This window comes from Triticum urartu, chromosome 6 (assembly GCF_003073215.2).
Source record: "Triticum urartu cultivar G1812 chromosome 6, Tu2.1, whole genome shotgun sequence".
Lineage (NCBI taxonomy): Eukaryota > Viridiplantae > Streptophyta > Magnoliopsida > Poales > Poaceae > Triticum > Triticum urartu.
In genome coordinates, this window is record NC_053027.1 from 357,573,147 (window position 1) to 357,645,235 (window position 72,089).

At 46.1% G+C, this 72,089-nt stretch overlaps 1 protein-coding gene across 1 annotated transcript; it reads right to left on the bottom strand.

The window, feature by feature from the left end:
- Positions 1-19,089: 19,089 nt before the first annotated feature.
- On the bottom strand, positions 19,090-58,627 carry LOC125513491 (putative elongation factor TypA-like SVR3, chloroplastic). Its single transcript, XM_048678619.1, has 14 exons — positions 58,350-58,627; positions 57,521-57,630; positions 56,654-56,857; positions 56,243-56,419; positions 55,981-56,133; positions 54,807-54,896; positions 42,271-42,405; positions 42,071-42,187; positions 41,508-41,659; positions 41,341-41,425; positions 35,334-35,428; positions 34,964-35,129; positions 32,735-32,930; positions 19,090-19,498 (listed from the first exon to the last, which is right to left on the bottom strand). Exons 1-14 carry the CDS (start codon positions 58,558-58,560, stop codon positions 19,362-19,364), a joined length of 2,028 nt encoding a protein of 675 aa, XP_048534576.1. The 5' UTR covers positions 58,561-58,627; the 3' UTR covers positions 19,090-19,361.
- Between the last annotated feature and the right edge of the window lie 13,462 nt (positions 58,628-72,089).

Here is a 72,089-nt window from a genome sequence, read left to right on the forward strand (position 1 = left end):
GAACCTCATCGAAAACCACCGGATCCGGCGGGCCTCCGCTGCCCTTGATCGTTCCTGCCGGATTCCACCGGCTGGGCCCCGTCCCCGACCACCTGTGTCGTCGCCTGCGCCCGGTTCCTCTTGCGCCGTCGCCTTGCGACGCCCTGCCCACGCCAAGTCCCAGCGCCACTCCATCTGCATTGTGCTAGGTCGCTGCCGTCGTCCTGCTCCAAGGCCAAGCACGGCCCGCTCGATCCTCTGCTTCGTGACCTGCTTCACCTCCCCTTGGTCCAGATCCGCGCCAAGGCCCAGCTCGCCTTGATTCGTCTCCACGCGCAGACCAGCGCCGCGCCCTGCTTCCTCTGGATCGAAAGACAAGCGCCGCTTCAGTCGACGCGTTGACCGCATCGCTCGCACGGGCCAGCCTCGCTTCGTGCCTCATCGCGCCCCGCCCGTGGCCCAGCAAGTCGCTGCGGCCCAGCCTCTCCATCGAGTCAGGCCAAGGCCCATGGGTCAGGCTACCCCAGCGCCCCACCTTTCTTTTCCTGCTGCTGGGCCAAGTCAGTTACAGCCCAGCATGTTTTTTCCTGTCTAGTGAATTTAGCTATTTCCCAGAGAGTGCAGTTTTACAGAAAAGCCCTCATCTTCATGCATTTAATAACTCACAAACGGTGCATCGGATTAAAAAGATCTATATATGTAAAATGCTTAAAATTGTGTTTAGTTTCATAATATGCTACTTTCATCTATGTTTGAAATGTTTAAAATGTTGTTTGATTAAATTTACTCTTATGCCATGCTAAAACGGTTTATTTCATAACTTAATAACCGTAGCTCGGTTTTAAATAAATTATATATGTAAATGGGGTAGAAAAATGCCTAGTTCAACATGGTCTACTTGTTTTGCATGTTTAACAACTCTAAAATTGTGTTTAGGGCAGAACAGTACCAAACCTAATATATGCATATGAGGATTTTTCCGGACTTGTTGTTTTGTTGTTCCGGCCTCATTTAAACTTGCCTAGATAGGTAGTTTTCATTTGCTTCACCCTCTTGCCATGTTTAACAACATTTAATATTGTTGGGTACATAAACGAGAGAGAACTAAATAATTGATGTGGTGTTCCGTCAATATGCAACTCGTTGCATATTGAGCTCCACTTAATTTGTAGAATTTACTTGTGCACTTTGCCATGGCATGCCTCATTAAACCGGACATGCATCATACTTGTTTGCGCATCGTGTCATGCTTATGTGGTGGTTGTTTACTATGTTGTTTGCTTCTTTCTGGTGTTGCTTCTTCGGGTTGGTTCCGATAACGTTGCGTCTGTGAGGATCCATTCGACTACGTCCGTTTGTCTTCTTCATGGACTCGTTCTTCTTCCTTGCGGGATTTCAGGCAAGATGACCATACCCTCGAAATCACTACTATCTTTGCTTTGCTAGATGCTCGCTCTTTTGCTATGCCTATGTTGTGATACCTACCACTTGCTTATCATGCCTCCTATATTGTTGAACCAAGCCTCTAACCCACCTTGTCCTAGCAAACCATTGTTTGGCTATGTTACCGCTTTGCTCAGCCCCTCTTATAGCGTTGTTAGTTGCAGGTGAAGATTGAAGCTTGTTCCATGTTGGAACATGGATATTTAGTTGGGATACCACGATATATATTATTTAATTAATGCATCTATATACTTGGTAAAGGGTGGAAGGCTCGGCCTTATGCCTGGGGTTTTGTTCCACTCTTGCCGCCCTAGTTTCCATCATATCGGTGTTATGTTCCCGGATTTTGCGTTCCTTACGCGGTTGGGTTATAATGGGAACCCCTTGACAGTTCGCTTTCAATAAAACTCCTCCAGCAAGGCCCAACCTTGGTTTTACCATTTTCCACCTAGCCTCTTTTTTCCTTGGGTTAGGCCAGCCCAAGGGTCATCTTTATTTTAACCCCCCGGGCCAGTGCTTGTCTAAGTGTTGGTCCAAACTAGAGCCCCTTGCAGCGCCACCTCGGGGAAACTCGAGGGCTGGTTTTAGTTGTACGGATTGCTTATCCAGTGTTGCCCTGAGAACGAGATATGTGCAGCTCCCATCAGGATGTCGGCGCATCGGGCGGTCTTGCTGGACTTGTTTTACCATTGTCGAGGATGTCTTGTAGAACCGGGATACCGAGTCTGATCGGAATGTCTCGGGAGGAGGTCTATTCCTTCGTTGACTGTGAGAGCTTGTCATGGGCTAAGTTGGGACACCCCTACAGGGATTTGAACTTTAAAAAGTCATGCCCGCGGTTATGGGCAGATGTGAATTTGTTAATGTCCGGTTGTAGAAAACCTGAAGATGACCTTAATTAAAATGCACCAACCGCGTGTGTAACCGTGATGGTCTCTTTCCGGTGGAGTCCGGGAAGTGAACACGGTGTTGGAGTTATGCTTGACGTAGGTTGCTCTAGGATCACTTCTTGATCATAGTTTCCTCGATCGTGCTTTACCTTCTCTTCTCGCTCTCTTTTGCGTATGTTAGCCACCATATATGCTAGTCGCTTGCTGCAGCTCCACCTCATACCTTTTACCCTACCTATAAGCTTAAATAGTCTTGATCGCGAGGGTCTGAGATTGCTGAGTCCCCGTGGCTCACAGATACTTCCAAAACCAGCTTGCAGGTGCCATTGAACCATGCAGATGACGCAACCAAGCTCACGGAGGAGCTCGATGAAGATCTTGTCCTTTGTGTTGTTTCGTTCTAGTTGATCAGTAGTGGAGCCCAATTGGGGTCGATCGGGGACCTTTGTCGCATTTGGGGTTCTCCTTTTATTTTGGTTCCGTAGTCGGACCTTGATTTTATCTGGATGATGTAATGCTTTATTCATGTAATTGTGTGAAGTGGCGATTGTAAGCCAACTATGTATCTTTTCCCCTATTGTATTACATGGGTTGTTTGTGAAGATTACCTCACTTGCGACATTGCTTTCAATGCGGTTATGCCTCTAAGTCGTGCTTCGACACGTGGGAGATATAGCCGCATCGAGGGCGTTTCAGGGGGTCTCCTCCACTGCCTCTCAGCTCTATAAATAACCAAATATTCCAGAAACCCTAGGGATTTGACGAAAAACAATTCCAGCCGCCGCAAGTTCCAGAACCACGAGATCCAATCTAGAGCCCTATTCCGGCACTCTGCCAGAGGGGAACACGATCACGGAGGGGTTCATCATCCTCATTGGTGCTCCTCCGATGATGCATGAGTACTTCACCACAGACCTACGGGTCCGTGGGCAGTAGCTAGATGGATTCTTCTCTCTTTTTAATTCTCAATACAATGGTCTCTTGGAGATCTATTTGATGTAATGACTTTTGCGATGTGTTTGTTGGGATCCGATGAAGTTCGAGTTTATGATCAAATTTTTATCCATGAATATTATTTGAGTCTTCTTTGATCTCTTATATGCATGATTATTTATAGCCTCGTATTTCTTCTCCGAATCGTTGGTTTAGTTAGGCCAACTAGATTGTTTTTCTTACAATGGGAAGAGGTGCTTTGTGATGGGTTCAATCTTGCGGTGTCCTCTCCCAGTGACAGAAGGGGCAGCGAGGCACACATGTATCATTGCTATTATGGATAACAATATGGGGGCTATTCCTGCATGAATAGAGCTTGTCTACATCATGTCATCGTTCTTATTGCATTACTCCGTTTCTCCATAAACTTAATACACTAGATCCATGCTGGATAGCGGCCGACGTGTGGAGTAATAGTAGTAGATGCAGGCAGGAGTCCGTCTACTAATCTTGGACGTGATGCCTATATATTGATCATTGCCTTGGATATCATTGACGTCTACTACGCAACTTTATTCTTGTAGAGACGTGTTGGGCCTCCAAGCGTAGAGTTTTGTAGGACATTAGTAATTTCCCCTCAAGTGGATGACCTAGGGTTTATCAATCCGTGAGAGGTGTAGGATGAAGATGGTCTCTCTCAAACGACCCTGCAACCAAATATAAGCAATCTCTTGTGTCCCCAACACACCCAATACAAATGGCAAATTGTATAGGTGCACTAGTTCGGTGAAGAGATGGTGATAAAAGTGTAATATTGATGGTAGAAATATATTTTTATAATCTGAATAAATAAAAACAGCAAGGTAGCAAATAGTAAACGGGCACAAAAATGGTATTGCAATGCTTAAAAACAAGGCCTAGGGTCCGTACTTTCGCTAGTGCAATCTCTCAACAATGCTAACATAGTTGGATCATATGATTATCCCTCAAAGTCTAACGAAGAATCACTCCTGAGTTCCTGTTAGCGGAGAACAAAAGATAGGAATTGTTTGTAGGGTACTAAACCACCTCAAAGCTATTCTTTCCATTCGATCTATTCAAGAGTTCGTACTAAAATAACGCAAAGCTATTTTTTCCGTTCGATCTATCCTAGAGTTCGTACTAGAATAACACCAAAGCATATTCATATTCATAATACTCAATCCAGACAAAGAACTACAAGAGTGCCCCAAGATTTCTACTGGAGAAATAAGGACAAGAACGTGCATCAACCCCTATGCATAGATTACCCCAATGTCATCGCGGGAATCCGCAAGCTGAGTGCCAAAACATATATCAAGTGAATCAATACGATACCCCATTGTCACCACGAGTATTCAATTGCAATACATATATCAAGTGTTCTCAAATCCATAAAAGTATTCAATCCGATAACCACGAAATCTCAAAGGGAAAAATCAATTCATCACAAGATAGAGAGGGGAAAACACCATATGATCTGACTATATTAACAAAGCCTGCAATACATCAAGATCGTGACATCTCAAGAACACAAGAGAGAGAGAGAGATTAAACACATAGCTAATGGTACAACCCTCGGCCCTGAGGGTGGACTACTCCCTACTCATCGTGGTGGCCGTCGGGATGATGAAGATGGCCACCGGACATGATTCCCCCCTCCGGCAGGGTGCTGGAACGGGTTTAGATTGGTTTTCAGTGGCTATGGAGCCCTGCGGCGGCGGAACTTCTGATCTAGGCTAACCCCTGGGGGTTTTGGTATTTATAGGATCTTTCAGAGTTGAAATCACGCGAAGATGGGCCTCGAGGTGAGCACAACCCATGGGCGCACGGACGGCCCACCAGGCGCGCCCTGGTGGGTTGTGCCCTCCTCGTGGCTCTTCGGGGGTCTCTTTTGTTCCAAAAAAATCGTCAAAAATATCGTCCAATTCCGAGAACTTTTATTTCTGCACAAAAAACAACACCACGGTAGTTCTGCTGAAAACAGCGTCAGTTCGGGTTAGTTCCATGCAAATCATACCAAAACCATATAAAATTGTTTTAAACATGGCATGAATACTTCATAAATTATAGATACGTTGGAGATGTATCAATCATCATAATTATTTGTTTTTCTATCAATTGCCCAATAGTAATTTGTTTACCCATCATGCGCTATTTCTCGAGTGACCACTAGTGAAATCTACGGCCCCCGGGGTCTATCTTTTATCATATTTGCTTCTCGATCTATTTTTGCCGCATTTGTTTTCAGATCTATTATTCCAAAAACCCAAAAAATACATTGCTGCACTTTTTATTTACGTTTTTTGTGTTTTTGCGAGATCTATTTACCCAAACTCATACGAACCAATCTATCTTTTTCCCGAGGAGGGATTGACAACCCCTCTTATGCGTCGGGTTGCAAGTATTTATTCTTTGTGTGCAGGTACTGTTTACATAGTGTTGCTTGGTTCTCCTACTAGATTGATACCTTGGTTTCACAACTCGGGAAAATACTTACCATGGTTGTGCTACATCATCCCTTCCTCTTTGAGAAAATACCAACGCAGTCTAGCCAAGTCAGTCATGTTGCACAATTCAGTAAAATTATGCAAGTGCATATCGGCATCTTCAGAAGCAGAGCCTCCAAATTGGTCATGTTGAACCATAGAGACTAGGTTCGGTTTTATCTCATACTCACGACCAGCAACATCAGGTTGTGCTATAGGTTCACGCATAAAGGTATTTATAGGAGTAGAAAAACTTCCAAGATTATGAGACATCGTAATCTTTTTGAGATTTCAACTGACAAGACTCGCAACAAAAAGAAAAACTAAAATCCAAAACAAAAATTGAAACTAAACTTTTAACAAAAACTCTAAACACAAAGACTAGGCACACAAAGCCTCCTCGGCAACGACGCGAGAAAAAGGTTTTATTACTTCCTTTGGCTATCCAAAAATGCAACAGAAAGGATTCACACCTTTTTCCCAGAGGTGAGCCTGGGTTATCGAACCCACGGGAGGATGATGCACTTTAAGCCAGGGTCTCAGACAAACATTTGCTAAGGATTAATTCCAACTTTTGATCGGATCATAAATCAAACTTGACACTACAAACACTTATAATAAAAATAGGTACGTGTATGAGGTCTTAACGCTTAGAACCATATATTTGTGGAGGGGTCAGATATGATCTTAATATATGCACTGGAAGTCACCCATCGAGATGTGCTTGTTACGAACCGAAGCGTGAGATGTGTCCAAATTATGTATTGACTAGCACACATCCTGCATCAAGAGCCAGTTGTCCAACCAAAGGACCTATCCATCTCCCGGGGTTACCTCGATAATTAAGATTACAATAATTAGACAAAAGCATTGGGTGTCTAATGACTACACCTCTTTAATCCTCATAGATATGATATGTGTTACTGTACTAAACCTTTCTGTCACTAGTGTTTGGAATAACACTTCACAGCCTCCCTACCCTTAGCCTCTCCATGGCTCGTTCTCCATGACCCTGGGTACCTGCAGGGATGAAGAACGCGAACGAAACAAGAGACAACTACAGAACAATTTTATTTCACACATATAGACGTTCATTCAAAGCACTTCCATTGATCCCCCCAACAAATACATCAGGTTGCAAGGCCCTTGCCTCAACCCATTCCTTACCGGACTACTCACACATGGAGATCAGATCACACGAAGAACGCATCATGAAGGTAGATTGATTGATAATATGTCTTACAATGGATACATGATTACAAGTATGACTAGAGGAGGAAGAATTATGGTGGAGATGGAGATGGTGGCTATGGAGATGGGAAATGACAGTGGTTAGGGTTGATGAAGATGGGATGAAGATGACTCTAGTATGACTAGAGGAGGAATAACTATGGTGGAGATGGAGATGGTGGCTATGCGGATGGGAAATGGCGGTGGTTTGGTTTGATGAATATGGGATGAAGATGACTCTCTGTTTTGTGGTTCTGCAGCTCCTCTATTAACATTTCGGCCTTGACCCCTTTATAAAGTATGTTCAGGTGGACGAGAAGCATCGATTTCCAAGCCATACAACCGCTCATGCGAGCGGGCTCGTTCTCATGGAACACCATCTTTTACTTTGTTTCTTCTGGTGCACCTCCATTTGATTTCTTCTATCTCCTCCTTTACTCCTTTCCTTGTTATGGCTTGATTTCGTCCATAAATAGCCCATTTCCTGTCGAAACAAAATAAAGAAAGGAATTTTGGAATCCTATCCATTCAATAGTCGTTAGTGGCAATATCGGAGTGAGTATCTCGGTTTTAATGAAATATATTAGTTTAAACTCGGGTTAGAGGAGTGTAAAAATAACACTCATCGGGCATTATGGAGGTGGATGGGAATTGTATAAGATTTCTTATGTAACCATTATGTTCTAAGATTGATGTTGCTATGACTTTGTTGTGCTTAATGCTTGTCACTAGGGCCCGAGTGTCGTGATTTCTGATCTGAGCCCTCTATGTTTGAATGAATATATTTGTGTTCTTGATATTACTTCCAAGTTGTATGCACATGCTATCATTCTGAACCCTAGACCCCAAGCTAACAATAATTGGGATATCGACGGGGATGACTTTAACTTGAGGATTACATGTATTCACTATGTGTTAATGCGTTGCTCCGGTTCTCTATTAAAAGGAAAAACAGAGTGCCTTAATTACCTTTAGTTTCCATTAGGACCCTCCTACCACATGAGGGCAGGACAAAAGATGTTATGCAAGTTCTTATCGCAACCACGCATGACTACTTATGGAATGCATGCCTACATATAATTGGTGAATTGGAGCTAATTTGTTATCGCTCTAGGTTACGACCATTGCATATTGAATTTCATCTGAACAACCCATCGCTTACTCCATACTTACGTTTTCCTACTACTATTACTTTTGTTACAACAACTACTGCCTTACTCAGCTACTACTCTACAAACTTGTTACTATGTCTATCACTACTGCTATCATATTTGTAACGCCCCGGACACACCCGCCGGTTGTCGTTACTCCTGACGGGATCTAGACTAGCCCCACAGATCAATACTAGTCTTTTCTGCGCACTTTGTCCTCACTCGTGCACACCCGGGAGCAACTTCCCGATCGGTCACTCATCCTGACACTACTCCAAGCTGAGCACGCTTAACTTTGGAGTTCTGTCCGAATGGGCTCCCGGAAAAGAAGGATTCCTTATTGATATGAGTGGTCTATCATCCCTAATAAGACAGGCCATCACATACACCCCCACTCAGAGGAACCGGCGTCCTCGTCAGGCCACAGGAACGTTTCCTCTTGGCACATACGTCTGTGCATCCAGTCCGATACATGTGCCATGTCGGGTGCCACGACGGGTCACAAACGTCATGAACAACATGACCGCGCACTTGTCCGTAAACATCCGTGTAACCGCGAGGGCCGGCTCTGATACCAACTTGTAATGCCCCGGACACACCCGCCGGTGGTCGTTACTCCTGGCGGGATCTAGACTGGCCCCACAGATCAATACTAGTCTTTTCTACACACTTTGTCCTCACTCGTGCGCAACCGGGAGCAACTTCCCGATCGGTCACCCATCCTGACACTACTCCAAGCTGGAGTTCTGTCCGAATGGGCTCCCGGAAAAGAAGGAATTCCTTATTGATATGAGTAGTCTATCATCCCTAATAAGCCAGGCCATCACAATATTATTGTCCTAATAATAAATTATCATGAGCAAATTATCTCTCCAGGTGTGGTTGAATTGACAACTCAACTACTAAGGCTTATAAATATTCTTTGACTCCCCTTATGTCGAATTAATATATTTGGGTTGAAATACTTCCCTAAAAAATTGTTGTGTTCCCCTATACCTTTGGGTTATCATGCCTCGCTCCAATGCTTGTAGTCACCGCTAGGTGGTCTACAACATGGATGCATTTTTTTGTTATTTTCGGTGTTTCATGTAGTACAATGACATATGATGACATATTAGACATTTTTCTTGCAAAATAGAGCAGTTGCATGTCATCTATAGCCAATTTAATATCCAACTTGTATAGTAGTTAGTCATAGAGATGTGCGAAAATGCCTAATAGATCATGGTGCCAAGCGGGTATGGTATCCGAGCCGCACGTCTTGCCATGATTTGTCTTGTACACATATACATGGAAGCATGTATATCTTGTCTAGAGTATTTAATATATATTTTTATTGACATTTGTATATCACAAGCAAATTAAAAAAGCCAGGCCCACATGTTGACAAACCAAGACGCGGCTCAAAGCCATAGTGGGAGTAACATGCATACTCAAGCAATGACAATTAGGCATACTAGTGACATGGCATAGTATTAAATGAGGAAAAAGATGGGGATAGTAATATATTATAGATTTAAATACATTAAAGGTCCTAAAAGTTTATGCGCAGTGTCACTTCAGCCCTATTTCTTTCAAAATGCACCGTTAGGTCATAATTCTATAGTAAGCAGTTCACCCGAGGTCCATTTTTGCATGAGCACTCACTGACCTGCACACGTGGTGCGTTGACCCACGCCACGTCGACTTAGGAGCCTCTTTAGCTGCTCTTCTTTTTTACAGAAAGCCTCTTACAAACCCTCATCTTCACATTTCCCAATCCCTACTCAAATCTCTCTCTCTCATCCCCACACCGCCACCATGGCTGGGACACCAAGATCCTCGGCGGGGAAGCAGGTGAGGAAGAGGAGCATCAAATCATCATCAGCGGCGCTACCTCCGCGGCCTCCTTTGTCGGGTATGTTGTTGGTGGTGTGTCCTTGTTGCCGGATCCGTACCACCATTAGGCTTCAGTCGAATACAAGTGCTAACCCTAGACGGGTGTTCTACAGGTGCCCATTTCTTATTTTCTTAATTTTTGTCCCATGTCGACACGGCGTGGGTTAACATACCACGCGAGCAGGTCAGCTAAGGCTCATGCAAAAGGGGGCCTGAGGCGAACCACTTAGTACAGAATAAGGACATAAAGATGCATTTTAGAAGAAATAGGACTAACGTGACACCGTGTAGAAACTTTTAGGACTCCAAGTGTATTTAACTATATTATATTATGTTACCATCACATTGTGTTTTTCAAGCAAAATGCGTCTACAAGTTAATAAATGAAGTCATTTATGATACTTTAGACTATAGAACCAATAACAGAGTGTCACATGCATGACACTAGTGCTAAGGTGAGGTAATAAGTCCAACAAAAAAAGGTGAGGTACTAAGTGTCGTGGTTCTAACTCTAACAGTGATGTAGGGGGGTATGTATGGAGAGGCTAGATCTTAGCTATGGAGGAGTTGTAAGCACACGAGGATTACGAGTTCAGGCCCTTCTCGGAGGAAGTAACAGCCCTATGTCTCGGTGCCCGGAGGCGGTCGGCTGAATTATGTGTGTATGAATAACAGGGGTGCCAACCCTTGATACTGAGGAGGGGGGTGGCTTATATAGAGTTCGCCAGGCCCCTCCAGCCCTCAGTAATGCAAGGTTTAAAGTACATTAAGATTGGGGGTTACTGGTAACGCCCCTAATAAAGTGCTATGATGACCATAAAAGCTACTTAATGACCGACCGTTTGTGTGCAGGGTGACTTTAGATCCCCTGGCAGTCGAGTGGTTGGAATTTGGTCGAGTGATTGCTTCGTGGTCGAGTGTCTTGAATCTGTCGAGTGGGATACCTCCAAGTCGATTGAAAGGTGACTTCTTCTAGGGATGTCCTTGGGTAGGGTACTTAGGACAGGTCCATGCCCCTATCCTAGGTACATAGCTTCATCATTAGCCCCCGAATGGATCAAGGTTCGAGTGGGGAAGGAGTTGGGGATCTTTCCGACTGGTTCTTCATGTTATATGAACGTCTTGTTTTGGATCAATTGTCATGGATGACGTCGTCAACTTCTTTCAGTCGCCTTGATCCATTCTTGGCCTCTTGTCGAGTGAATTTCTTTACTTGTGAAGTTCCGAGTGACGGTGTGAAAGGGATCTTCTGTTTGACGAGTTGTTCTGCGGCCCGCGGATTTTGCGGGATTTGAATTTCGGGAAGCGCGTGGGACGGGGGCGGCCGCAGTAATCGGATGGGATAGGACGGAAGCTCCTCGATCCCCGCGCCACCTTTTTCGCCACGTACCGCGCGCGCCTGTTGCGGGATTTGACGGGATTGCCTGGGCCTACCAATCAGCCACTCGGAAGCGACCTCTTATAAGCTGCCGGCTCGGGACCCCCGAACAGTGCGCCTTCACTTTTCCCCCTTCCTTCACAAGATCCTCCGCCACCTCCGCTCCCACCTTGGTGCCGTAGGTCTATTCGGTGCGAAGAAGGTGGCGGTGCAGGGGAAGGGGAAGAAGTCCGCTCGGGACGGATCTTCCTCGAGGACTGCTCTGCCCAAGGATTGGATCCAGCCCGACTGGATGCCGTCGGTGATTCGGCAGGATGATCTCGATGATCTGGTCGAGGGGGGATTCATTCCCCATGAATCTGCGCGCCTCCCGGGGAAAGAAGTCGAACCCCAGCCTCTTGATGGTGAGTGCATCCTCCTCGCCACCCATATCGATCGTGGATTCTCTCTGCCTCCTCATCCTTTTTTCCGGAGCTTCTTGAACTTCTTCGGAGCGCAGCTCCATCACTTTACTCCCAATTCTATTGTGTATCTTGCTGCTTTCGTTTCCTTGTGTGAAAACTTCTTGGGTTGCCGCCCCCATTGGGGACTCTTCAAGCACATCTTCACTTGCCGCTCTTAGTCGGTCAAGAAGGCCAAGTCGAGTGACGAACGGACGCAGGTGATCCAGCTGTGCGGGGGCCTGGCGATCCAAATGAGGGGAAAAAGTTCCTTTCCGTTTATCACTTTTCCCGAGTCAGTCTGTGGGTGGCAGTCGACTTGGTTTTACTGTAAAGACCAGGTGACCCCAGGACAGTCGACTGGGCTTCCCCCTTTTTCTCTGAATCAAGCATAAAAACCTGCCTCTCTGAAAGTGACGTCGGAGGAAAAGGCGCAAGTCAAGGTGCTGGTCGGTCGAGTGGTTCAGCTTGTCTGGGAGGGTGTGACTGGCATGGACTTGTTGGAAGTCTTCCTTCGGAGGCGCATCCAACCGCTTCAAGCTCGTGACCACCCGATGTGGCTGTACTCGGGTCTCGAAGACACCACTCGGATTCACCCAGAGGAGGTCACTGACGAGATGTTGGAAGGGTGGCTGTCGAGTATCACAGGGAACAAGGACAACCTCCGAGGAGCCAGGAGGATTCCTCCACTCGACCAAACATACGAAGTGGACAAGGTCTGACCTTGCGTTTCCGACTGTGATCTTGCTTTCTTTATTTGTTCTTTTTGGATCAGTCGATTGACTTTTGTCTCGTTTGTTGTCCTCTAGGCCACTACTGAGATGTACTCGACGCCCAATGGAGCACAGGAGCAGGCCGAGGAAGGAGAGGCGAGCGGAGGCGAAAGTGGAGACGAGGGAGAAGAGTGGGAATCTGACGGCGAAGGAGAGGGGGATGACGACGACGACGACTCCAGTGAAGAGGAGGAGGAAGAAGTCGAACCTCCCCGCTCGGAACGGCGATCCAAGCTTACACACGACCCTGCGCGGGAACGTGGTAAGGCGACTGTCCCTGTTGGGCAGTCGTCGAAGCGCCCTCGGACCTCATCTCCAGCGCCGACAGAAAAAGCTCCCAAGCACCCACGCGCGACGCCGTCCAAGCCGCCCAAGGCTCTGCCCAAGATGAAGATGACTGTCCCCACCATTTCTGGATAATAGTAGAATTTGTTTTCCTTTGTCGAACGTGACGGACTCTTGGTCGACTCATTGAATAAGCTGACTGACTTTCGAAATTTGCAGTGCTGCCACCTCGGAGATCTCCGCCAAGGACGATGATCAAGAGATGGAAGACGCTGTTACCTCCAACCCCGGTACGATTACTGATGCTCTGCTTTTAGTCGACTGACGATTTCTTATAATTCCGGTCGATTGGATTTTTCTTGTAGCTCCTCCTCATGTCATTGACCTCCCTGATGATGACGACGAAGTGCCGCTGAGGGCGCGAAGGAACAGGAGGGCGCCGGCTGGCAAGACCCCACAAACTACTCCGGCGCCTGAGGGCGCAGTCCGGGAGGGTGGTGATACCACTCGGGTTTCTGTGACCTTCGCTGAACCTCTGACGAGTGTCCGGCCTTCGACGTCGACTGCAAATCCGCCTTCGCTTTTTGCCACACACCACGTCCCTGAGGACCAAGTGGGTGCCGCTAAAGAGGCTATACGCCAGGCGGGGATCATGATGGAGCAAGTGAAGGTGGTTCAGGAAGCCAGCCAAGCAGCTTATGACGCGAGCTCAGCTCTTCAGAGCAATGTCCAGGTCAGTCGATTCACCGCTTGTTCTGTTAGGATATGCTATCTGAAGAATCTCTTTTCGAAGATCTTTATATCTGTACGCCCACTGTGTGTGTCTATTAATCTTTTTGACGAGTGGGGGCACGCTAAGTGCACCCACTGGGTGTAGTCCCCGAGACTACGGTGGACTGCTGGTAGTCGACTGTAGTCTTTATATTGTGTTGCTTTAGCTGAACTTTTTCACTCGGTCTGGTCAGGCCTTGATTTTTTTTTGGTCGAACCAGTGGGGGCATGCTGAGTGCACCCACTGGGTGTAGTCCCCGAGACTACTGTCGAATGTTTTTGATTCGGCTGTAGTCTTAGAAACGCCATCATTGTCTCTTGGTTACTCAGAAGCAACTTATCTTGGATGTCTGTCGACTGATTTTTTGCAGAAATCCTGCTACACTGAGTTGGAGAACAAACAGATCCAGCTGAACCTTGACTTGAAGCTTGCTCAGGAGAACTTGCAGAAGGCGAGGGACGAAGCAAAAGGTTGAAGGAAATATGCCCTAGAGGCAATAATAAAGTTATTATTTATTTCCTTATATCATGATAAATGTTTATTATTCATGCTAGAATTGTATTAACCGGAAACATAATACATGTGTGAATACATAGACAAACAGAGTGTCACTAGTATGCCTCTACTTGACTAGCTCGTTAATCAAAGATGGTTATGTTTCCTAACCATGAACAATGAGTTGTTATTTGATTAACGGGATCACATCATTGAGAGAATGATCTGATTGACATGACCCATTCCATTAGCTTAGCACCCGATCGTTTAGTATGTTGCTATTGCTTTCTTCATAACTTATACATGTTCCTATAACTATGAGATTATGCAACTCCCGTTTGCCGGAGGAACACTTTGGGTGCTACCAAACGTCACAACGTATCTGGGTGATTATAAAGGAGTACTACAGGTGTCTCCAAAGGTACATGTTGGGTTGGCGTATTTCGAGATTAGGATTTGTCACTCCGATTGTCGGAGAGGTATCTCTGGGCCCTCTCGGTAATGCACATCACTTAAGCCTTGCAAGCATTGCAACTAATAAGTTAGTTGCGGGATGATGTATTACAGAACGAGTAAAGAGACTTGCCGGTAACGAGATTGAACTAGGTATTTGGAATACCGACGATCGAATCTCGGGCAAGTAACATACCGATGACAAAGGGAACGACGTATGTTGTTATGCGGTCTGACCGATAAAGATCTTCGTAGAATTGTAGGAGCCAATATGGGCATCCAGGTCCCGCTATTGGTTATTGACCGGAGACGTGTCTCGGTCATGTCTACATTGTTCTCGAACCCGTAGGGTCCGCATGCTTAAGGTTACGATGACAGTTATATTATGAGTTTATGCATTTTGATGTGCCAAAGGTTGTTCGGAGTCCCGGATGTGATCACGGACATGACGAGGAGTCTCGAAATGGTCGAGACGTAAAGATTGATATATTGGAAGCCTATGTTTGGATATCGGAAGTGTTCCGGGTGAAATCGGGATTTTACCGGAGTACCGGGAGGTTACCGGAACCCCCCGGGAGCTATATGGACCTTAGTGGGCTTTAGTGGAAAAGAGAAGGGGCAGCCCATGATGGGCCGCGCGCCTCCCCCCTCCCCTAGTCCTATTAGGACAAGGAGAGGTGGCCGGCCCCCCCTCTCTCTTTTCCCCCTCCGCGAATCCTATTCCAACTAGGATTGGGGGGGGGAATCCTACTCCCAGAGGGAGTAGGACTCTCCTGGCGCACCCTCCTTGGCCGGCCAGCCTCCCCCCCTTAGTCCTTTATATACGGAGGCAGGGGCACCCCAGAGAGACACAAGTTGATCCACGTGATCTATTCCTTAGCCGTGTGCGGCGGCCCCAGCCACCATAGTAATATTGTAGCGGAGTTTAGGCGAAGCCCTGCTGCTGTAGTGCATCAAGATCGTCACCACGCCGTCGTGCTGACGGAACTCTACCCCGACACTTTACTGGATCGGAGTCCGGGGATCGTCATCGAGCTGAACGTGTGCTAGAACTCGGAGGTGCCGTAGTTTCGGTGCTTGATCGGTCGGATCGTGAATACGTACGACTACATCAACCAAACGCTTCCGTTGTCGATCTACTAGGTATGTAGATCATACTCTCCCCTCTCGTTGCTATGCATCACATGATCTTGCGTGTGCGTAGGAAATTTTTTGAAATTACTACGAAACCCAACAGTGGCATCAGAGCCTAGGTTTTATATGTTGATGTTATATGCACGAGTAGAACACAAGTGAGTTGTGGGCGATATAAGTCATACTGCCTACCAGCATGTCATACTTTGGTTCGGCGGTATTGTTGGATGAAGCGGCCCAGACCGACATTACGCGTACGCTTACGCGAGACCGGTTCTCCCGACGTGCTTTGCACAGAGGTGGCTTGTGGGTGACAGTTTCTCCAACTTTAGTTGAACCAAGTATGGCTACGCTCGATCCTTGCGAAGGTTAAAACGGAGTCAAATTGACAAACTATCGTTGTGGTTTTGATGCGTAGGTGAGATTGGTTCTTACTTAAGCCCGTAGCAGCCACGTAAAACTTGCAACAACAAAGTAGAGGACGTCTAACTTGTTTTTGCAGGGCATGTTGTGATGTGATATGGTCAAGACATGATGCTGAATTTTATTGTATGAGGTGATCATGTTTTGTAACCGAGTTATCGGCAACCGGCAGGAGCCATATGGTTGTCGCTTTATTGTATGCAATGCAATCGCGATGTAATGCTTTACTTTATCACTAAACGGTAGCGATAGTCGTGGAAGCACAAGCTTGGCGAGACGACAACGATGCTACGATGGAGATCAAGGTGTCACGCTGATGACGATGGTGATCACGACGGTGCTTCGGAGATGGAGATCACAAGCACAAGATGATGATGGCCATATCATATCACTTATATTGATTGCATGTGATGTTTATCTTTTATGCATCTTATCTTGCTTTGTTTGACGGTAGCATTATAAGATGATCTCTCACTAAATTATCAAGAAGTGTTCTCCCTGAGTATGCACCGTTGCGAAATTTCTTCGTGCTGAGACACCACGTGATGATCGGGTGTGATAGGCTCTATGTTCAAATACAACGGGTGCAAAACAGTTGCACACGCGGAATACTCAGGTTATACTTGACGAGCCAAGCATATACAGATATGGCCTCGGAACACGGAGACCGAAAGGTCGAGCGTGAATCATATAGTAGATATGATCAACATAGTGATGTTCACCAATGAAACTACTCCATCTCACGTGATGATCGGACATGGTTTAGTTGATTTGGATCACGTGATCACTTAGAGGATTAGAGGGATGTCTATCTAAGTGGGAGTTCTTAAGTAATATGATTAATTGAACTTAAATTTATCATGAACTTAGTCCTAGTAGTATTTTGCAAATTATGTTGTAGATCAATAGCTCACGTTGTTGCTTCCCTGTGTTTATTTTGATATGTTCCTAGAGAAAATTGTGTTGAAAGATGTTAGTAGCAATGATGCGGATTGGATCTGTGATCTGAGGTTTATCCCCATTGCTGCACAGAAGAATTATGTCCTTGATGCACCGCTAGGTGACGGACCTATTGCAGGAGCAGATGCAGACGTTATGAACGTTTGGCTAGCTCAATATGATGACTACTTGATAGTTTAGTGCACCATACTTAATGGCTTAGAATCGGGACTTCAAAGACGTTTTGAACGTCATGGAGCATATGAGATGTTCCAGGAGTTGAAGTTAATATTTCAAGCAAATACCCGAGTTGAGAGATATGAAGTCTCCAACAAGTTCTATAGCTAAAAGATGAAGGAGAATCGCTCAACTAGTGAGCATGTGCTCAGATTGTCTGAGTACTACAATCGCTTGAATCAAGTGGGAGTTAATCTTCCAGATAAGATAGTGATTGACAGAATTCTCTAGTCACCATCACCAAGTTAGTAGAACTTCGTGATGAACTATGATATGCAAGGGATAACGGAAACGATTCCCAAGCTCTTCGTAATGCGGAAATTGACGAAGGTAGAAATCAAGAAAAACATCAAGTGTTGATGATAGACAAGACCACTAGTTTCAAGAAAAGGGCAGAGGGAAGAAAGGAAACTTCAAGAAGAACAGCAAGCAAGTTGCTGCTCAAGTGAAGAAGCCCAAGTTTGGTCCTAAGCCTGAGACTAAGTGTTTCTACTGCAAAGGGACTGGTCACTGGAGGCGGAACTACCCCAAGTGATTGGCAGATAAGAAGGATGGCAAAGTGAACACATGTATATTTGATATACATGTTATTGATGTGTACTTTACTAGTGTTTATAGCAACCCCTCAGTATTTGATACTAGTTCAGTTGCTAAGATTAGTAACTCGAAACGGGAGTTGCAGAATAAACAGAGACTAGTTAAGGGTGAAGTGACGATGTATGTTGAAAGTGGTTCCAAGATTGATATAATCATCATCGCACACTCCCTATACTTTCGGGATTAGTGTTGAACCTGAATAAGTGTTATTTTGTGTTTGCGTTGAGCATGAATATGATTTGATCATGTTTATTGTAATACGGTTATTCATTTAAGTAAGAGAATAAATTGTTGTTCTGTTTACATGAATAAAACCTTATGGTTACACACCCAATGAAAATAGTTCGTTGGATCTCGATCGTAGTGATACACATAATCGTAATATTGAAACCAAAAGATGCAAAGTTAATAATGATAAGTGTAACTTATTTGTGGCACTGCCGTTTAGGTCATATTGGTGTAAAACGCATGAAGAAACTCCATGCTGATGGGATTTTGGAATCACTTGATTATGAATCACTTGATGCTTGCGAACCATGCCACATGGGCAAGATGACTAAGACTCCGTTCTCCGAAGCGAGCAACTGACTTATTGGAAATAATACATACTGATGTATGCGGTCCGATGAGTGTTAAGGCTCACGGCAAGTATCGTTATTTTCTGAACTTCACAGATGATTTGAGCAGATATGGGTATATCTACTTGATGAAACATAAGTCTGAAACATTTGAAAAGTTTAAAGAATTTCAGAATGAAGTGGAAAATCATCGTGACAAGAAAATAAAGTTTTTACGATCTGATCGCGGAGACAAATATTTGAGTTACGAGTTTGGTCTTCAATTAAAACAATGTGGAATAGTTTCACAAACTCATGCCACATGGAACACCACAGCATAATGGTGTGTCCGAACGTCATAACCGTATTTTATTGGATATAGTGCAATCTATGATGTCTCTTACCGATCTACCACTATCGTTTTGGGGTTATGCATTAGAGACAGCTGCATTCACGTTAAATAGGGCACCATCTAAATCCGTTGAGACGACACCATATGAACTATGGTTTGGCAAGAAACCTAAGCTGTCGTTTGTTAAAGTTTGAGACTGCGATACTTATGTGAAAAAGTTTCAACATGATAAGCTCGAACCCAAATCAGAGAAGTAAACCTTCATAGATATCCAAAGGAAACTATTGGATACACCTTCTATTACAGATCCGAAGGCAAGACTTTTGTTGCTAAAATTAGGTATAAACCTAATCTGAAAAGTATAGACCACCAAAAATAGCTTGCTGACTGACTCATGGTATCTCTCGTCATATACTAGTCATTATCAAACCAAGTCCAGGTCTTCTATCTGAAACCGATGCTTCCAGTATGAAATGATCCAATAGCGTATTCCTTTTTTTATCCTTCCAGGAGGCCTAGTTGTTCTTCTTCTTCGAAATTTTTGGGTTCTTGGACATGCGGATGCTCTCAGGTGTAACCTCGACTAGCTCATCTTCTTGAATATACTCTATGCAGTCATCCAGACTGTAGCTTAAAGGTTCATCCAGAACCACTGCAAAAAAAAGAACAAATTATTTGAATTAACCACACTTGATAAAAATAAGTTTTCAGTTCTAAGTGCACAAGGACACATCGCTGCAATAGGGTATTGGACCACTTATCACTTCTCTGAAGGCATAATCAAGTTTTAAGTATGCCCAGTGACATGTCAACATTTTTAATATGCCAATGCCCCAATTGGTTCAGCAGATTAGGGCCGAATACCCCGGTATTTTACGGAGGACAAAGAAAAAACAACCCGTCTCAAAAACAGTGCTTGACATGGGATGCGTGGAAGCTTGCTATCCATGTGCCAGAACCATGAGTTGGTTATGAGATCTTATGGGTTTCAGCTCTAGCCTGCCCCAATTTGTTTGGGACTAAAGGCTTTGTTGTTGTTGTTGTTGTTGTTTCCGCCCATTTTGTTTCTGTTACCCCCGGAAAGAATTTCGGAGCCCAAGAGACCCGATAGAAATACAAGGCAGCAAAACGATGGATAGCTCGAGCGCGCCCAGGACACAAGGAGTATCCTAAAACTCGGCTCCATGATGCGTAACATTTATGTCTCCTCAAAAAGCTTCATGGTGACCCGCCGGCCACCCCTGCTGTACTTCCCGCCATTGAGGATGGTCGTATGGTGATCCTTTGCATTGTCGTTGCTCTATGGACATTCTCTTGCTGCCGAGTATTTTTTGCCGCAGACTTCTTGTGCTGTGATCTTTGCGACATGCTTCTTCTATCCCTCTTTGGCTTGACTCAACAGGTTTCGAAGACTCCATGCTATGACGACACTCTCGAGATGCAAATTTTGGACTTTCACTACTTTTTGGTTTAGTGTTATACTTGTTCAAATGTAATGTTATTGCATACACTTTGCATTTGAGGAGGGTTCTTAAGGAGTAGTGGTATCAGTTTAGGTCCCCTTACATATTCATATTAGTCTAGATGTCCTTACTTGTATGCCCAGTCATTTGTACTATATATTTGCCCCTTGGGATATACAATACATCCAACTTGCTCATCTAACACATTGCTCGTTTTCGCTTGTTTCAGCTCGAGGACGAGCTGTTTGTGGAGGAAGGGAGAGCTGTTATGCATGGAGCCACATATGGTCGGAGGGCCCCAGCCCTGGCCACAACGCCCACTGATCCAGCCCAAAGTGGCTAGGATTCCCATACTAATACAAGCTACTACCTCTGTATCAAAATATAAGTCGTTTTTGCAGTTCAATTTGAACTACAAAAACGTCTTATATTTTGGTACGGAGGGAGTATTTCATTAGGTTCAGATTCGTATTAGGTGCAGAGTCCAGATTAGAATCCGTTTCAGAGTCAGATCGTATTTCCTCTAAGTCATCTTCACAGCCCAAGGTATCCCTCCTATATAATGGGCTTCTCCCACGATCAATAAACCATGAGAATCCAGAGGGGCGCGAGTAGGCAGAGATATGAGGGTCATGTGGGTGTTAGCCATCAACACACAGGATCGCGTCTGACGGACAATTAGGCGATGGGCGATGGGGGCGGTAGGGGCGTTCCCCCGTCCGGCACCGCCAACTCCAACTGGAAGGGGAACAGATTCTGGGCCCTCGCTGGTTCAGACGCCGAGGACTCTGACGATGAAGATGACCAAGTCGCCGGGCAGGCGGCGGCATCTCCGACACCATCGGACTTCATTTGCGAATCTCTCGGGGAGGGATATTCCGAGCAGGAAATGGCGGATTGCATCGACGGGATCATCCCAGTAAGCGACAAGGCGTGGAATGGGCTAGGCGCCGCAGACAAGATGCAACGACGAAGAAAGAACGGGCGACGGGTGGCGGAGTCGCCGCCGCCGGCTGCCGATCCGGCTGCGCAGATCCGGGCGGCCAGGAAAGGGCGTTTGAATTTGCTTCTTGGCCATGACGGGCCGGAAGTGGTTCAGCCCATTTTGAGTGCTGGGTATTTGGCCCAGCCTAAGGAGATACATGAGACGGGCGATGCGGGCATACCTGGGTATACGGCCCAGCGTATCGCGCCATGCGAGAGCCCGAGATGCGACGAGTATCGACAGTCTTCGACGGTTCCATCCAGATCGATCGAAACTCCTGTTGCGTACGTACATGCTACGACGACAGCTAGGGCTAGACATCGCACCTCACCAGGGTTCCCTACCCGGAGCGGCAGGGCACGTCGAGTGCCGGCCGTGAGTCTGCCACCGGCGCCACTGATGGTCGGCCAGGGTGATGGGGCACAGCCGCCGCTGCGTGGGCAGCAGGAGCCGCCGAGGCAGCCGGCCGGTGACGGCCCGGGCAGGGGGTCCGCCGAAGGCAGCCCAGCCAATGTCGCGGGGCGTACGGGACTTGCTGCTGGGCGTGCTGGTCACGGCATGGGTCATGGTGGTTTCAATGGTGGTCGAGGCGGATACGGTGCTGGTCGCGGATACGATGGAGAATATGATCGTCGTGGTTGGAACCAATGGAATAATGGTGGAGGTCGTGGATTCGCCGGGAATCAATGGCAGCGGAACTTTAACCCTCCACCCGGCGAGTTTGTTGAAGGCGCCACGGGTCCTCATTACCGTCAGAGAGGTGGTCGAGGTGGGGGTGGTCGTAACCCTCCTCCACGCCGTCCGTTTGTACCGAAGGCGGCACCCAAACCGGTCCTCCCGCTGAAGGGGACTGTCAGTGGGGCGACCAAAGTGGCAGATGCCGCCACTTCCTCTTCTGCAGCGCTACCAGAGGCGGCGGCGGCGGTTAAGGCTCTGGCTGGGGTCACCATTCCAACTTCCACACCTTCAGATGACAAAGATGGCCACAGTGACAAATGTAATGATAAAGCGGATGCGGTGCGTGCTAACAAAGCGGCACGCAAGAAAGAAAAAATGACTTGCTATCGTTGTGGTGTGCCGGGCCACTTTGTGATTGACTGCACGGCGGTGCTTTGTGATATATGTTTGAAGTCGGGACACTCATCTGGCGACTATCTGTTGCTTTTGGTGCCTATACCTGTGGTGAACATTTATGGTGTCTGTACTACCAAGCTTATGTTCTTTGAGACTCCATGCACGATTTCAGTGACTCCTGCGGTGGACAGTTCGAAGTTTGGTCTGGTCAGGGTTACTCAGGGGACATTGACAGAGGAACAGGTGTGTCAGCAGCTCAGACGGCTAGTGTCTGAGTCTTTTCACTGGTCTCTCGTCAGGATGGAGGATCAGGTTTACAGAGTGGAGTTCCCTAGGAGAGAGGACCTTCACCACCTGCTGAAGTGTGGACCCAGTAAGGTGCCCGGAAGTAAGTGCATTCTTGAGTTTGATGAGTGCAAAAAACCTGAGCCAATGGGGATACCGCTAGAAAAGGTTTGGGTCAGACTCTCAGGAGTTCCAGAGACTCTTCTTAATGACTATCTTATTGTTGTGAGTCTTGGCTCTCTGTTAGGTAAAACAGAGAAGGTGGACATGCCATTCACAGGCCTGCATGGAGAGGCGAGGCTACTTGTCGGTGTTGTGAATGCGGATTATATTCCAGACTTCGTACCATGGACTTATGATGGGATGTCTTATGATCTCGATATTGTGGTTGAGGAGGTTCAGCAGGCAAATAATAATTATGGGAATACTGATGTTGATATGACTGATGGTGGAGATGGTAGTGGTGATGGTGGTGGCGACCCAGGGATGGGAGGCAACCCCAGCGACCACAGTGGAAAGGACAAGCCGGCCAGAAAACCCACACAGTCGACTGAGCCGAAGACCGACAAGGGGTCGGCACCCCCAACCACTCCGGCAGCATCTCTCCGTTTTGGTTCGTTTCAGGCGATGTCCGCACCGAGTTGTCTTTGGGGTGACCGTGTGGAGATAGAGGACTCTGATGATGATCTTCCAACACAGGGGGTGGTGGTGGAGGAGCACCGACAGATGACGAATGAGGTTCCACCGCAGCTGACGTCTCCTCGCCGCCCAGTCACCCCAGTGGTGACAGAGGTGTCTATGGCGGCGGTGACAGTGGAGGGACGGCCGTCGGCGATCTCGCCTTCTCCTACAGTGGAGGGCTCTAGACCATCTCGCTCTTTGTCACCACGTTCGACCAGCTCGACACAGGTGGTGTCCAGGTCGGGCAATGATGATAGCACATCGGCGGAGATCTGTGCTTCGGATGTCGCGAATACTGATACCGTGGTGGAGCAGTTCGGGAGGCCGGTGTCTCCCATTGCTTCTGACTTAGTCGGGCATACGGCTGGCGGCCATAGCCCGGCCAGAGTCGCTTTGGAGGACGTCATCGCCTTTGGAGGTATTCCGAAACCTAGTTCCGGTGACAGACGGTTCAGTCACCGGATCCAGGGTCGGCCGGACGCGGATGACATACAGATGGGGTGAGCCATGAGGGCCGCCAAACTTCGAGACATCGAAGTTCATACAGGTATGTCAGTTAATACAAGTTGTTCAATTCTGCACTTTTCTGAGCATGATATAGTTGATAAAGCCAACAACCTAGGGATCTCTCTTGGTAGTAATGACAAAGAAACCACAAAATCAATTAATGATCTCCTAGATTTAGAGACAGATAGAGCTGTGGATTTAATACGACATCTAGCAACAGTAAAACCCATGAATGAAGTAGATATCAATGATCTTGGAGTAACTGCGCTTCAGAGCCTCTGTGAGGATTTGGTCCCCATGGAGGGCTTAGAGGCAGAGGAGGAGGATATGGTTCCAGAGGGGTATGTGGCCCCTTTGCAGCCAGAGGCCACTCCTGACACCGATACTCAACATGTTCAGGAGATGAAGGACAAACCAAAAAAAACCTGGAAGAGGAAGGTTTATCCTACATCGACGATGCGTCGGAGTGCGAGAGTTAAACAAAAGAAAAAAATTCCATGATGACATATGAAAGGGATATTCCGGAATAGCAGAGGTCTAGCGGACTTGGCTAAAAGGGATTCCTTACGATACATTAGTAGAACAAAAATTAGATTTTATGGCTTTATTGGAGAGCGGTAGAGATAATTTCACCTCCCAGTTTCTTAACACCATTTCAGGGGGGGTTGATTTTGACTGGCACTGTTTACCTCCAAGGGGGAGATCCGGAGGGATACTACTTGGGGTGAAGTGCGAAACTTTAGAGGTATTGAATGTGGTCCACGGTGATTTTGCTGTCAAATTTCATGTAAGGTCGAAAATTGACGGTTTCCGATGGGCTTTGGTGGCAGTATACGGTGCGGCACAACCAGAGCTTAAGCCGGAATTCCTCGCAGATCTGGTGAGAATTTGTGGGGATGAAAGGTTGCCAATTCTGGTGGGGGGAGATTTCAATATCATTAGAAGACAAGAAGAACAAAATAATGACAACTTTGATGGAAGATGGTCATTCATGTTTAATATGATAATTGAAAGTCTCGGTCTGAGGGAGATTGACCTCACTGGTAGGCAATCCACGTGGGCCAATTCTTTGCCAATTCCTACTTACGAGAAATTGGACAGGGTTCTCACTAGTGTTGAGTGGGAACAAAAATTTCCGCTGGTTACGGTTCAGGCCCTACAGAGGGCCATCTCTGATCATACCCCACTATTGGTTGATTCCGGGGAAGCAACCCATGTGGGAAACAAAAATACTTTCTCTTTCGAATTAGGATGGTTTGAGAGGGAGGGCTTCATGGCGCTCATTGCGGCTGAATGGGCCAGAGACATGGGAGGGTCTTCTAGTGTGGAGAGATGGCAAAACAAAATTAGACACCTGCACCAGTTTTTGAGAGGCTGGGCCAAACATCAAAGTGGTATCTATAAAGTGGAAAAAGAAAGATTGACACAAATTATTAATGAACTTGATGTGAAAGCAGAATCCATACTTCTTAATACTTCCGAGAGAAATATTAAGAATGAGGCTGAGAAGAAGTTACAAGCCCTTATGAGAGAGGAGATGAAATGGGCGCTTAGAGCAAAGGTTTCTAAGATCGTCCAAGGGGATGATAATACACAATTCTTTCACATGATAGCTAATGGGAAGCACAGAAAGAAAAAGATAATACAACTAGAACAAGATGAGGGTACAACTGTAGGACACGAGAATCTAAAACTATACATTTCCGAATATTATAAGAAACTTTTTGGAGCACCCGAGAAAGTTTCATTTCTCTTGATGACAATGTGATCGGGGACATACCGCAACTCAACTTAGAAGAGAATGAGGTGTTGTCTGCCCCTTTCACTGAGAAAGAGGTGTTCGATGCTATAACGCAAATGAAGCATAATAAAGCGCTCGGGCCAGATGGGTTCCCGGCAGAATTTTATCAAAAATTGCTGGCATATCATAAAGAGTGATGTTATGCCTATGTTCCATGATTTGTTCAAAGGCCACTTAAACTTATTTCACCTCAATTTTGGAACGATAACGTTGTTGCCAAAGAAGGTGGAAGCGGTTCGCATTGAGCAGTTTAGACCGATGTCTTCTCAATGTAAGTTTTAAGATCTTTACAAAGGTTGGCACGAATAGGTTGACACAGATAGCCCATTCGGTCATGCAACCCACTCAAACTGCGTTCATGCCAGGACGACAAATCCTAGAAGGGGTGGTAGTCCTACATGAAACATTGCATGAAATCCATTCAAAGAAACTAGATGGGGTTGTCTTCAAAGTGGATTTTGAAAAAGCGTATGATAAGGTCAAATGGCCCTTCCTTCAACAAGCTTCAACGAAGCCTGGAGGTCTCAGGTGGATTCATTCATACAGAAAGGCAGTGTCGGGATAAAAGTCAATGATGACACAGGTCATTATTTCATGCAAGGGGTTACGACAGGGAGATTCCATGTCTCCTATGTTGTTCAACATTGTAGCGGATATGTTGGCAGTACTTATTAGTCGGGCTAAAGAGAGTGGCCAAGTAGGAGGTCTCGTTCCCCATCTCGTAGAGGGAGCCGTTTCTGTCCTACAATAGGCGGATGATACTGTTATTTTCATGGAACAAGATCTTGCAAAAGCTAGGAATATGAAGCTTATTTTATGCCTTTTTGAGCAACTGTCTGGGCTCAAAATCAACTTCAATAAAAGCGAATTGTTCTGCTTTGGGAGAGCTAAAGAAGAACAAGACAATTACAGAAACTTGTTCGGTTGTGAAATGGGATCCTTACCTTTTAGTTATCTCGGGATCCCAATCCATTATAGACGGTTAACGAACAAAGAATGGAAATGTATAGAAGATAGATTTGAAAAAAGATTATGCTGCTGGAAGGGCAAGCTAATGTCTTACGGAGGCCGGCTGGTGTTGATTAACTCGGTTTTGACGAGTTTGCCGATGTTCCTCCTATCTTTCTTTGAAGTACCGGTGGGGGTACGGAAAAGATTAGACTTCTACAGATCCCAATTCTTCTGGGAAAGCGATGAGGCCAAGAAGAAATACAGACTGGCTAGATGGGATATCATGTGTAGACCAAAAGACCAGGGTGGGTTAGGGATCGAGAATTTAGAGGTAAAGAATAGATGTTTGCTTAGCAAATGGCTATACAGACTATCTACGGAGACCGAAGGCATGTGGATACAAATCTTGCGAAATAAATACCTACATACTAAGACTTTGGCCCAGGTGAATGCAAGGCCCACGGACTCACCGTTTTGGAAAGGGTTAATGAAGACAAAAGTAACCTTCTTCCAGCAAGTGAAGTTCCTGTATGTTGTTGGAATTGCACGATGTATCGCTCTCGTGCATAGGCACATATATATGATGTACAACGGTGGGCCACGGACCTCAACTATACAAGGAACTAGGAGGCGGGCCTAATACACAATATGCACATAACACATATACTCAACACCCCCCCGCAGTCGAAGCGGCACTGCGGCTGACGCAGAGACTGGACCGGAACTCCTCAAATGACGCCGTAGGCAAGCCCTTGGTCATGATATCGGCAAATTGTTGGGAAGTAGGGACGTGCAAAACACGAATATGGCCAAGGGCCACCTGCTCCCGAACAAAATGAATATCCAACTCAATATGCTTGGTCCGTCGATGATGCACCGGGTTAGCGGAGAGGTAGACCGCCGAGACGTTGTCGCAGTAGACCACCGTGGCACGGTCAACAGGGCAAGAGAGCTCCTGAAGCAGCTAGCGAAGCCACGAACACTCGGCTACGGCGTTGGCCACCGCACGATACTCAGCCTCAGCACTGGAATGAGAGACCGTAGGCTGCTGCTTGGACGACCACGAGATGAGTGAGGGTCCAAGATAGACACAATAGCCTGAAGTGGAGCGACGAGTGTCAGGGCAGCCCGCCCAGTCTGCATCGGAGTAGGCGGTGAGGGCGGTGTCGGCGGAGGCGTAGTGTGATGCCAAGATCCATAGTGCCACAGATATAGCGGAGAATCCGCTTGACGACAGCCCAGTGAACGTCTCGAGGAGCATGCATATGAAGACACACCTGCTGCACGGCATACTGGATGTCCGGGCAAGTTAGAGTGAGGTACTGGAGAGCACCAACAATAGACCGATAGAAGACAGCATCCGAAGCAGGAGACCCATCCGTGGCAGAAAGCTTGGCCTTCGTATCAACAGGCGTAGCGGCGGGCTTGCAGTTAAGCATGCCGGCGGGCTTGCAGTTAAGCATGCCGGCGCGCTCGAGGAGCTCGTGAGCGTAGTTCCGCTGATGAAGGAAGAAGCCATCCGGACGGCGCACCACCTCGACACCGAGGAAGTAGTGCAAAGGACCCAAGTCCTTGATGGCGAACTCAGCGCGAAGACGAGCCGTGAGCTGACTGAGGAGACCAGCCGTACATGCCGTCAGGATGATGTCGTCGACATAGAGCAGCAAGTAGGCCATGTCAGAGCCCTGATGATAGACGAAGAGCGAGGCATCCGAGCGGGTAGAGCGGAACCCAAGCTGGTGGAGAAACGCCGCGATGCGCTGGTACCAAGCGCGCGGAGCCTGCTTGAGTCCGTACAAGGACCGCAAAAGCAGGCACACGTGGTCGGGAAGCGCCGGGTCAACAAACCCGGTGGGCTGCTGGCAGAAGACCTGCTCCTCGAGGTGACCATGAAGGAAGGCGTTGGAGACGTCCATCTGGTGCACCGGCCAAGCACGGGAGACCGCAAGGTGGAGAACCGTGTGTATCGTGCCGGGCTTGACGACCGGAGCGAAGGTGTCGCTGAAGTCGATGCCAGCACGCTGTCGGAAGCCACGAACAACCCAGCGCGCTTTGTAGCGATCAAGGGTACCATCAGGACGGAGCTTGTGTTTGAAGACCCACTTCCCGGTAATCACGTTGGCGTGCCGGGGACGGGGAACAAGCTGCCACGTCCGGTTGCGCAACAGGGCGTCAAACTCGTCTTGCATTGCAGCCATCCAGAGCGGGTCACGAAGAGCGGCTCGAACGGAGGACGGCAACGGCGACGGCTCAGAGGTGGACGCCGCATGGGCGTAGTCATCCGAGGCGTAGTGTGAGCTCGGGCGAAAAACGCCCGTACGGGCACCGGTGACCGGACCGGCCACAGGCGCCGAGGGAGCCGTGGGGGCCGCGGGCACTGGAGGAGCCGCAGGGGCCGCGGGCACTGGAGGAGCCGCAGGGGCCGCGGGCACCAACGTCGGGGGAGGGGGCGGGGGCACCAGTGCCGCGGCTGTAGGAGGCGCCGCATGCAGGGGGCGCGCCTCAAAGCCAGGGGGCGGGCCAAGAGAGGCGCGCGAGCGCCCTGGGAGAGGCGTCGAGGAGCCCGCGTCATCAGTGGCGGGAGGAACAGCCGGGGGTACCTGGTGAAATGGAAACACATGCTCATCAAAGTAAACGTGCCGGGAAGTGAACACACGATGGGAGACGGGATCATAGCACCGATATCCCTTGGAGTCGGAGGGGTAGCCGATGAAGATGCAAGCGACGGATCGAGGTGCAAGCTTGTGAGAAGCAGTGTTGGGATAGCAAAGGCACCCAAAAATACGCAAGTCGTCATAAGACGGGGGCGTACCAAAGAGAAGATGGTGAGGTGCGTAGTTCCACCGTGGGCGGCAGGGTCTAATGTTAAGAAGAAGTGATGCAGTGGCGAGTGCGTCCGGCCAGAAACGAGACAACACATTGGCATGAAACAGGAGCGTGCAAACGCAGTCATTCAAAGTGCGAAGGACGCGTTCGGCTCGACCGTTCTGCTGTGAAGTGTACGGGCATGTGAGGCGGAAAATTGTGTCGTGATGCGACAAAAAGGTGCGGAAAGCGAGGTTGTCGAACTCTTTTCCATTGTCCGTCTGAAGCACAAGGATGGGACGCCCAAACTGCGTGCGGACATAGGACTAAAAGGCCGTCAAGGTAGAGAGTGCATCCGACTTTCTGCGCAAAGGAAAAGTCCACACATAGTGAGAATAATCATCAAGAATGACCAGATAATATAAATAGCCCGAGTTACTGGGAACCGGAGAAGTCCACACATCGCTATGAATCAACTGAAAAGGAAAAGAAGCAATGGTGGTGGAATTAGTAAACGGCAGGCGAACATGTTTGCCGACTCGACAGGCATGACAAGTGTGATCCTCGATCTTATTGCAACTGAAACTGAAACTCCTAAGAATATGACGAAGTGTGATGGGGTTGGGATGACCCAAGCGAGCGTGCCAAAGATCGACGCCAACGGAGAGAGCAACCGGTGCGGTGGTGGCGGATGAAGGCGAGTGCACCGGATAGAGCTCGTCGGGGCTGTCACATCGATGAAGTACCATCCTGGTTCGAGCGTCTTTGACACAAAAACCAAGCTCGTCAAATTCAACGGTAACAGGATTTTCACGAGTGAAACAACGAACGGAAATGAGATTCTTAATAAGATTCTTAATAAGATGAGGTGACACAAGTATGTTAGACAAAGATAATGGAGTGAAAGTAGAAGGAAAAGAAGTGTGCCCAACATGTGTGATAGGAAGTGTGGAACCGTCGCCGACAATGATGCGGCGGTCGGTGGAGACAGGAGTGAAGGAGGCAAGGTTACCAAGATGAGCAAACATGTGAGCCGTAGCACCGGTGTCCATGTACCAATCACCACCTCCAGTGTAGTTGTTCGGCGTATGAGCGGCATGCAGCCCGGTGAGGAGCACCGGGTCCCAGGGTGCCGGCGGCAGGGCCGGCGAGAGGGACGGAGACGCCATGGAGAAGTCGTAGCCGCCGCTCAACGACTTCGGTGGGTACACTCCATACAACCCCGGCTGCAACTGCGGTGCCGGGTAGGCCGAATGGCCTGCCGAAAAAACCCGCGGGCCCGCTGACAGATGCTGCAAGTGCTGGGCGCCATCTGGCTGCTGCCCAGCGGACGAGTGCTGGCCCGCTGACGACCCCCACCAATGTCCGAGAGACTCGTACGCGGGCAGAGCCCCGTACACAGGCGGAGACCCGTACATGAATGCGGGCGGAGTCCCGTATACCCCGTACGTGAGAATAGGCGCATCGTAGGTGGTGGCCGCCCCGTATGGCGGCGGGGCCGCACCGTAGGGCGCCGGCGGGGGGACGGCTGAGGCGGCGGCAGACGGGCCTCGTGACGCCATTGCTGGTCCGACAACGGCGATCGGCACTGTTGGACGGCAGTAGCGATGTGCGGCCGCACGGGTAGTGCGTCGCGCGGCTGGCGGCTAGCGGGAGATGCAGCAGCCGCTAGCGACACAAGCCAGCCAATTGATTCCGTCTGATGATGCGTACGTACACAGGAGCAAGCAGGCAGACTAGCTAGTGGATCGATTTCTGCTGGACACTCACGCACGAGTAGTAGCTAGCTTAATCAGCTAGGCTAGTGAAGCAGCGACGCGGGATCACGGTGGCGGCTGGAGTGGAGATGGCGCGCGGGGCTGGCATGAAGGAGCGAAGCGGCGACACGAGGTAGCGATCGGGAGAAGCGGGAGGAGCGGCGGCCGGCGCGGATGGCGCGCGAGTGGCGGTGGCGGCGCGGAGAAGGCGCGCGGCGGCGGAAGACTAGGGTTAGAACCCGGAAACTGATACCATGTATGTTGTTGGAATTGCATGATGTATTGCTCTCGTGCATAGGCACGTATATATGATGTACAACGGTGGGCCACGGACTTCAACTATACAAGAAACTAGGAGGCGGGCCTAATACACAATATGCACATAACACATATACTCAACAGTTCCTAATTGGTAGTGGTACCTCTATTAGATTTTGGGAGGACACATGGCTAGGGAAGACGCCTCTGGCTTTACAATATCCTTCCCTATACAATATTGTGCAACGTAAGGAGGATTATGTTGCCACAGTATTAAATTCAGTACCACTTAACATCCAATTTAGGAGATCTCTTGTAAGGGAACGTTGGAATGCTTGGTTACACCTGGTCCGTAGGTTGATGGATGTTCAACTTTCAGACCAGGCGGATAAAATTAGTTGGAAGTTAACCACAAATGGATTATTCTCTGTGAAATCCATGTATTTGGACTTAATTGACACCGGGCCATTGTCGAGGTTTTGCACATATGGAAGATTAAAGTTCCACTCCGCATCAAGATCTTTATGTGGTTCGTCCACAAAGAAGTCATCTTTACCAAAGATAATCTGATGAAAAGGAATTGGGTTGGTAACCCCAGGTGCTGTTTTTTGATCAAAACAAAACGATTAAACACCTCTTTGTCCACTTGCAAAATTGTTATGGCGATCTATCCATATAGCTTTTAACATACAACCTCCAATAAGCATAAACACGTTATTTGGGACATGGCTTAATGGAGTAGACATACACATAACTAAACATATTCGGATAGGGATATGTGCTTTATTATGGGCTATATGGAACACGAGAAACGATATGATTTTAATGGTACAACATTCACCAATCTTTTGCAGGTTATCTACAAAGCTACAGCCTGGATCCGTATATGATCGTTACTCACTCATGCGGACTACAGGGGGCCTATGGTTATTGGGTGCAACCGCTGGGAGACGGTAGCACGAGCTATCTTCAGCCGATTTGGATGGCGAGTTAATAATAGGCTAGGTGTGTAGACATCGTAGCCTGTTCTTTATCACCGGATGTGGCGCTTTATTGCCGGATGTGGCACTTTGCATACTTAGTTTCTCCTTTTTTGCTCGGATTTTGAGCTTCATTGGATGTTAAGACTCTGTTTCGATTTCTAATAATATGGCTGCATGCATCGACTGATGCAGAGGCCGGAGGTTTTCCTCCTTCTCAAAAAGAAAAAATGAGAATCCAGAGTATTTACTTTCTGTTAGGGCTAGGGTAATTAAAGTTTGTTCCAAGTTCTTTCTAGAAAATAATATCATCAAAGCATTGAATGCTTATGAAATTTCACCTGTAGTTTCCTTGTTGGAACGGACATTTGTTGCAGCCTTTTTCTTGCACACATTAAGTGCTAAATCACCTGGACGCTGATGGATACCAACTATCTGGCCTTTGTAAATATCCTGCCCTGGTTTGACAAATAGTATACCTCTTTCTTGTGCATTAACGCAAGCATAAGAAGTAGTACTTCCACCTTCGAATGCCACCTGGATCATTCCCACTATGTTAGATATTGAAGAAAACTGTAAGCCAAATTAGGTAAATAAGTTCCGCGCAATAGGTAGGCAGATAAGTTTGTAAAAAGTCAGTGGGTAAAATTAGTTGGCATTCCCTAAAAGAACCATGTTTAAGATATAGCTGATGTGTTGACAATTTCGTAATTTTCAATTTTTGGAAGGACCAAACGAAAAAAATGACATGTAATTAACCATGCAATTTCTAGAGCATGTTTGGCCTATGCAGAGATATGTTGTACTGGAGATAGGTTTATCATGCACCTGTTTATATTATGCATAAAATTTGAAATGATATGCTATAGGATTTCAAAGTTGTCAGTGCAAACTCGGTAGTCTAATTTTACTATGTATATACTTGCTAAAATGTAAACGTCTTTCATACAAGATAAAATATATACAGATCTTGTGAGATCCACGGATTTATTTTTAGGATTCCTTAGATCCAGCCAGTGAAGGCGGACTCGTGTTTGCATGTCATGTGGGTGTTCATGTGTACGTCATCTCTGTAATAAAAAAGAGCAGCCCGGTGCATGTAGCTCCAAGGCAACAGCTTTACCACTGCACCAAGGCAACAACTTTAACACTGCACAAAGGCAAGCCTGGTGTACGTCATCTCTGTAATAGCACAAAAGAAATTCATAGTCTACGTGAAATACCTTAAACTCTATGTCAGTGCATTACCTTTAGTATTTTGCATAATGTAGTAGTCTATTGGCAGATTTTCAATTGTATTGATCTTCAAATTAGGATGCTGCTATCTGAATTATCATTCCACGCCATAAAGAATTATCATTCCATGTCATACAGAATTATCATTCCACGTCATAAAGAGTTATCATTCTTTATCACTCTTATCCATGCGTTGGATCAAGGTAAATTCCCGTGGTAATCTTTTTCATAAACCAAGTGATGCCAAATCGTTAATATTAGCCTATAGGCCTAATATAGCCTCCTTTAATTCAAATGAACTGGTTCAGAGAGAAGTTCAGCTTGTTTGATTTTGTAGGATAGGAAGCTTATTAATTTTCCTACAGCCACTTTCTACTCTGTTTTAAAAGAAAATATCTTCACGAAAAATGTTCATGCTTATGTGAACTATGACAAACACACAATCTCTTAAGAACTCTTTTGTGTTTCCTGCGGTGCATTCACGTGTTTTCAATTACTGTAGGATATAATGCGCCTCGACATCAAATATGTTTTCCATATTACTATATGTTTTTCATTGCGGCATTCCAGATTGCCAGTAGGTTAACAAAAATTAAAATTTACTTTTCGAGTTGCTACCAGGGTGAACGTTGAGCTTACCTTATGCTCGTCAATATATACCTAAATGAAATTATGGTGCATCAACATGAAGGCATGTATATATGGCCTACATAATTTATTTATTTTTGGGTACTCCAATCTGGTAAGGAAACCTGAAATAGATTACTATGACATTCCTTGTTTTTGTTAAGGATTAATATGCCATCCAGTGCAAGGTATATATATGCAATGGGATGATCCACAACTCGAATAGTGCAAATATCTACTCCCAGAAGTAAAAAATATAAGATGTTTTGGATATTTCAATATGGACTACATACGGACTGAAATGAGTGAACAAATACACTAAAACATGTCTATATACATCCGATTCAGAAAAAAGTTAGAACATCTTATATTTATGAACGGAGGGAGTATTTTTACAGCTTCTCCATCATACCTATAGGTGAATTTCTCATATTGCGTTCGTACTTGCAAGTAAAAATAAATAATTCCCTGCAATAGGATGGCTAGAGTGGCAAGGTAATTAAGTGATAAACTATTTTTCTCTTTCGATATACATGCGCTGTTGTAGTGTCACGTTTTGAATGTATCTTACCTACTTATTTGTCTATCAAATTATTTACTTGAATGAATCTTAGCTACCATTATTAGTCTGTCACAATATTTACTTGATCAAACTGGATGTACATAATCATCGCCTAGTTCATATTCAAGTTGGCATTTATTCGTACCAATGAGCCTTGATCACGTGAACTAATATCTCCAGCCCACGGGCCATAGCTGTCAAAGATTGTGTTAAGTATAGCTCTGCCCCTAGAAGCTGTTAGAATTGCATTCCGGAGCCCAATGAGGCCTCTGGTTGGAACCTTGTATTTCAGCAATGAAGTTCCCTCTGGCCTGCCATTTGAAAGGTCTCGTTATGGCAACAAGTCAATATCAGGAACAAGCAAGTTGTAGTAGACTGGCAACGATGCATGCAATATAGTTGAGTTGGAACATAAGTAACTTTGTTGGCAACAAGCCTTAGTTTCTTTCTCTTCTGTATCAAAGAAAAATGCAAAAGATTTTTCGAGTGAAGATAATCTAGAGTACAGCACGAACCCACTAGCTTCCATGTCAAGCATTTGTCCGCGCCTTTTCCCCAATAGCTCGACAACTGATCCCATATATTCCTCTGGAACCTCTATAGCAGCGATCTGTATCGTAGTAATAATAACAGGTTAGTAACATGAAAACTGAGAATAAAGGAGTTCCAGGTGTACCAAGAGCAATTTTAATGTCACAGAAGTCCTTAGAAATCAAACGATGTAAATACACTGGGAGTAGCGGGGGGAAACCCTTTCTTGGTAAATACACTGGGAGTGCCTAAACTTGCGCTCGATGGTCACTTTGGTACCTAAAGTTGTAAAATACACGTTTCGCTCAAACTTACCCCAACGTGCAAATACAGTGCAACTGCCCTTTCTGTCTGTAGCCCTTAACCTCTGCCTACGTGGCGCATATTCTGTTCGTAGCCGTTAAACCTGCCTATGTGGCGTGTGGGTCCCACTTATCAGCATATATTGGAATAATAAATCATTGTATCTCAGTGCAACGTGTTAGTCCCCCTTGTCAGTTGAACAGAGAAATAAATCGAACCCGAGAAAAATGTGCCAGGATTCAGACGTCAGGTCACCTAGGGCCTGTTTGGTTACCTGTGTCGTTTTTTGGCCTTTTGCATATGTGGCTCGGTTGGGCCTGGCTGAGTGGAAACAGCCTCTGAGCCACGTTGTGCAACTAGTTTGGTTGTCTGCATTGCACCGCTGAGCAGTTTTGTGCCTGATATTTGGACGCCTGCATGTGTGGTTTAGCCGTGAGGTTGTCTGCATCGCACTGCTGAGCAGTTTTGTGCCTGATGTTTGGACGCCTGCATGTGTGGTTTAGCGGTGAGCAGATACAAATCACAGCTGTTTGGTTGTGTGCAATGTGCTGTTCTGCTCACCCCCCCTTTCAAAAGTGGTGACCTTTCCACCACTTTGCGCCACACTAGCAAGCAATCAGCATATGAACTTCACACTAGCAAGCACACAACAGATGAACAGGACACACAATTAACACTGGCATTAGCAAGCGTGCAGTACCTACATTAGTAGAGGGGTAGAGCTGTAAGACATCAGGGGCATCCCATGCCCCTGCACAATTTGATCAGGGTGTGTTGTTCCTTGAACAAAATATAGACAGTTTAGCAGCAAAAGCAAAGACACCGTTCATACTACTCCAGTACTACTACTTAGTTCAGAACATCAGATGGCCTGGTCATAGGGCCCTCCGCAGACACGCTTTTGGCATCGACAGCAGATCGTGGAGGTTTTCCTGTCGTAGATCTGGACCTTCAGGCCGAGGTTGGAGGGCTTCAGGACAACAATGTCGCCGGGCCACACCTTGTGCTTCCGGCAGAAATATTGCCAGCCCCTCTAGCTCGCCACCAAACTCCTGGACCTGCACAAAGAAGTGGCACCACCTGCTAGCAGAGAGCAACACGACGCATTGAAGGTGTAATACTCCGACCAAACCCACCAGTTCCTAGCCGTTGCATGTGGGATCTAGACTGGCCCTACAGATCAACACTAGTTTTTCCTGCACACTTTGTCCTCACTCGTGCGCACCTAGGAACAACTTCCCAGTCAACCACCCATCCTTAAATTGATCCGAGCTGAGCACGCTTAACTTTGAGGTTCCTTTCGGATGGGCTCCCGGGAAAGAAGGTGCACTTTGTTGATATGAGTAGTCTACCATTCATAGTAAGCCGGGATGTCACATATACCCCCCCCCCCTCAAAGGAACAGCGTCCCCGTCGGCCCAATGGGACGTACCCTCTTGGCACACGTCCGTGCACCACGAGGGTCGGCTCTGATACCAATTGTAACTCTCCGACCAAACCCACCGGTACCTGACCGTTGCGCCCGGGATCTAGATTGGCCCCATAGAGCAACACTAGTCTTTCATGTGCATTTGTCCTCACTTGTGCGCAACAACTTCCCAGTCGATCACCCATCCTTAAATTTCTCCAAGCTGAGCACACTTAACTTTGAGGTTCCTTTCGATATGAGTAATCTATCATTCCTATTAAGCCGGGATGTCACAGAAGGCGAATCTAGATCCACCTTCGCATCACTGCTGGAAAGCCCTGGGGATGATGAGGAAGGCTAGATCGTCTTTGTTGACGATCTGCACATAGAACCGACACTAGTTCTGTTGGCTCCTGCTCAAGCCTCGGCCTGCAGCCAACCGTCGGCAAAGGCATCGCACCCGCCTCCCTCCTCCCCGGCACTGTGATCTTTGCTTGCCCACGGTCTTCAGGGATGATGTCCTCCACACAACTGCCTACCTCCTCCCCGGCACTGCAATCTTTGCTCACCAATGGTTTTCAGGGATGATGTCCTCCGTGCCTTCACCCACCACTGACTCGACCCCACACCTTCTTTATCACCTTGACAGTTAACAACACACGGGTGAGAATTGCACAACTATGATTCTGTCGAAACAGGCTTTCCCCGCTTTATATATAAAGCAATCACCGAACCAAGTACACGGCCGAACGATACAAGATGGTGACTTAGCTCTCATACAATGTCAATCCCAAGATAATCGGGTCACGCAGAACACGACTACGCTACCAAAAGAAAGCATTGGGAAAACCGAGTACGACGCTACGCAATGTCCTAAACACCTAAGCTCCATGACAACGCCCCCAGGAGGGAGAACGCCGTAGAGCGTTGCCGTTGCCGAGTCCAGAAAGGACAAAGGTCTTCACTCGGAAATCTGGCACGAAGAGGAGCACCAGGACGACGTCTTCAGGAAGATAACGGCGCCCGCAAGCGTCGCCATCGTCGGCAACAAAGCGCGGAGCTTTCACTCGGCATCTCCCCCGTGCCACCACGAGGTCTTCAGGACAGGAGCAGCAAGTTCGGCATCCCAGGTCCGGATCGAGGCAACGCCACTGCCAAAGACAGGGAGAACGCCCAAGCCACCCACCGCTACCCTCTCGCCGCCCACACGGCTAAGAGGGAGAACCACCACCACCGACATGGTGCCCGCCGGAGAGCCAACCATGCAGGCCGCCATCCGAAGCCGCCGCTCCGGCATCCACGTCCAAGCCGCCACCATCCATCCGCATCATGGAACACCAACCTCAGAAGGAGGAAAGAGGGGTCTCCTTTCATTCCTAGCCCGGCATCAGTCACGAGATTTGGGTCAATGCCCCCACAGTAGGGGGCATCCACACCTGCGTCCCCAGCCAGTCCCGACGGACTGGGGAAACACAACCCCGTGACTACCGATGGCCGCCGCCGAGCCCACTCGCGCGAAGCCTCACCCGTGGTCACCGGCGCCGATCTGCCCGACAGGATAACGGAGACCCGACCACCATACCCGCGAGAGGAGAACGAGCACCACACGCAAGCACATCCCGGGCCAAGCCTGACCTCTCCTACCCCAAGCTCAAGCTCCGATCCGCCTCGGGCCCTGAGCTGGCTCGCCCAGGCACGAACCCTAGATCTGGACCTCCGTTGATCCAAACCCCGGAAAAGGAGGCAACCACCACCACCCCGCGCCGCCAGCACCACATGAGATGAGATGCACAGCCCACACCGCCGCCATCCACCCACCAGGAAGCACAGAAGGACCCCCACCACCTCCCTACGTCACCAGCTGGCCGCCCGGCCACAGATCCGGCCGGATCTGGCCGAAGCCCAGCCCGCCCGCACCACCACTGGCCGTCGTCCCTGCGCACGAGCAGCAGCCTGCAGCCCGCGCCAGCCCGTGCCGTCGCGCCGCCACGCCACACGCCCAACAGTCACCGCCGCCAGCCCGTGCTGTCGCGCCGCCACGCCCCACGCTCGCGCCGTGCCGCCGCTCAGGCCGAGCGGGCTTTGCCCGGCGACCTGCGCCGGCGGCGACGAGGAGGGGTGGAGGAGGGGGGAGAGGTGAGGGGCGGTGTATCTGGGGCTCCCCCCGGCCGCCCGCGGGGACGACGCGAGGAGAAGGAGAGAGGACCACGACTATGATTTGAGCAATGGGTATTGGTATAATCAATGCACCGATCATAGCAATGTGCATTGCCTAGTTCAATGCACTCATCATAGCAATCACATTGCCTTGATCAGTGTGCACATTATACATGCACACATAGGAAACACATAGTATGCACATGTAGCAAGCACACATAGTCCTACACTGATCATGCACGTTCTACTCGAGCAATCCTGTCAATCCTACATAGCATGCACACATTCTAGGCAAGCAATCCTACACTCATGATAGCAATCATAGTAATTCTACCAATCCTAGCAGTACTAACAATGGTACACTACTCATAGTTATCGCCGCTTGGATCAAATCGATTGGAGGAGAATCAAATCGAATCGAAGCAACTACCCAAAGAAAACCTAACCGGTCCAAAAGTCAAATATGCAAAAGAGAGATGTGTACTTAGCGCGTTCGTATGTGCTGGAGAGGGTGCCGTAAAAGTGGAGGTGGAGCAAATAGCAACAAACCAAACCCTGGCGGGAACAATGGCCCCGCCGCGGCGGATATGCCGGAACCGCAGACGATGACCCCGTCATTACCCCGGCCCTCGTCATTGCCACCAATTATCGGATTGGGGCCAGAGCAAGGGAAGAAAACCTTCGCAGGGAAGTCAAAATCCCTGCTCCGGCCGCACTCAAGGTGCATGCACCAGCAGCACCCATCGACGTTGCCGCCGCAGCCGAAGAACTACCGGCCGCCGCAGGCACAGGAAGAAATGGTGACAGGTGGTCGACGGCCGCGGACCGCGGCCTCGTGCAGAAGGGGGTCAGGGCCTTCAGAGCCCTAAGCAACTGACGGTGGTCACCCCTCCCCCCCCCCCCCCCGGTCGGGCAAGCCATCGACCCAGTGGTTGCGGTTCTCGGGGTCGGCAGGAATGGGTGTGGGGCGGCATGGAGGTGGAGAAGTCATCGGAGGCACCAAAGGGGTGGTGAAATAGTGAGGTGTGAATGCATTTGGGCAATGAGGCGAGAGGGGTGGGACTTCCCATCCGTCTCCTACACTTCCCCAGGCATGCAGGCGAGAGCCACATGTAGCTCTGGAAAAAATGGCCGATTTGGCCATTCCCGCTCAACCTAGCCCAAGATTGCTTTATGGTTCGTGTGGGCCAGGAAGCTAATGCAGCCCAAGCAACCAAACGGGCCAATTTTGCACTGCCAGGGCCTGGTTGGGCTGGATACAGGCAACCAAACAGGCCCTTAGTGTATAGGCACTGTGCTAGCCATCGATTTGTGTTATATGTATGCTTCGTATAACCTAGAGGCCTTATCTCTTCGATACATTGTTACCCGGGGCCTCTTATGTTGTAGGCCTGGTACCTGGTTGTGGCCACGAGCCAGATGCAGCATTGCAACGGGGTGTTGGCGCGGAGGTCGCCGAGGAGGCTGCCAAGCTTTGTGACCATGTGCTTCATGGGACTGTACAAGGACACTGTGGGCAGCACCTCTGTGGGGGTGTCCATCAAGCGCAAGTTTAGGCACTCCAAGAACCTCTTTATCTCTACTACTTAAAAAATAAGTAGCATTCCTTTTCCTGCGAGGTAGAACTCTTCGTCAACCGGTTCCACCCCTCCCACCACATCCCTCCACTTATTTTTTCATCCAGCCGTTTTTTTTTTCACTACGTCATATTTGGCCGCACCTTCCCAGTACGCCACTCAAATCACATTAATTTACTTGCCTTTTGCAGCACTACATCAACTCCACCTTAATTGACTTACCTTTTGCAATAACATGGAATTACGCCGCTCAATTCCGCGCCATATTTTACCACACCTTCCCGTACGCCGCTCAATCACATTAATTTACTTAGCATGCATGACCTAGGCTACCAAATTATAATGGCGCCAAAATCAAAATTCTAACCCTTAGTGCTTCCTTCCTGCCCCATGCCATATAAGGTGGAATTACGCCCCCTTCCACCTTAACACAGACCTAGCCTTTATACATTAAATTGTTTTGGCTCCCGTGGCAAGGCATGGGTACATACCTATCAAATCAAATATATACAAAATTTCAGTTTTGTCATTTAGGGAGGGAAATACCTCATATGGCTCCAATAGCTTCCCATTTACTGTCTTGTTTATGACCTTTGGAGGTCCAATCATAAATTCATATCCTTCCCTCCGCCTGTAAGCAATTATTAAAGAGAATACCAAAATTAGAGAACATACCAAGTGGCTGATAATGTCGAAAGGTTAGAAGTTCTTACATGTTCTCTATCAATATGGTGAGGTGCAGTGTGCCTCTGCCACTAACAAGAAATGTATCAGCAGTTTCCCCATCTTCTACTTTCATAGCCAAGTTCCTTTCAAGCTCACGATATAGCCTATCACGAAGATTTCGGCTAGTGACAAATTTCCCCTGGGATAAAGCCAAAGAGAGACATTGTTTCAGCACTAAGAAAGAAGAAACTCAACTACTGTAATTTACTATAAACTATTGAATTAGAATAGGCCATTCTTGACAGAAGAGCTTTAATAATTAATGGATCATTTTCCACCACATTGGAACACAATGGAGTAAAGCTTTACATCCGTGCAATACACTGACTTCAACTTCCTAAGCATTTCAGTTTCAGGAAAGCGTAGTACTACTTCTATTTAGCTTACCTATATGGGCATACAATGTGCAGTACAAGCATTACTCTCATTTGGACCAAAAGCGTTATAATTAAGATTCTCTTAGCCAGTTTTCAAATCTCTTTTTATTCCAGCAGAAGATCCTAAAAAGTAGGGATACAATGTTGTAAGTTAAAGTTAACTTTTGAGACACCTCTTTTCCAACAAAAGGTGAAGTGTTGATGGAGAAAGACATTCTAACTGTTGGTTCCTCAATTTTGATAGTGGGCAACGCTGTTCCAGAAACTTTATCAGCTATAGTTTCCCCAATCTGCAAAGTTTAAAAAAAAAATCAGAACAGGTTATAAGGGTAAATATATACTAAATATATGAATGAACATGAAGAGCACCAACCATGATATCATTGATTCCACATACAGCACAAATGTCACCAGCACTAACAGATTCAACTGGAACGCGTCCGAAGTTCTCGTACACAAAAAGCTCACCTATTTTGCCAATTCTACAAGCATCATCTGGTGTACACACCTGCCCAATATCTTAATCAGTAGAAGCTATATATTGATTTGCTTTTTTTCTCAAACAAGGCCTAGCAAGATACACATCAGTTACGGGCCAACAAAGAAAACAAATGAGATAACATGGCTAGGTATGAAGATTATTATGATGGTTTCTGTTTATTAAGATTACAAGCACCTTTGGCAGAGAAAAATAAATTTCAAGTACCACCAATAGCTAGTCTACCGTCATTATTAAGGGTATCTTTGATTATAAGGAATTCCATAGGTATTTGGAGGATTAGAATTGTTAGGAATTTTTCCTATGTTGGGCGTTTGAGACATAGGATTGAATCCTATAGGATTTTTTCCTAAGGATTCCTTTGTACCATTCCATAGGAATTTTAGCATCCATTCAAACCACTTGGAAAGAATCCTTTGTGTGATGCAATCAAACAAACAAAAAGCATGTAGGATTCAAATGGGCATGACACTGCAATCCTATGGTTTTCCTATTCCTACGGCATTAAAATCCTGGAAATCAAAGAGGCCATAACATATTTAGTTTTTAAAAAGTATAGACTGCAATGATTTTTTCATTAACCGAGATATTTAATAGTTGCTCACATATATGCAACATACGGGGAGCCAATGAGAAAGGGTTGCACTAACATTTAACTGAGCTTCCAAAGAGATCTAGAGGTTACTCAGAACTGGAAATACTAAAGTGATTGCATGATCTTATATAGTTGATGTATTCTCTTAATACCTCCACAAACCTTAATATGGATAAAAAGAAGGTAACCTTAAATATAAGACTGAGACATATTGGTACTGATAAAAGCTGCTTTGAGGCATCAATTAGGTAACATTTTTCCATAAAATACATCTACTGAGACAGCGTATACCTACCGCCTTATTATAATTTATTTATTTTCCACAAATTCACTCAGTGCCATCACAATTGGCTTGAGTTGGAAAATAGCATGACAAAGAAGGTTGATTTCACAATGCTATTTGAAAGGCCCAATATTCGAGAATATGGCATCGCCGACGCCATCCATTTTTCAACTAGTTGCATGTAAAATGACCCTCTCCAATAAGCTCCACTCTGCATTTTTTCAACTCTAGTAGTCACTTTTGTAGCCTATGCACGTCAGTTAGAGCTCAAACTATACATCTTTCTCACCCAATAGTACACTTTTCCTGGATGTGTGCTCTGTTGTGCTAGTTAGGAACTAACCTTAAACATTCTTGGTTTGGTGTTTGGTACTCCCGCCTTTAGTTTCACGTAATACGCCGCACATCTACAGATCCAAGTTTGACTAATAATCAGAGCAATATGCACCTTATGTGTGAAACAAAAAGTGATATCACTGGAAAATGCTTATAAATATAAATCCAATGATACCACTTCCATTCCATGCCCCACATATTATTTCACTGATTGTCAATCAAATTTGATTCTTAAAATGTGTGGGTTCCTTTTACATGTTGTTGACACCAGATTTTGTCATGATACAAAACCCAATTAAGATGATCTTGGATGGAAAAAGTTTCAACATGAAAGTTCTTCGTCTCGTCGAGACAGATGATTTTAATATATAAATCGTCTTAATCCGAGATTGTATGCAAAAGTTAGAGCCAAAAACGCACAATGTTGCAGAAATCATGGAGATGGCCAGATGCCCAAAACCTTCTGTTGCTACCGGACTGTCCGGTAATTGGGACCAGACTGTACGGTCTGGGTCAATAAATACGTCTGTATCTCCACGAATCTGATGCTTGTGGTGGCGATTAGGCCTTCAAGATGACCTCAAATCAAAAAACGTTCAACACGAAAGTTATTCGTCTCGTCGAAACGGTTAAATTTGCTTTTAGGTGCATCTTCATCTGAGGTCGTTTGTGGCTTGTGAGACCCAAAAACCGAACTGCTATCTCAGACTTGCCTAAATCCGAGTTCATAAATAGATGAGAGGTGACGGCCGATTAAACAACACACAATCGAACAATCAATCTACCACTTTTACCTTTACTTTTATTCTGCCTTTGTTCTTCTTCCTCGTTCTTCGTTCATTCTTCTTGTTGCAGGGCGGCGAACCTCAAGGCCCTGGGGGTGATCAGGTCGACCTAGGGCAGCCCATAGCCGCCGCACGCCCAGACGGGGTTTCTCCCGGACGTGTGGGGTTTCAGGTCTACAAAAGCGCCCGCCGGATTGCTTGCGCACCGCGCTTCCAGACGGGTTTTCTTCGACGTAAGCTGCAATGCATCACCCTCGGCGTTGGAGGTACACGGTGACATGTTCGTGTGCGAACACACTTATTGGCGACTCCGCTGGGGACGAAGCTTTGAGCGGTCTCCAGCCCGTTCTTGCTACGAAGAGATCGTCATCTACGGTTTGTAATCTACAAAGGTAATATGAATACCCAATTCACTATTTAGATACAAATAATGCGTATGTTGTTGCTAGATCGTTTAATGAGCATAATGTGCCGGCTAGCCCTAGTTTTATCAATCATGCATCTAATTATGCGCAACAGCCGATTTAAAATAATCTTCATGCTCCAACTTCATATAATTTTAGCAACATGCAACATATGTATCCCAACTCCCATGCATCGGCAACCCCACAAATCTATATGCCGATGAACAACATGATGAGTTCAGTTAATCAAGTTGAGACACCACATGTAGGAACTTCCAAAGTATGCAACAAAGTGTTCCAACTTTTTATTCATCGGCAAATATTGCAGTATGTTAATCCAAACATGCCGGTGGATAGGGGAATTGGCCATACTACTACTAGTTATTCGGTCAATTACCCTCAAACATCATATGCTACACCTCATGCTACTAATTTTTTGGCACCATATGCAACTGTTGATATTCATAATTCGGCTCCGCACCTTCAGGGTTATGGCCGAATAAGTGAAACTTCTGCAGGAGCACAAATGCCTTCACCTACTACCATGGAATATCATGTTCCCCATACACAACTATAGAATTTCGGCAACATCTCATTGCCGAAAGAGTCTAAAAGCATCGGGGGGCAACTATATCCAGACTGGGTAATTGAGAACAAGCTTACATTCTCTTGGGATTTGTGCAACTATATTCGCCAGGAACTAATAGAAGGCGGAGGCCTCATGACTTTACTATTGTAAAAGCTAGAGTTGTGCAAATGATGCATTCGACCAGTGTTGTACCATCCAGTGTACCCCCTAAACAATTGCAAAGTGTCGGCACCTCATTGCTGAAAGAACCTCAAAGTATTTGGGGGCAATTCATGAGGAGTTGATGGAAATTGCGATGAAAAAGTTTAAAGGTCGCCAAGCTGAGATGTGGGCTAAAATTAGACAAGAGCAAGAAGCCTTGCAAATTCAAAAATATAAAAGTATTGATTCAGGTAACAAAGAAAATTCGGTTATTGAAAAAGCCGAATCAAATAGCATGTGTACCGAATCTATTGGAGAAAAAGAGGATGCCAAGGCATTAGAGACTCATTCAAAAGTGGAGCAAAGTATTATTCAAGTGATACAACCATCATGCTCTCCCAGTGTGTATGAAGAGGTATGTCTAGCAAGTGATTTACCTATTTTCAGATTTGGTCACAACTTTATTGTTGATGTATCTATTAGGAGAAATCTTATAAATAATTTTGAAAGACCAATGATGAAGGTTAATTTACTTGTTAGCAATAAAATTGTTACAAAGCATATCGGTCAATACATTGTACCATTCAAAGAGACCGATAGTGACTTATTATTGCAGCCAAAGCTTTTCGCATTGCTTTATTTGAAGTTCATATTTAATTGGGTAGCTTTGCTTGCTCCATACTTGGCTTACGCATGGTCTCAATTGAGACACGTATGTTATAATTATTTTGATTTCAGAAATTTAAAGCCAAGGTTATACTCTATTGAGAAAACCGATGATAGTATAATTTGTTTTTCAAAGACATCGGGCATAGAATGCAAAACACAATGCATAGCCGAATGGGGTGACGTAAAATCTGAACCATTCGTTTGCTTAACTCCAAAGCCGTTCTCACAACAAGATCGGCTAGAAAATAAAAAGTTTACCTTCAATTCAAGCATGTGTGATCAAATATTTGATTTGTTGCTGAAAAATAATTACATAAGAATTCTTGATCACCATGTCAAGCCATCAATTCAAGGACGAATGTATTGTAGGTTGCATCATTCGTTCAAACATAATTTTGAGGATTGCAATATGTTTCGTCAAATAGTTAAATCGGCCATTGACAAAGGACGACTGAAATTTGTTGAGACACCAAGAGATGACCGGTCTATTCCGATTGGTCCTGATGGCAAACGGTTTTTGCATCAGCTGCTTCAAGCTGATCCATTTAAACATGAGAAAGTAAAAACTTCGGATATTGGGATCAAGCTTTCAAGTAAGGAAGTTGTTCAAGAGCACAATGATAATATTCTTGAGGGCGAAAATTCCACCAAAGTTGCAATGAAGACGCCAAGTACCGGGGGGCAACAAGAAAATACAAAGATCGATGCAAGCACAACCAAAGAAAGCAAAGGCCGAGGTAAGCGCAAAGGTAAAAAGTCAAAAGTCACTTCCGCACAGCTATTGGAAAAATATCAGAAGATAAGTGAGGAGAAGATTACTTATCGGCCAAGTAATTTAAAAGCATCAAGATCATTCCGCAGGCGCAAATCTGAGGACCGGCATTGGCAAAGGGGAAATTTCAATGAATCATATTCATATCCATATTTTGGGCCGTCAATGCCAATGCCATGGATACCTCCCTATGCTAATTTTTATCCATATTCACCATGGGACAGGTATGATTCAAGTGCACATTCTTCATCTTATTTTAGACCATCTCACAAAGATCATGCAGCTCCAAAAAGGCCCACGTTCAATAAACAATCATATGTTAAAGACCGCTTCACTCCAAAAGAATCGGTCCGGAGCACAAGGAAGAATAAGGAGGTGGTTGAGCAAGTCTATCGCGTTAAAAAAGATGGTTGTAAGTGTGCTACTTCAGATTTGATCTTAAAGGATAAAATTAAAGTGTTGACATTGGCTACTAAAGACAATGAGATGAGTCAATCAAGTGCCAAATCTCAAGAGAAGAAGCTGAAAGTGCACAAGGTAAAACAAGACTTGTCATTACTTTAAACAAAATCACAGCCGCATCTTATGTCGAACATGGCATGGGTTCCCAAAGTACTCCAAACAAGAATGGTGTGCAAGATTCCATCGCAAGAAGTGCGGCAAAGGTGAAGAAGGAAAAGAGTGGAAACTATGAACGACCAAGCCGAAGGTTTCAACATCTTTGGTCCACATATTATCCACATTCTCCAACTATGCTATTGATGTTGATGACATGGAATTCATCCTCGGGTATGATTGGTTACCCTCCAAGGACTTATTTTGATCCATGGACGCAATATAACTTCTTACATCATGCAAGGGTTTTACCACATCACCATACATTAGATTAGATGTATAGTGTTGCTAATCAAAGTGGCCTATATAACTATCGCCCTAAGCAAATACATGGCCGATATATCATTATCGGCCTAAGCACATATAAATGGCCGCTGGAGTATTGACATCGTCCTTACACCGAAGTATTGCAAGTTATTTTTCAGCGCGCAAGCTTTGCCGAAAAACAGGGGGCATGTGTTAACACCAAATTTTGGCATGATATAAAACCCAATTAAGATGATCTCGGATGGAAAAAGTTTCAACATGAAAGTTCGTTGTCTCGTCGAAAGGGATGATTTTAATATATAAATTGTCTTAATCCGAGATCGTATGCAAAAGTTAGAGCAAAAAACGTGCAATGTTGCAAAAATCATGGAGATGGCCAAACGCCCAAAACCTCACGTTGCTACCGGACTGTCCGGTAATTGGGACCAGACTGTCCGATCTGGGTCGAGAAATACATCAAAACCTTCTGTTGTGACTGGACATTCTGGTCCGGTCGAGCAGAGAGTCTGGTCCGAACCGAAATTGTGTATCTCCACGAATCTGGCGATTGCAGGGGCGATTAGGTCTTCAAGATGACCAACAACAACAACAACAACAACAACAAAGCCTTTAGTCCCAAACAAGTTGGGGTAGGCTAGAGGTGAAACCCATAAGATCTCACGACTCTCATGTAAAAAATAAGCACACGGATAGCAAGCTTCCACGCACCCCTGTCCATAGCTAGTTCTTTGGTGATACTCCAATCCTTCAGGTCTCTCTTAACGGACTCCTCCCATGTCAAATTCGGTCTACCCCGACCTCTCTTGACATTCTCCGCACGCTTTAGCCGTCCGCTATGCACTGGAGCTTCTGGAGGCCTGCGCTGAATATGCCCAAACCATCTCAGACGATGTTGGACAAGCTTCTCTTCAATTGGTGCTACCCCAACTCTATCCCGTATATCATCATTCCGGACTCTATCCTTCCTCATGTGGCCACACATCCATCTCAACATACGCATCTCCGCCACACCTAACTGCGCCACACCTAACCGGGTACATGATGTGCGGTTTTAGTACTACTAGGTGTGAGGAGGAGGTTAGCCTTGATGGGCAGGTGGTACCTCAGAAGGACGCCTTTCGATATTTGGGGTCAATGTTGCAGGAGGATGGGGGTATTGATGAAGATGTGAACCATCGAATCAAAGCCGGATGGATGAAGTGGCGCCAAGCTTCTGGCATTCTCTGTGACAAGAGAGTGCCACAAAAGCTAAAAGACAAGTTCTACAGGACAATTGTTTGACCCACAATGTTGTATGGCAAAAAGCATACACCATGAGATACCGGATGGATGAAGTGGCGCCAAGCTTCTGGCATTCTCTGTGACAAGAGAGTGCCACAAAAGCTAAAAGACAAGTTCTACAGGACAATTGTTTGACCCACAATGTTGTATGGCAAAAAGCATACACCATGAGATATCTCCTTGTATATCCCTTGTGACCTCATCCATCACCAAGGCAAAAAGATAAGGGTTGAAAGCTGACCCCTGATGCAGTCCTATCTTAATCGGGAAGTCATCAGTGTCGACATCACTTGTTCGAACACTTGTCACAACATTATCGTGCATGTCCTTGATGAGGTTAATGTACTTTGTTGGGACTCTGTGTTTCTCCAAGGCCCACCACATGACATTCCGCGGTATCTTATCATAGGCCTTCTCCAAGTCAATGAACACCATATGCAAGTCATTCTTCTGCTCCCTGTATCTCTCCATAAGTTGTCGTACCAAGAAAATGGCTTCCATGGTCGACCTCCCAGGCATGAAACCAAACTGATTTTTGGTCATGCTTGTCATTCTTCTTAAGCGGTGCTCAATGACTCTCTGCCATAGCTTCATTGTATGGCTCATCCGCTTAATTCCACGGTAATTAGTACAACTCTGAACATCCCCCTTGTTCTTGAAGATTGGTACTAATATACTCCGTCTCCATTCTTCTGGCATCTTGTTTACCCAAAAAATGAGGTTAAAAAGCTTGGTTAGCCATACTATCGCTATGTCCGCGATAGTACAACTCTGAACATCCCCCTTGTTCTTGAAGATTGGTACTAATATACTCCGTCTCCATTCTTCTGGCATCTTGTTTGCCCAAAAAATGAGGTTAAAAAGCTTGGTTAGCCATACTATCGCTATGTCCACGATAGTACAACTCTGAACATCCCCCTTGTTCTTGAAGATTGGTACTAATATACTCCGTCTCCATTCTTCTGGCATCTTGTTTGCCCAAAAAATGAGGTTAAAAAGCTTGGTTAGCCATACTATCGCTATGTCCGTGAGGCCTTTCCACACCTCAATGGGGATACAATCAGGGCCCATCGCCTTGCCTACTTTCATCCTTTTTAAAGCTTCCTTGACCTCAGACTCCTGGATTCGCCGCACAAAACGCATGCTGATCTCATCAAAGGAGTGCCCATCGCCTTGCCTACTTTCATCCTTTTTAAAGCTTCCTTGACCTCAGACTCCTGGATTCGCCGCACAAAACGCATGCTGATCTCATCAAAGGAGTCTTCCATTTCAATGGTAGAACTCTCATTCTCCCCATTGAACAGTTTGTCAAAGTACTCCCGCCATCTATGCTTAATCTCCTCGTCGTTCACCAAGAGTTGGTCTGCTTCGTCCTTGATGCATTTGACTTGGCCAATATCCCTCGTCTTCCTCTCTAGGATCTTGGCCATCTTATAGATGTCCCTTTCGCCTTCCTTCGTGCCTAACCGTTGGTAGAGGTTCTCATATGCCCGACCCCTCGCTTCACTGACAGCTCGCTTTGCGGCCTTCTTCGCCATCTTGTACTTCTCTATGTTGTCCGCACTCATATCTAGGTATAGGCGTTTGAAGCAATCTTTCTTCTCTTTAATCGCCTTCTGGACAACATCATTCCACCACCAGGTATCCTTATCTTCGCTTCTTCTCCCCTTGGACATTCCAAACTCCCCCGAGGCCACCTTACGAATGCAAGTCGCCATCTTCATCCACACATTGTCCGCATCCCCTCCTTCCTCAGAAGGGCCCTCCTAAGTCGCCATCTTCATCCACACATTGTCCGCATCCCCTCCTTCCTCAGAAGGGCCCTCCTTAATGACCCTCTCCTTGAACGCCTAAGCTACCTCCCCCTTGAGCTTCCACCACTTCATTATGGCGACTTTGGCGTTATCCCGCTGGACACGAATCCGAAAGCAGAAGTCAGCAACCACCAGCTTATGCTGAGGTACAACACTCTCTCCAGGTATCACCTTACAGTCTAGGCACGCACGCCTATCTTCTCTTCTCAAGAGGATGAAATCAATCTGGCTAGAGTGTTGGCCACTACTAAAAGTCACGAGATGTGATTCTCTCTTTCTAAAGAGGGTGTTAGCTACAATCATGTCGTGGGCTAGAGCAAAGCTTAAGACATCTCCTTCTTGATTCCTGATGCCATAGCCAAAGCCCCCATGTGCCCCTTCAAAACCTGTGTTAGATGTACCCACGTTGCCATTGAGGTCTCCTCCTATGAAGAGCTTCTCGCCAATCGATACACTCCTAACCATGTCTTCCAAGCCTTCCCAGAACTCCCTCTTGGTGTTCTCATTGTGGCCTACTTGCAGGGCATACGCGCTGATAACATTGAGAACTAAGTCCCCAACTACCAGCTTGACCAGGATAATCCGGTCCCCACGTCTCTTGACGTCTACCACTCCAAACTTGAGGCTCTTGTTGATCAAGATGCCTACGCCATTTCTGTTTGCAGCCGTCCCCGTGTACCACAGCTTGAAGCCGGTATCCTCCACCTCCTTCGCCTTCTGTCCCCTCCATTTGGTTTCTTGGACACAAAGGATATCGACACTTCTCCTCACCGCTGCATCCACTAGCTCCCGAAGCTTCCTTGTCAGAGATCCTACGTTCCAGCTACCTAAGTGAATCCTCCTAGGCTCGGCTAGCTTCCTTACCCTTCACACTCGTCGAGTCAAATGCGAAGACCCTTGCTCATTTTCCACTACATCCGGGCGCCGATGTAGCGCGCCACTAAGGATGCGACGACCCGATCCTCGCTCACTTGCCACCATATCCGGATCAAGATACGGCGCACCATCAGGGGGGTGGCAGCCCGGCCCTTGCCCATTTTCCACCACACCCAGGTTCCGATGTGGCGCGTCGCTGAGAGCGTTACGTCTTCAAGATGACCCCGAATCAAAAAACGTTCAACACGAAAGTTGTTCGTCTCGTTGAAACAGTTAAATTTCCTTTTGGGTGCATCTTCATCCGAGGTCGTTTGTGGATTGTGAGACCCAAAAACCGAGCTTGGTTAATTTTGGAAAGATTTTGGATGGGATTAGAAGTCTTTTTCTTGTACGGGAAGTCCAGACGCCTCATAAATAGATGAGAGATGACGGCCGATTGAACAATACAAAATCGAACAATCAATATACCACTTTTACCTTTATTTTTATCTTCTCCCTTTGTTCTTCTTCTTCCTCGTTCTTCGTTCGTTCTTCTTGTTGAAGGGCGGCGAACCTCGAGGCTCTAGGGGCGATCAGGTCGACCTAGGGCAGCCCATAGCCGTTGCACGCCCACACGGGGTTCTCCTCCCGGGCGTGCCGGATTGCTTGCGCACCACGCTTCCAGACGGTCTCCTTTGACGTGAGCTGCGGTGCATCACCCTCGGCGTTGGAGGTAGCGGTGACATGATCGTGTGCTAACACATGTAAAGATAGTGAAGAGTATTTTTTCAGAAGTTTGGGTACAAAAGACCCGAAGTGGTCGGACCCTTCCCTCGACCCTGCGCAAGCGGCAGGGCCGGGCCTGGGGAGGGGAAGGGGGCGGCCTCCCAGGGCCCCCAAAATCCAGGGGGACCTGCCACGTACGTATATAGCCCATGACCTACAGGCCAAGGGAAGCAAGAACGCTAGACGCAAATGCCTGTGACCATGAGGAACGGGCCATGTACTAGTTGACAGCAACGTTCGCATGCATATGCATCCCATTACCACCCAGACGCTGCGACATAGGTAGCCCAGGAAGGAATAAAACGACATCCGATCACGAGAAGTTGCGATCGCACATATCCTTCCGATCGCGGTCACGACAATCCCTAATCTCGAGCCTCCATCACCAGGCGAGTCAGCGCTGCCGTTAGGCCATAGTACGCACACAGATGAACTCCATTCTCCAGTCTCCACTCTTCAGGCGCTAGATGGACATGCACATCACCAAGCACCTTCTTCCACCGATCCACATCGCCCGACGCCTGATCATCAACAAAGATTTGACCGACCGGAGGTATACAGTATTACTAATTTATTATTGTCTATATTCATATGAGTATTGGTAATTAAGTAATTTATCTTCACATACACTATGCATAGCTTACAAACTTTTGGTGCATCTTTTTATTTAAATTTAGCACTGTGTTATTACATGTGCATAATAGAAAAAAGAAAACACTGTACGGATGACTTGATTACACATTGAGAAGCTATTGACAAAAAATATCAAGAGTAACACCAGTACTTCAACTGATGAGTTGGCAATAGTCGTTGTTTATGGATCAAAACATTTAAAAGAAAACTTTACGATAATATCAATAAATTATTTGACATAAATGTTGATTTTGGATGCATTAAAGTTTCTATTGGAAACATATGCATATTGATTACTATAGTGATGTTTTTATACTAAAGGGCCCCGAGTTGTAGTTTTGCCCTGGGCCCCCAAAATCCTAGGGCCGGCCCTGGCAAGCAGGAGCTACGTGCACTGGGTTGCCATTTTTCTGCAAGCCTCAGAATGGAAAGATGGAAAGGGAATAAAACAAGATCTTCAGAAGAAATTCACGGCCAAATAAACATGGAAAGTGCCACATAGAAGGGAGTCTACAGCCAGAATGCGGTAGCCAAAAGAGGGAGATAGAGCTGCCTAGCTCTCTCCTAGAGTCGCATCTGCACAAGTGCAGAGCTGCCACAGGATTCGTCTGCTCTTTATCTTGCAATACTTGCTCACTGCGCTCCCAAGTCCTCCAAGAAATGTGGAGTGTGGCATAGCATGTACCACGACAGCAACGAGTTCCGTCTCCTCCCCCTCCTGCTATGTCCTTTCGCAACTCCCGCATGTTACTCAATAAGCTTCTTTAAGTCTTTATTTTGGTGGCGGCTATTGCTTCAACTCCTACCATGCTATTTGAGAGAATCATCACGGCTATGCTGTGTCAACCTTCAACCTTGGAATACATCACAAGGAATGAGGCTCGGTCCCGATAACAAGAACGGCAGGAAGAAAATTTGTCATTCCGGAAAATGTATCTTTAATCTTTATTATTGGCATTAACAAAAAAACAGTCTCGAGTGTACGCTTTAGCTTTCTTATAAGCGCTGAGCGATGATAAAATGCCTCGCTTTGGCCTAGGGGAAGCATTAGGGGGACAACGAGGTACTTCTGTGAGAAATTGGTCTTCGCCGGTGAGAAATCGGCCTTCTCAGATGAGGACTGAGTGGTAGTCCTTCGGCGAGGAATTGACAACCCCGGTGAGGAATAGGTAATTAGGCATTCTCCGGCAAGGAATCGACAACCACAATGAGAAATAGGCATTCTCCGGTGAGGAATAAGCCTGCTCAGGAGAGAACAATGCAAACAAAAAAAACTAGGACTTAATTCTCCTCTATTTCCTATGTTTCAATCGCCAAGAGCTGGGCGACAACCTTTCAGTAAGGGTAAATTTTTGAACATTGGGTATATGCAACTAAAGGCAAACTTATTATCAATGGTGATTCGCAACTCTGTAACAATTGTGATGGCACGTAGAAACTTTATCCTTTAATTTTCTGTTGCGCCAGGATTAGTTTATTTATCCCTAAACTTGTGTCTCCCCATGGTGGGACACTCCTCCTTATAGGTGTTGGAATATTGTTGCTTATGCTATCATGCAGAAGAACGAATTGATCAAAATAATACCTTCACTTCCATGCCTCGTTTTAGTTCTCCTGCATGCAGTCGTCCAATTGCTATCCTTCCTTTATGTTCATCATATTCGGTACTAGTTACCTGTATATAAATGAGCAATTGAGTGCAGAATTGGAAGCAGTGAAATATAACTACTAATATTACTCATGACCATCGAAATATGCTGGGAATTCATGAAACCAATTTTGGTGAGATATTTCAAAGGAAGATAGATCGACCATGTTAACAAAGAAAGAAGGAGGGTCTCTTGCTGGCCGAAGGGTTGGGATGCAACAGGTTGACTATTAGTTCTGATAGCACTGAAGTGATTGAGGCCATGAAGAGTGACATGCATGCTGCGGCTAATGAAGCAGCGATCGTCAATGATTGCTACTTCATGCCCAGAGAGTTTGTGAAAGCTTCCTTCGAACATGAGAACCGAGAGGCAAATACGATTGCTCATGAACACTTTCCCAGCTTGCTAAGTATAATGATTCTAGCACATGGATAGATGTTCCTCCTCCCTCAATTGTATCTCTTTTAGTCAATGATGTAACCTTATTTTCCAATAAATAAAGAGATACCTTTGATTGTCAAAAAAAAGAAAGCAATGCGTGAAATAATGCATGGTAAGTTTCAACAGAAATAAGTCAGTGAATATGGAATATAGAGCATAATTCATGACTATGAAAGCTGCTCTATATTCTCTCCGGAATATTTCAAAGGAAGGTACTGACATAGTGTGCATGGTAAGTTTCTCCGACTTCAAAATAGCAATGGCATACTTGTAACAGAATTATGTAAATGTGCATGTGATATCAATCATGTTGACCTGAACTTAAACATGAATTATGGTACAAGCGACATTAGCTCTCCATGAGTACAAAGATTTTTTTTTCTTCATTGAGAATGTAAAATTTCAGCTATCTCAAACATACATAACTTAATTTCCATAACATGGCTTTGAGCATCTTAGAATAAATGTATTCCTAACCATAGAATGGATTGGAGCATCTCAAACGTATGCTTCATAATAGATGAAAATACAACTATAGTTGAGACCCAATTTATAGTATTATAGCTTAGGAGGTATTGTGTAAATGTAATCCAGCATAATCATAGAAAATCAAGCATTGCAGATGATACATGAAAATTTGACATATAAACGACAAACTTTATAACTCACAAGCATTTGGAGGGCACCATCTTTCTCAATGCGTGGTTCAGGTATACATCTAAGAATAGCCTCAAAAAGGGGTCCAAGATCGTCAGCCAGATTATCTGCGGAGATCCCAGCCTTTCCTTTGAGGCCAATTGCATAGACTGTTTGGAAATCACACTATTGTTGGCAAAACAAAAACATGAGTACTAGGATATGACCAGTGTTAAAACCTAATACTCAAAAAAGAGTAAGTTAAATGAATAACAATCCAGGCATAGCTCCTCACCTGTTCATCTGTTGCATTTAATTCGATAAATAGCTCAAACGTTGAATTAACTACAAACTCTGGACGAGCAATAGGTCTGTCAACCTTGTTTACAACTACCACAACAGCATGTCCAAATTCTAGAGCTTTCTTCAGAACAAATCTTGTTTGTGGCATAGGTCCCTCCACAGAATCAACCTACATAGGAGAAAGGCTTAATGAATCAGATGGTCGTTCACATGTTGCCTCAAGTGACACTAGACACTATTTGGAAAATATGTTTGACAGGATCTAGGGAGACATGCAGTGGAAGAATGAACAGCTACGGTAATGCTCATAGGAATTCAAATATGTGTCCTCAAAAAGGTCATAGGCATTAAATAAGAAACATGCCATTTAATAAAAACAAAACAGTAGCTAGTAGCATAGTACCACTAGGAGAATTCCTTCCACCATGTTGAGAACACGTTCCACCTCCCCACCAAAATCTGAATGCCCAGGAGTATCAATTATATTGATTTTGGTACCCTTATAGGTTATTGATGTATTTTTGCTCAGTATAGTAATTCCTCTTTCCCTCTCCAGATCATTAGAGTCCATTATCCTTTCCTGCACAACTTGATTGTCTCGGAAAACCTGCATAAGGTAAACATTCAGGGTAATAAGACGATTGAAAATTTCATAGTAAATACACTCTAGATTTGTGCTACAACATGGTGATTCAACAGAAATAAGTCACACAAAAATAAAATATATCTGAGCACAGCTCTTAATATTACTAAAGCCTGCAATTTTGTGTCACAATACAGGATAGGAGGTAAACTGAAGAATGACACAGCAAACAAAAGTTACGCAGATATTTTGTGGAGAAAACCCACACAACTAAAAGTAAATAAGTATGCACAACAGTTTCAGGTGGGTATAGGAGTAGCCTCCACAGCACCTATGGGACTCTAAACAACACCATGTTTGTGATGACTCAAACCAGTTCTATGAACCTGCCAGACTGAACAAAGAGTAAAGATCAATAATTTAGAGCCCATACAAACAATGTGAAAGCAACCCACCAAGACCAGACCAAAAAATCAGTTCTATTATACTAACAAACCAAACAAGATCAAATATCAAGGAATCAAACGGAACAATAGTATGGCAATATGTGGGAAGAGCTTGTCTTATATTTGCAAACTGTGCTTGCCTTCTAAATAAAGCTTCCATCACTGAGAAATTTAATTCGCAGCCAACTCACTTGAAGTAAATTAGCCTCACAGAGCAAAACATAGTACTTCTGGGATGTACCTTGGATTGTCTTAACATTGAATCCACCAAAGTTGTCTTCCCATGATCAACATGAGCAACAATTGCAATATTTCTCACATCTCTTCTAGTTGCTTGACTACTAGTCCCTGCTAAATAATCCAGTGAAGTATATAAATTAGCATCATCCAAAAAGAAGTGAAGTCAATATACGTAGGAAAATTTCATGGAGAATGCATAAGCACTGGGTTCTGATGATAGCAAGTCAAACTGTTTTTTTTTAACTAAAGTACCAAGTATCCAGATGAAGATGAATTTCGACGTAGAAAGGCCCAAGTGTGCATGTATTTTACATAAATTACTATTTCAACAAACTCAATCTAACATTAGAAAAAATATCAGAACCTTGCACCGTCATTGGTTAGCGCTTAGGAGCTATCGGTGTGTAAAGCCACGATCGCAGCGCTTAGGAGCTATCGGTGTGTAAAGCCACGATCGCCACATCTGTGCGCTGACACGAATGAGCGTCTCCTCTTCAATTCTAAAGCAACAGGGTGCTCACTCCTCCAGTTATTACATGACCAGAAAACACTGGAGCCATGCAGACAAAGTTAACCATCTCTTGCACATTACAGGCTCATTTCAGTCCGTGTCACCAAACTGGTGGGCACATGAAAATCATCATTGACACACTCTGCGAAATCACTTACAGGGTCCCCTAAAAGAAATCACTTACAAGGCACTCAACAGCCTCGCGCACTGAACTACCTCAGTTTGTTCCCAGTATCATGCCACCGTTTCGTCCCTGAATCTAAATTCCGGGTTTCCAATCGTGCCGAGGAAGAAGGAAGCAAGCAAAGATTTCACTTACCAGACGGAGACGGGGAGTCGGCGCGCTCCTTGACCTCCTGCTCAAGGGAAGCTGAGGCCCTGATGGAGCGGGGCCGCCGGCAGCGGGAGTGGGGAGGCCGCAGGAGGAAGCATCGGCCGGCGGAGAGGTTCGAGGAGCTGGCCGACGCCGGCGGCGGCGCGAGGCGGTGGGCGGAGGGGCCGGCGCGGAGGGTGATGGTCTGCATCTGCATGACTAGGCGAATGGATGCTGCCGCGGCGGGTGGCTTGGGTGGGTTTGGGGGGTTTTGTAGGGCGGGAGGAAGGCGGCGGAGCCTTGGAGGATAACGGCCATGGCTTTGGTGGCTGCGGCTGTGTGCGCTGCGAGGCGGGCCACGTCGTCCGCCCGGAAAATATACTACTACGACTAGACTACGAGTCCCCCTAAAAAAAACTAGACTACCAGCAGGGCCCTGTTCGGCAGGTCTCCAGTCCCCATTTTTCAAGGAAAAATATCAGGTGATACCATGCCTTAGATGCTCCCATGATATGATCTTCTGGTCCGTCGGATCTCAGATCCAATGGTTCCTAGAAGGTTCTGAAAGGTTGCCATACTTGTTCGGAATTTTTAGACTTCAAAAGGTCTTTTTCGCAAAATGTTGAAAGCCTTCGGCTCCTAGAAGCTCGTATCATGGGAGCATCTAAGGCTCCGTATCACCTGATACTCTCCCCACTTTTCAACTCTCAGCTCCATCTGCATGCACAGTGTGTGAAGCGGCATTTTTGCAACTCCGAAAAAATGGCATACAAGCCGCTCTGCTATAGGAGGGCATGGAGCCAACGCGTTCGGTGCCACTCCGCAGCTACACCGGCCGCTTCAGGAGCTGAGCTGCGGAGCGAAGGCCTGCTTCACTAGATATCAAGAGCAACTCCAATAGCCAGTGTAAAAATCTTTCATGAAGTTGTCAGATGTCAGACAACAACTTTTCTCGGTTTCGTAAATTTTTCACTTAAAGTTCTTTATTTTCTGTTTTTCATTAAACAAGCTTAGGACCCGTAAATCACTGGACGATGTTGTCTGACACCATTGCCTTGCGAGTTGTGGAAGTGAATCCTCAGACTTACTAAGGGAAGTCAAGGAAGCTACATGAACCTGGCTTTCCTTCAGCAGTTTCATGAACAGTGCTATAATACAACGATTTCACAATGGTAATTGGTGTACAGTAGTTGGCTGTCTACAGTAGTTTGTTCATCGTGCTAGGTCTCTGACTTGCCTTCTCTATTTCACTAAAGGAGAATAATGTAGCTCCCTGGCTTCCCTCTGCAAGTCAGAGGATCCACTTACGCGAGTTGGGTGACCCGTAGTGAGCTCCTAGCGGCGGCGACGCGGGGAGGCATGGCGTGGCCGCGTTGGGAGGCGGGACGGCCAGTGGCTGGACGGCGTGGGCAGGTGGAGAGGCGGAATGGCGCAGGCCAATAGCGGGGCGTAGGCCTGAGTCGGCATGGTGGTGTGGTCAGACTTGCACGAGACGGGCATACAGTGGAGCGGCGGCACGAGACAGCGGCAGCTGTGCAGCGGTACAACCTGGCATGTCTATGACGCAGGAGACGAGGTTGCATGAGGATTCCTTCGGTGAACTTTCAAGCAGTTGCCTACCCAACAAATTATAGAGAGGATGGCTTCCTGTATGGTTGAGGGAATGTCAGGTTATTTGTTGTAGGGTGAAACCCTAAAGAGGATATTTTCACACTTGGAGGGGGAACGAGGAAGAACACACAAGAATACAAGGAGGAAATCACTCAAACAAACCCAAATAACACATCCACTAGAGTAGCATACATGAAATCCACAAGTATACAAGGACAATTCAAGGAAAATAACACTAGGGTAAAAGTTCTTCCCACTCCTAGGAGATGTGGTCTTGATGTTGATCTTCTTCAAAAGGAGGCCTTGATAATCCACAAGGATTCTTCTCAAGATGGGGGCTTTGTGACGCCCGGATATTTAAGCTACAGTAACCCTTCACTAATATTGCCACTTCACCACGATTATTGTTGCCAATCCTCACTTGATCCAAATCATGATTCAAAATCAAATTCAAAATTCAAAGTCAAAAATTCAAATTTTCCAAATATGAAAACTAAAATGTTCAAAGTGTGGCAAATAATCCCTGGATATTTGTCATGTTGGAACCAACCTCTTTTAGATTCCTAAAGTGTCCCTAGAATTTATTTAGTGGTCCAGCAGCATTTAAAATTGGCCTTTTCAATTTCTAAAAATAGCTGGACACTCCCAAATGCTTTGGAACTTGTTGTAACAACCCAAAATGTCGCTCTGTATTTTTGTGCCAAATTTTGTGGTAAAAAAACTCATTTAGTAGCTCAAATAAAAGCAAAGTAGTAAAGAATTATTGTAAAAAAACCTAAACTACTGGTGGACTGGGCTCTAGATCAACAGTGGGAGTCCAGCCCACCTTGCCACCTCCTCCTTCCTACTGCTCACCAGGAGCGTCATGGACGCGTGAGCCCCGTCCATGGCCGTGGATGGCCACAAGGCGGCAATCCGCCCCTGCCCCCGACCACAAGACGCCGGCAACCCCCTCCCCACGCCCTTGGACGAACCCTAGACCCCCAGCCCCTCCCCTCTCTCTCGTTCCCCTCGCATCACTGTTGCCGCGTTCATGACCACCCGTAGCTGCTGCCGCAATGGCCATCGCCGTCGTCACGGTCTCCGGCTACCCCACACCTCACCACCATCTAGGAGTTTCGCGGGGGTCGTCTTCATCGCCTCCAACTCTGGATCTGAGCTGGGAGGCCGTAGCTCGTCGTCTTCGCCTTCTTCTTCTCCGTCGGTTGCCGATGGATGCTGTCGTCGATTCTCCATCATCAGAGCCACCCCGAACCCACTAACCTGCCCTACCCGACCGTGGTGAGCTCCTCGCTCTGTGCCCCGACTTTCCCCCTCGATCTGTTGCCTTAGCCACGCCTTGAGCTCGCCGTGGTCAACATCCCGCGCTCGTGCTAATCCTACTGCCACCGCACGTTGCACGCGCCATGAACGCGTACGCGTGCTCGTTCACCGCACACCTCGCCCCGCTTGCTGCTCAGTGGCGCCCGCTCGCCTGCTTCCACACGCACCGCCTCGCCTGGACCGCGCCTCGACCAAAGCTGCCGTGCCCAGGCGCGCCCCTGCGCCACTCTGTAACACCCACGATGCGGCTATATCTCCCACGTGTTAGAGCACGACTTAGAGGCATAACCGCATAGTAGGTACTAGCATTTATGGTGGCTAACTTACGCAAATGAGAGCGAGAAGAGAAGCAAAGCACGGTCGTGAACTAGAAGTGATCAAGAAGTGATCCTGAAACTACTTACGTTCAAGCATAACACGGAAACCGTGTTCACTTCCCGGACTCTGCCAGAAAGAGACCATCACGGCTACACATGCGGTTGATGCATTTTAACTAAGTTAAGTGTCAAGTTCTCTACAAACCGGACATTAACAAATTCCCATCTGCCCATAACCGCGGGCACGGCTTTCGAAAGTTCAAAACCCTGTAGGGGTGTCCCAACTTAGCCCATCACAAGATCTCATGGTCAACGAAGGATATTCCTTCTCCCAGGACGACCCGATCAGACTCGGAATCCCGGTTACAAGACATTTCGACAATGGTAAAACAAGACCAGCAAAGCCGCCCGATGCGCCGACATCCTGATAAGAGCTGCACATATCTCGTTCTTAGGGCAACACCGGATGAGCAAGACGTCAGGCTGGCATAGACCCTGGTTGCCCAGGGGGCGCCAGACATCGCTCAGGTTGGACCAACACTTAGAGAAGCACTGGCCCAGGGGGGTTAAAATAAAGATAACCCTTGAGTCTGCAGAACCCAAGGGAAGGCGACATGTTGTTAGCGCAAATGTACAACCAAGGTTGGGCCTTACTGGAGGAGTTTTATTCAAAGCGGACTATCAAGGGGTTCCCATTATAACCCAACCGCGTAAGGAACGCAAAATAAAGGAACATAACACCGGTATGACGGAAACTAGGGCGGTAAGAGTGGAACAAAACACCAGGCATAAGGCCGAGCCTTCCACCCTTTACCAAGTATACAGGTGCATTAAAGTAACCAAGATATAATAATGATATCCCAACAATATCCATGTTCCAACATGGAACAAACTTCATCTTCACCTGCAACTAGCAACGCTATAAGAGGGGCTGAGCAAAGCGGTAACATAGACAAACAACGGTTTGCTAGGAAAGATGGGTTAGTGGCTTGACATGGCAATATGGGAGGCATGATATAGCAAGTGGTAGGTATCGCGGCATAGCAATAGAGCGAGCAACTAGCAAGCAAAGATAGAAGTGATTTCGAGGGTATGGTCATCTTGCCTGCAAAGTTCTCCGAGTTGACGTAAGCTTGATCCTCGTAAGCATACTCAACGGGTTCCTCGATCACGTAATCGTCTCCCGGCTCTACCCAACGCAAGAACACAAGCAAGGGAAAACACAATCAACCATGGTGCAATGCGCAAGCAACATGATGCAAAACATGGCATGATATGCGGGATGTAATATGCAATGCATATGCGGGCTTCGGAAGGAAAAGATTGAACCAGGCCTCAACATGGCAAATCAAGTGCGCCGCTGGAAAGATGAGTTGATTTCGGTCGAAATCGATATAAAGATCACCGGAATCGGATGCATAATTTTCAAATGGCAAGCAAAATAATAATGGCACAATCCTGCGATTATAGCACGATGCCATCTAGAATGCAACAAGAAACTAAGCTACTGCACTCCAACATAGCAACAAAGCACATGGTAGTGATCTACTCAAGATGCTTGACAAAAGATGAACACTGAGCTACGACTAAATCACACAAGAGTAGGTTCAAACAAGCATGGCAAAAGTGCAAAAGATATCAGCTTCACAGACTTAGTGAAAATACTAACATGCCAGTAATTAACATCAGGAAGCAATGTTTAGAGCAAGATAACAACATGCTACAGGATCAGATCATAGCAATACAAGGCATGGCATGAATCTACTCAAAGCATATAACAAAAGTCCCTTACTGACCATAAGCCAAAAAGGATCAGAAGATATGATGGCACCCATGTAAACATAGCAAGTTTGGTTAACAGATTCAGACACAGCAGAAAACTGGACATGGCATAAACAGAATTATGAAGGCATGTTTGCAAGCTCGATGCACTCAACACAAGGTATTGCATGACAAACTAAGCATACTCCCAGCAAGAAGACATGATCAAGAAGCTAACCATGGCAAGAACAAGTTCATAGCATGCATGGATCAACTACAACAACCTTGGCAAAATTGATTAACACGTAAACAATCTGCCAGGAACATTTTATAGGAAAAGTAGAGCAAGATTTAGTTATGCTAGGTTACTCCATAAATGCAAACAGGGACATGGATGGATAGAGCACAACCATATATCAAAATCATCCTTACTGAACATACTCAAAAGAAGCATGGATCACTCTGTAGCAGCATGAATACATGGCATTAAAATAACAGCAGAGCAAATACTTGGTGAAATTCTAAGTCCCTGAAATCAGCAATAACACGAGAGCTACTTTGCATGCTTGTGCTAGTCACCACATTGATCACAAAAATACATGGCATACACCCCTGTAAAGATGGCATGGCATAGCCCAAAACACATGTAGAACTCATGCTCATATGCAGCACACAATAATCATGGCAAAATTGAAAAATGCTCATAAACTGATAAAAATCATGAACTAACATTTTATAGCACTCTTGGATCAATAATTTGGGCATCAAGATGGACTCAAGCAAGCATGGCACAATGGAACGAAATGAAGAGGACATCCAAATGAACATTTTGATATATCATGCACGCAAAACGGAGGGACGAGCACAAAGTTATGGCATGTCGAACAGAGCTAGAAAATATCTCAGAAAATAACTTAGAGAAAAAGAGGGGAAGGTTAGACCTCAAATCTAGGGTTTACTCCAGCACGAATATCGAGGATCACCGGAGGACTTCGCCGGAGAGGAAGAAGAGGTGGGCGTGGAGCTCGCCGACGCGGAGGGTCTGGGGCGGCGCGGCCGGACGCGCTCGCCGGGGCGGCGCGAGCGGCTCCTGCCGGGGTGGCGCGGGCGGAGACCGGCGACGTCAGCCGGCGAGGAGGCGGCGGATGGAGCTAGCGGCAGGCAGCGCGGTTGCCGGTGCCGGCGGAGATGGGCCGCGCGGGCGGCGCGTGCTCGCGGCGGCGGGTGCGGAGGAGAAGGCGGCGGCGTGCGGGGGCCCGGGCCCGGTCGCGGCTCGGGCGGGCCGGCCTCGGGCCCCGCCGGCCGGCGGCGGGCGCGGAGGAGAGAGAGGGAGGAGGCCGGCTGACGTGGCGACGTGTGGTTGGAGGAGAGAGGCGGCGGGGTGACGTGGCGGCTACCGATTGGTCGGGGTGAGGTGGCCGGCGGACATGTCCGGCGGCGGAGTGGACATGTCCAGCGCGCGGAGGAAGAAGATCTAGGGTTCGTCCACGAGATTTCGGAGGGAGACACATATATATAGATAGAGGGAGCTAGGAGAGTCCAAATGATGTGTAGTTTTCAGCCACGCGATCGTGATCGAACGACCAAGAGGATGGAGGGGGTTTGGATGGGTTTGTGGGCTGACTTGGAGGGGTGTTGGGCTGCAACACACACGAGGCCTTTACGGTTCCCCGGTTAACCGTTGGAGTATCAAATGGACTACAAATGGCACGAAACTTGATAGGCGGTGTACCAAGGCCGCTTGGAAAATCTCGGTCCAATCCGAGAACGTTTAACACCCACACACGAAAAGAGACAAAAGGGGACGCCGGAGGACGCAGGAGTGCCGGATTGCAAAATGGACAACGGGGAAAATGCTCGGATGCATGAGACGAACACGTATGCAAATGAGATGCACATGATGAAATGATATGAAATGCATGACACGCAAAAAAATGACAAGGCAACAACAACGAATAACTGGAAGACACCTAGCGCAACGGTCTCGGGGCGTCACAACACTCCACCACTACAAGAGGATCTCGTCCCGAGATCTAGGATGGCACCGGAGGGAAAACGGAAGAGGAAGAGAAGAGGTAAAACTAAGTTGCTTCTTTGACAAACGAGTGAAACCAAAGAACCTTGAAAGTTTAAACCATTTCGAGAAAATAATACCACGGAGATGAACGAAGTTGAAAACACCCCATTAGAAAAGAGGAACAAGGAAGAACAAATTCGGACAACACTCCGGTTGGAAATGGAAGGCAAAGAATATGAACTTCGCAAAATGAAAGCACTTGGATGAGACTTCGGTTAGAAGAGGAATGATAGACACAACACTCCGATTAAAACAAGATAGAGAAGGAATAAGAATGATATAATTTGGGCAGCATTCCGACTGTAAATGGAAGGAATTGAACAAGATTTTGACAAAACAAGATGATGGGTTGAAGAGAGCAACAACATAAAGCCTCCAGAATAAATAAAAGAATAGAATGGATTGAACGGAGGGAAACAAGATCTTGAGAGAGCACACTTACAACAAATGCTAGAACGGAGTTGTTGGATTATCAACAACGAAAGGATAAGCTTGATGTGGGCTTATAGAAGACATCTCAAAATTATGAGGTGAAATTCTGCCACTAACGGAAACAATGGATTTGGATTGATATGAACAAGGAGACGAGAAACTATTTCACCGGGAGGATAAATGAAGAACTTGGGTCATTTATAAGCACCATAAATAGCAACAATCCTTGGGGAAGGCTTAAGGTGAAAAATGACACAAGATAACCCCAACGAAGAGATTGATTGGTTGAGAAGAAGTCTTGAGCGAAGAGAAAAATGATGGATTTAGGTATGCCACTCTTGAAAACTTGTGAATCATGAAACACGAAGGGAAATTATCAAGAATGACATAACACCACCTCAAAAGATGAGATATGAAAGAATTGCACTTCGGAATGCAAGATGAAGAATGCTTGAGCTCCTTGAAAAGAATCTTGATGAATGCTTCGAGAAGGAATTAAATCCTTGATGAACCATCATGTAGAACCTCCATGAAGAACTCCGGTAACAAACGGATGATCAAACGAAAGGAAAGAGAAGTTGAAAACACAAGGTGAAGCCTTGCGATGATTTAGATGGAGCTTCGCAACGAGATAAAGCGGAAAAACTTGGAACTCCGAAAAAGAAAAGATGAAACAATTTAAACCGAGAATTTGATGAGCCTCTGGAATAAAGAATTAATCACTTGAATGAAACAAAGAATAAGAATTACATTATGCTTATCCTTCACCAATTTAGATTGATGACAAGCCACGGATTTGGCATACTACTTATTCTCGTTGAAAAGAATTAAAGAGAGATATAGCGCAAACTTGGGAAGGTCTTCAACGAACCATCGATAGGATTTAGAAAGAATGAATGAATTGATATGATAACCAAGGAGCAGAACTCTCGAACAAACTACCGTAAGAATTGAAAATGAAATTAGCAAAGGCACAATTCACCGGGAAGAATTGGAAAGCGAATGAAGGTACTTGAAGGAATTTAGATACATGAGAACGAATAGATCACGAGCTGATTAGAGAATACTTGAATGATGCACCGGTAAGATTTGGAGAACGAGCATTGAAAGATGAGAATGAATAAATCTTATGAAATGATAGCCTCCGGAGAATCAAACTGGCAAAGGTTCCTGAAATGCTCCGGATGGTTGAAAAGAATTCTCACAATCGAAAACAATTATGAGAGGATGGCACCAAGCTAGAACCATGAATCTTTGAGAGAACGGATAGGATTTGGAGGAGAAACTTTTCTCCGGTCTTCAAATCCGAGAATGACGACGAGAAACGCCACCAAGAATTGTTGAGATACTCCGGGATGACGAATAGAAAGGTTGAGCCAACGATGAAAAGAATTTAGAAGATCTTGGAGAAAGCATTTGACTGATGATAACTCATTCTTACGTCAACTTTGAAATGAATTTAGGTTAGCTCCGGGAAAATTAGAAGAGTCAGGTAAGATCCTGGGAAAAGACCTGTGGGTTAGGGCCCACTCAAAAGAAACACCGTTGAGCGATTTAAAAGATAGATTGCACTGGTTGAGTTAAATGGCTTGAATAAGATAACAACCTCGAGATAGATTTGAACGGATCTTGAATGAAAAGACGAGCCTTCTGAGATATCTTCAGCACTCCCGAACACATGAATAGCGAGAAGTGAATGATTATGAGGTGCACCGGTATGAGAAGGTATTTGAAAGGAGGAAAAGGGATATGATCAACACCAAAAGCTTTATTTGAATCCACCGGAGAAGAAAGAGAACGAATAATGATGAACTAGTAGAACATCTTCATGAGAACCACCGGGTAAGAATATTGACCGAAAAGAATGGAGAGACTTCCCATCAATAAAAAGGGTACTTAATTAAGTGATCTGAGTCCTTGAAGAAAAAGGGTGGGAGGGCGGGAAAAACAAAGGCAACTTGGGACAGATGAAGCAAACACCGTTGAGAAGAACTGATAATTGATCTTGCGGATGTGGAGAATGAAGATATCATCTCGAAGAGAATCGCATGGGTTGAAAAGAATTGACATGACAAACTCGATGATCAAGAAGAATTGGTACTCACATAGGAGTATGAGAACACCATTTAGGAAAGGTATGGAATCAACATTTGCCTTCGAAGCAACTCAGATACCACAACTCAAAACAAAACAAAGGATTGGCTTGCAAAATAAGCCGGAACAAACATATGATAGATCCCGTATCGTATCATGTGTCTTTTGGAAAGATATTCTAGGAGCTACTTGAATTCCCACTTATAAACTCCTGAAACTTTCTGGTTATGCAATCAGGTGTTGGGGATACAGGGGAAGCATAATATCTCACCCAAACTAACAAATCCTACATCCAGCTTTATCCATCCTTCAACACATAACCAAGAAACCTTCAGAAATCATTTACCTCAACCTTCGAAAAGCATCCGTTATACGAGTTATGGCAATACTCCTGAACTCCCGCCGCAGTACTAGGTGGCGTCGAGGTTATCTCACCAACAACTGCATAAAAGAGATTTTCGATGTCGGCGAAACTCAGGTATTGCAGAACTGCAACGATAAAATTGTGATGACAACACCTCGGAGCTCAACTCCCCGGGACACTGCCACAACCCCTAAATGTCAGGAGGCACCAAGAACAATGTTCTCGTCACAAAACCATCGAAACGATCTCAAGATACCCGCGTGATCCTAAATTTTTTTTAGTGAAATTTGAGAAGAGAAGAGTCAAAACTCTACGTCAGGAAGCCTCACCAGAGCGACGAAGGGACTGAGGAGTAAAAAGAATCCTACTCTCCGATATATATAATCCTAAAAGACTCAAAACATTTTTTCTAGACTCAACAACGCCAACGATTCGATCAAGCAGGGGGCTCCTAAGTCGGGGAAGGCTCTGATACCAACTTGTAACACCCACGATGCGGCTATATATCCCACGTGTCAGAGCATGACTTAGATGCATAACCGCATAGTAGGCGTGTCACAAGCGTTGTAATCTTTACACATCCCATGTACTGAATAAGAAAGGGATAAAGAGTTGGCTTACAATCGCCACTTCACACAATACATAAATATAGCATTACATCATCCAGAATAAAATCAAGGTCCAACTACGGAACCAAAATAAAGAAATACCACCCCTAATGCAAAAGATCCCCGACCGCCCCGACTGGGCTCCACTACTAATAAACCGGAGACGAAACAACACAACGAACACGATCTTCATCGAGCTCCCACTTGAGCTCAGCTACGTCATCTGCACTGGGATCAACGACACCTGCAACTGGTTTTGGAAGTAATCTGTGAGTCACGAGGACTCAGCAATCTCACACCCTCACGATCAAGACTATTTAAGCTTATGGGTAGGGAAAAAGGTAGTGAGGTGGATCTGCAGCAAGCACTAGCATTTATGGTGGCTAACTTACGCAAATGAGAGCGAGAAGAGAAGCAAAGCATGGTCGTGAACTAGAAGTGATCAAGAAGTGATCCTGAAACTACTTACATTCAAGCATAACATGGAAACCGTGTTCACTTCCCGAACTCTGCCGGAAAGAGACCATCACGGCTACACACGCGGCTGATGCATTTTAATTAAGTTAAGTGTCAAGTTCTCTAAAACCGGACATTAACAAATTCCCATCTGCCCATAACCGCGGGCACGGCTTTCGAAAGTTCAAAACCCTGCAAGGGTGTCCCAACTTAGCCCATCACAAGCTCTCACGGTCAACGAAGGATATTCCTTCTCCCAGGACGACCCGATCAGACTCGGAATCCCGGTTACAAAACATTTCGACAATGGTAAAACAAGACCAGCAAAGCCGCCCGATGCGCCGACATCCTGATAGGAGCTGCACATATCTCATTCTCAGGGAAACACCGGATGAGCAAGACGTCGGGTTGGCATAGACCCTGGTTGCCCAGGGGGCGCCAGACATCGCTCAGGTTGGACCAACACTTAGAGAAGCACTGGCCCAGGAGGGTTAAAATAAAGATGACCCTTGAGTCTGCAGAACCCAAGGGAAGGTGACATGTTGTTAGTGCAAATGTACAACCAAGGTTGGGCCTTACTGGAGGAGTTTTATTCAAAGCGGACTATCAAGGGGTTCCCATTATAACCCAACCGCGTAAGGAACGCAAAATAAAGGAACATAACACCGGTATGACGGAAACTAGGGCCGCAAGAGTGGAACAAAACACCAGGCATAAGGCCGAGCCTTCCACCCTTTACCAAGTATACAGGTGCATTAAAGTAACCAAGATATAATAATGATATCCCAACAATATCCATGTTCCAACATGGAACAAACTTCATCTTCACCTGCAACTAGCAACGCTATAAGAGGGGCTGAGCAAAGCGGTAACATAGCCAAACAACGGTTTGCTAGGAAAGGTGGGTTAAAGGCTTGACATGGCAATATGGGAGGCATGATATAGCAAGTGGTAGGTATCGCGGCATAGCAATAGCGTGAGCAACTAGCAAGCAAAGATAGAAGTGATTTCGAGGGTATGGTCATCTTGCCTGCAAAGTTCTCCGAGTTGACGTAAGCTTGATCCTCGTAAGCGTACTCAACGGGTTCCTCGATCACGTACTCGTCTCCCGGCTCTAACCAACGCAAGAACACAAGCAAGGGAAAACACAATCAACCACGGTGCAATGCGCAAGCAACATGATGCGAAACATGGCATGATATGCGGGATGTAATATGCAATGCATATGCGGGCTTCGGAAGGAAAAGGTTGAACCAGGCCTCAACTTGGCAAACCAAGTGCATCGCTGGAAAGATAAGTTGATTTCGGTCGAAATCGATATAAAGATCACCGGAATTGGATGCACGGTTTGCAAATGGCAAGCAAAACAATAATGGCACATTCCTACGATTACAGCACGATGCCATCTAGAATGCAACAAGAAACTAAGCTACTGCACTCCAACATAGCAACAAAGCACATGGTAGTGATCTACTCAAGATGCTTGACAAAAGATGAACACTGAGCTACGGCTAAATCACACAAGAGCAGGTTGAAACAAGCATGGCAAAAGTGCAAAAGATATCAGCTTCACAGACTTAGTGAAAATACTAACATGCCAGGAATTAATATCAGGAAGCAATGTTTAGAGCAAGATAACAGCATGCTACAGGATCAGATCATAGCAATACAAGGCATGGCATGAATCTACTCAAAGCATATAACAGAAGTCCCTTACCGACCATAAGCCAAAAAGGATCAGAAGATATGATGGCACCCATGTAAACATAGCAAGTTTGGTTAACAGATTCAGACACAGCAGAAAACTGGACATGGCATAAACAGAATTATGAAGGCATGTTTGCAAGCTCGATGCACTCAACACAAGGTATTGCATGACAAACTAAGCATACTCCCAACAAGAAGACATGATCAAGAAGCTAACCATGGCAAGAACAAGTTCATAGCATGCATGGATCAACTACAACAACCTTGGCAAAATTGATTAACACGTAAACAATCTGCCAGGAACATTTTATAGCAAAAGTAGAGTAAGATTGAGTCATGCTAGGTTACTCCATAAATGCAAATAGGGACATGGATAGATAGAGCACAACCATATCTCAAAATCATCCTTACTGAACATACTCAAAAGAAGCATGGATCACTCTGTAGCAGCATGAATACATGGCATTAAAATAACAGCAGAGCAAAGACTTGGTGAAATTCTAAGTCCCTGAAATCAGCAATAACACGAGAGCTACTTTGCATGCTTGTGCTAGTCACCTCATTGATCACAAAAATACATGGCATACACCCCTATAAAGATGGCATGGCATAGCCCAAAACACATGTAGAACTCATGCTCATATGCAGCACACAATAATTATGGCAAAAATGACAAATGCTCATAAACTGATAAGAATCAGGAACTAACATTTTATAGCACTCTTGCATCAAGAATTTGGGCGTCAAGATGGACTCAAACTAGCCTGGCACAATGGAACAAAATGAAGAGGACATCCAAATGAACATTTTGAAATATCATGCATGCAAAACGGAGGGACGAGCACATAGTTATGGCATGTCGAACAAAGCTAGAAAATATCTTAGAAAATAACTTAGAGAAAAAGAGGGGGAGGTTAGACCTCAGATCTAGGGTTTACTCCGGTGTGGATATCGAGGATCGTCGGAGGACTTCGTCGGAGAGGAAGAAGAAGTGGG

Excerpts from the sequence above, each read along its gene's own strand:
- LOC125513491 (XM_048678619.1), bottom strand. The coding sequence starts at position 58,560 with ATGCAGATGCAGACCATCACCCTCCGCGCCGGCCCCTCCGCCCACCGC. Across the intron at positions 35,429-41,340 it reads AGCTATTGGAGCCATATGAG|ATCGCTGCTATAGAGGTTCC; the intron begins GTATTTCCCTCC and ends ACTACGATACAG. Across the intron at positions 35,130-35,333 it reads CTTGACATGGAAGCTAGTGG|GCCAGAGGGAACTTCATTGC; the intron begins GTTCGTGCTGTA and ends TTCAAATGGCAG.